This window comes from Humulus lupulus, chromosome 6, assembly GCF_963169125.1.
Source record: "Humulus lupulus chromosome 6, drHumLupu1.1, whole genome shotgun sequence".
In the NCBI taxonomy this organism is placed as follows: domain Eukaryota; kingdom Viridiplantae; phylum Streptophyta; class Magnoliopsida; order Rosales; family Cannabaceae; genus Humulus; species Humulus lupulus.
Window position 1 is genome coordinate 25,528,354 of NC_084798.1, and position 72,089 is coordinate 25,600,442.

Consider the following 72,089-nt stretch of genomic DNA (forward strand, 5'->3'; position numbering starts at 1 on the left):
TGGATTTAAAAGGAATGATTTCTTTTTCTTAATATTTTTAAAATAGATTTTGGGAGATGAAAAGAGTGGAAATGGATTAAGCAAAAAATGATATTCTCGGCAAAGCAGTTGAGAAGAGTCTTAGCAGCATTCTGGCAAGTGGGTTTTATTTAAAGATGCGTGTTAGATTTAAAATTGTTCATAAATCTTATTATTTGCACAGATTGATATGGTAAATAACTTAAATGTATCGAAAACTATATTTTATGCTATAAGAGAATTTGAAAACTAATATTGGTGGGGCTTTAGTATGATTTATGCTTACTTAGTTGTGGCAGAGGAGTTGGTTCATAGTAATTAGTTCGAGGATGCTAATATATATCTAGATTTATTTCCAACAGAATATAATATAAAAATTTAGAGTTTGATATTTTTTTTCTTAACACATTTTCTTACATTATCTCAATTAATTTGTCTATTGATGTTGATAGTTTATTAATTGGTATGTAATTTTGCTTTCATTTTAGTGGCTTCATTGGATTTTAAATTGGAATGAAACTTTATTTCCAACAGTTTGCAAGAGGTATCTTCTCTTACTTTTGTTTTTGTTATAATATTATCAAAATGTTAGAAGAGTTTGAATATCTTAGATATTCATCCATAGTGAAGTAGGTCCTGAGATTCTTATTGTGTGTTGCGGTGATAATGGAAGGTTGAGAACTTGTGTGTCTTAGTGAAGTAGGATCTGAAAAATTTATGTACTGCGGCGAGATAAGGAAGAAAACTTGTGTGTTGTTGGAATATTTTGAATTGATAATGGTAGATGGTTGGTTGATAACATGGGAGGAATGTTTTATGATTATATGTATAATTATCTATTATTATCTTATAATTAACTTTTGTTTGGTTGATTGGTTTGGTTATTGGTAGACTAATTAGACTGTTAAAAGCATACACTTGTATGTTTATTTATTTTGATTTTTCTTTTAATTTTTCATAGACACATAAGAAAAATTATGAATGTAATTCTACTTTCATTTTAGTGACTCAATTAAATTTCAAATTGGAAGGAAACTTTATTAGAAATTGTTTGGAGTTTGAGTAATTAATTTTCAATTATATTGATGGACTAATTTGATGATTCTTGCTGTATATTAGCCATTTTAACTTTACATGAAAACTACCATGTAACTAAGATTTTGAAATTCCTAGTTTTATTTTTTCATTTCTCAAATTGATTGCCTTGTTATAAATTCCTTAATCATGTAAATCAACTTTCATATTAATCATCTTCTTCTTAGATCTCTTTCAAAATTGGAAGGGTATTCTGTAACTCTTGTTTTTGGATTTTTGTTTGAACTTTTTTTTCCATGTATAGGCTTGGCTGTTCTTTTTATAGTTTAGTTAGCATGATAGTTAAGAAATGAGAATATTTATATATGTAATTTTCTACTGTTGTTATTTCTGGTTTTTCCACATCCTTGTATATTTTATATATTAATACAAGGCATTTTAAAAAAAAAAAAAATATTTATCACTTTTCTTAAAAAGTTAAACTTTGATGACTTGTATATACAAAAAAAAAAATATTCTTGAAATGGTTTAAAATATATCTAGACAACTTAATTATGCATCAAAAAGTTCCTGTCCATGTTCATTGGTTGTCTTTAAAAATATAAATTCCAATTATGACATAACAAATTATATAAAGGCAGGTGTCTGGAACTTTTCAAGAGTAATTACTATGAATTAAGTGTAGTGAGATTATTATTTGGTTGTCATGATAATGACTTGTCCATCCTTAGTGACTCTCAATGTTGTATTTTGCGATTTCTACTGTCTTCTCTTTGGAGTCTGTTTTTAAAATTTTGAATGTCTCATTATTTTTAAGTTATAAAATTAAAGAATATTATATTTTGTCACCTCATTCTTCGTAACTATTCTAATATCAGCAAACCCATAACTTATTTCTTGATGGCCTCACCTTCTTCTTCATCTTTTTCTTCATTTTATCCTATTTGAAGCTTATCTCTTAGTGTAAACTCATTGATCTAATTTTTTATAGCATCTTTATCTCTAAATATTATTTTTAATATTTGTGACTGCTTACCTGTTTAATGGTTATTTATATATATATATATATATTGTTTTTCATAGAAATTGAGGAATAGAAAGAAATAATCATTTGTTGGTACTCCAAAATAAGAGATAGTGACTGAAAGTATTGTGGCTGAGTTAGTGTAGGTTGAATTGTAATTTCTTCTTTTAATTTTCATGTGGCTGAATTAGTGGTAAGGTTATGTTCATTCTTTAATTTTTTGGGATATTTTTGTTATACCAGTGATTGAAAGTATTTTTTATTCTTTTCATATAATAATAACTAAGATTCATGTTTAATTTTTAGGTTTTTCTTTACTTTTGTATTTTCTTCTTTTAATTTTCATGTTGAATTCTTGTTTTGCTATCTTACTTGTAAATAGAATACATCTGCTCAGAGTGAGGAGCAATCAAACATTGTTCAATCAAATTCTCATGTTCATTCCACTGCGGTAATTATGATACTAATTACATGAAAATGATAAAATTTAGAACTTATAGTATTCAATATAAAATCACTTACTTCTTACTGATGGTGAATTTTTTTTATTGATATATTGTTAGAATGTCAAGAATCACACAATTGGCTCCAAATGCAGAATATTAGATTTGATTGGATCTGGTGAAATTATTGCAGAAGGCTATTTTGTTTCAAGTGACCCAAAGGATGAGGTTCACCATGTTTCTCTTGGGCCTAGTGCTATGAAAGTGGGGATAGATCTTGTGAGAAAGAATGATGCATTTCTGTGGAGGCCTTCAGGAGTTATGTCTACTATAGAAGATGTTATAGGTAGTATAATTGCATGGCCAGTTGATAAAGTCATAAATAGGTAATTAATTTTTTTTATGTACTCTTTTGGTTTACTATTAACATTAAGTTTAAGCATTAATTATTTAAATTCTTATGTAGCTAAGCAAATCAACCCACAACAAAGACAACTGCACAATGGATGATGAATTGAAGGATGGAGCAAATTTCATAGTTTACTTTTTGTGTATCTTGCTATGTTTTTGTTTTTCATTTTTGAAGTAATAGATGTTCAATATTATAGAACTTTATTGTGTATGCTTTCAAACTTAAGTTAGAACTAAGATCTCATGAAGTAGCCACAGTCATGGTTTGAATTAGTTCTTGTTTAATGTAATACTTATGGTTTATCAATCTGTTAATATTACATTTTGTGATTAATTTTGATATTTTTTTTATCCAAATACGATAATAAAAACCTTTCATTTTAAAAAAAACTTATGATTATTCTTACACAACACAATTAAAAATCTATTATCTAGACTAAAATAACAAGATTTTATTATTGGACCTTTAATATGGCATTTATGGCTGTTTTGGATACATATTATAAGTAACAAAACATTATGATTTATATAATATAACAAACTAAAAACGCAATAAAAGTAAGCAATTATAACAGTTGAAAAGTGTTATACAAAATGTTTAAGATTAAACTTCAAATTTATAACCAATTACTCTAACTATACATTATTATTTTAATATGATAGCAATAAAAAATGTGTTATTGAATACTTTAAGATAACATCGAACATAACATTAAAAGACGGTTATAGAAAAGAGGGGACTTTTAATAACAGAGGCTATGTCAGTGTTTTGAGAAGTGTTATAAATACTTCCGGTTAGCATTTTTTAAGTGTTATGAATACTGATTTTTCTTGTTGTGAAGTCATCTTGGAGTTTCGACGCTTCTTTGTAGTTCATCTCCGAAGCCTCCTTGTATTTGTCCTTGACAGCAGTGATCTTGACCACCGACTCTTGGCATTTCCTCGCCTCCTCGCTCAGAGTGGCAATTTTGGCCTCAGCCGCCTTGATCTCTTCGGAGTGTCTAGCCTCGACTGCCTTCATCTCCTCGGCAAATCTGGGATCGGCCTCCTCGGCTCGGCGCCAGCTGTGTCCTATGGTGAGGATACCCTGCGAATAGAAAGAGAAAAGTAAACCAGTTAGGGGCTATTAAAGAAAGAGTTGTTCGATTAAAGAAAAAAGAAGAGACACTTACGCTGAGGTCTTCAAATAGTTTGTGGCTGATGACCTAGCTGGTTGGGAGCAAAGGAAGATGCGAGAAGGCTATCTGGTTGCGGCGGTGCTTTGAAAGTCGTTGCAGCTTCTAGTAAGTAGTGTTGAAGGCATTTCTCAGATGGTCGTCAGCCGAGGGTCTCCTTACTTGTTCGGAGGGAAGGCTACTGCTACAAGGAGGAGGAGGAGGTGTCATAGCCCTGAAAGGAGTGGGCGCTGAAGGATCTTCTACTCAAGGCTCCTCTGTTCGAGCCTTTTTCTTGGAGGGATCATTGTTTCTTTCCCCATGGTGCCTCCTGCTCGCTTTCTTATTTCTCGTAGGAGCTTCGACGTTTGTGTATATGTTGAAGGCTTCCTCAGAAGGCATGATTGCAAGAAAAAAACAAACGATCAGATAGTATAATCTAAAAGACCAAGGGAATAATGAAAAGAGAAATTCTAAGTAATACACGTGCTATTATTACTGATCGATATATGATTTCTAGAACTACTACTACACCCACTCTCTGCCTCGAAGAAGTCTGAATTTAAATTACTGGTCATAAATTTAAAGTTGCCATCTCTGTCAAATAAATGGCAGGGAATAGGCAAGCTATCTAAGAGTGAGAAATCTATACCATTGTCCTCCGAAGACTCAAGTACAGAGCCGGTGTACTCTGAAAGTTTTTGCTTTCCTCTACCATGTTAGGCAGGGGTAGGAGCAGCCCGAGGGTTGCTAGAGGGTTCCCGAATGGTCACTCCTGTTGCCCGTCATCTCAGGGGCTGTGACACATCCTGTTGCTGCTCGGGGATTTCCTCTCCAGTAGCACTCCCTGCGATGGACTCCTTCACTTCCTTGTGAGGTGCCAAAAGACTGACCAGACTCATATTGCTCTCGGTGACCAGCTCCTTGACGCTTTTTTCAACATTCGTCATGCTTGCCAAGGCTGCAACCCTTATCTCCATCTCTGGAGTGGGGTCTGGTCGGTACCATGGACCTAAACACAACACCAATATTCTAAGGACGGCGAAGGAAAAACCGATAAAAGAAGCAACCAGAGATTAAGAAATTTACCTCCTTGTGCAAAGGCCAGGTTGTCGGCGACCAGGCCCGTCGTAAGGAGTACTCTTGGAAGTATTTTCCTACGTTGGATTTGTAAGTTACGTCACTCAGGAATATGCGAGTAGATTCCTGGTGACAGAAATGGAAAAACCACGTGTTGTTCTTGAGATCGAACAGATAGTTGATCTCATGCGGTGTGGGCACAGGCCACTTCTTATGGTTGTAAAGGATATAGAGTGCTGATAGTACCCTATATCCATTGGGAGTAGTTTGGAAGGGGGCGACCTCGAAGTAATTGGCCACCCATTGGAAAAATTCGTGCAGGGGCAAATGTGAAACCTCAACCAGGCACTGAAGGCACCTCTAGGCACGTTTGCACGTTGGTCGGAGGTAGGTTTGATTAAGGTAACCCCAGGAAGACCATACTTCTTGAGGTACCTTGTCACCATCCTAGCTGAAATGACACTAGGAGGTGCGACATACTAGTAAACTTCTGGTCGAAGGCCGTCGCGAAGCTGGGCTTTGGGTTGAATTTCTGGTGGTGCAATATTTATGGGTTGAGGATCATTTGAAGGACCCTCATTGTCAACTGCTGGTTAGTTAGAAGGAGAATTTTGTGGGTTTCTTTTTCCTACGAGCTATATGTTTAACACGACCCATGTGTGGCTGGCTGACTGGGGTTCTGGTCGTGGGGTTTTGTTGAGAAGATTGAAAGTCAGAAAAAGGAAGTGGCGGTTGTTCTTGATCTTCGAACAACAACACGAGAAGATCGTCGTCAATTGGCCTCTCACCTCCCCACAGATCGTGCATGAATATCTGAGAAGAGTAAAGGGGATGAGAATCTACGACCAATAGATAGAAGAAGAAGACATGTAAGGATAATGTTGCTCGTGTATAAAAGTTAAGCTTTTATATGACCCGCAACATCCTAGCATAAACACTAAAAACATGCGAGCACTTTGGAAAAACGGATCAAAAAGTGGAAGTGAAAAGTTTTTTTGAGAAAACTTTTTGACTTTGAAAAAAGGCAGGAAAACACCAGTTTTTCCGAAAACAATAAAATTGAATTTTTACTTCGAATTTGGGCACTAAAACAATATTCATGTTTCCCACACTGATTTCAAAGCCACGCCTAATGTTTTTTACTACCCAAAGTACATATTCTACCATGTTTCTGTGTACGAACCCTATTACCCAAATTCTATTTTCTCAAGAACATTAAAAACCAACACCAGAAAACTCGTAAAATTCATTTTAGATTGTATAACAAAGACAAGGGGTTCAAAAACTTACTTGGGCTGCAGATTGCAAAGGAGTCACGGGTGTTGTTGCTCGAGGCTGATCGAAAACGTCTCGAATCACCGAAGTTTTCTGGGTTTCTCTTGAGAGTTTTTTGAGTTCTTGAGAGAGAGAAGGATTTAGTAAAAGGTAAAAAGTGGGAAAAGTGACTTATTTATACTAATCGTGGTGCAAGTAAAGAGGTAATGATGAAAGTAAGTTTTTGATGCATGGGAAATCGTGTTAGCCGTCGAAATATTTTTGGGAGACTGTAACGGTCATGATTGCTTACTTTTTCAAAAAGGTGCTGACAGATGTGACAGGTTAGACAAAAATTTGGTCGAGTACGTTTGTTATATGCTGGTGGCAGTAAAATAAACTCGGGGGGCAAATGTTTACCCTAAAAATATTCACCTGATGACGTGGCAAAATTAATATACACGTGACTGCTTAAGTGAGTACATTCTGTTCGACCGTCGACCAGAGGAGAATTCACTCGGCAGAAGACATATTTTATGGGCGACCAGTTTGGTCGCAGTATTTCAGATATCTTCTATAGATATGTAATCTTGCATTTATGTAATAATTTTGATTTCCATTATTATTTAGATATGCTTGTATCAAATGTCATTAAGGTCCATCGACCCATGAGGAACAACTTGAGCCTATAAATAAGACTCAAAGGGCTCAGAGGAGGGGACTTTTTTCTGGGAGACTTTTGATCTTGAGAGATTGAGAGAGAATTATAGTGTTTTTATCCACTAAACTTGTATTCATCTCCAAGCTTGTGAAACTCGTAAACCCTAGTTAATTGATCGCAAGTTTTGGAGTTCTACACTAATAAGAACATTAAGTGGACGTAGGTCCTTACCATTATTGGGGGTTGAACCACTCTAAATCTTTTTGTCATTTTATCTTTTTGGCTGAATTCATCTTATTATTGTCGTTTTATTTGACTCCGACACCGCACCACCCCACCCTGAGCCCACCCCACCATGACGGGACCCTGAGCCCCACCCCACTTGAGCCCACCCCTGCGCCTCTTCCTCCAGGCCCCTCCTCCTCGATGCCGCACCCCCACCACCCCAAGCCCCTCCTTCTCCTCCAAGCCACCGGCCAAAGGTAAGTTATTTATTTTAGTTTTGTATTTTATTTTTTTTAGTTTTTCTTATGTATTGAATTTAATTTTTGTTTTTGTTTCTATGGAGTTCACGAGTCACTATCGGAGCAGAGCCACTACCAGAGCGAAGCCACTGCTGGAGCGGATCAACTTCGCCCACTTTAATATTTTTATTTTTTATTTACTATTTTTAAGTTATTTTTATAATATATGTTTTTAGTATTTATTAATTTTTTTATTTTTGTAAAATTAAAAGAATAAATTTGAATATGTTTTTTTTTATTTTTTATTTTAATGCTTTATATGTATTTGTTTATTTTTGCTTGTTATATTTATTATATTGTATTCTGTGATATATGTATTTTAGTTAAAGTATGAACTTAAAAAAAATCAGATTAATAATGCATGTTTATATTTTTAAATTGTTTTGTATTAAATATGACATGTTTGTAAATATGTATTTAATAATTTTTTTGTATTAATAAAAAAATCAGTTTTGGTATATGTTTTTTTGTGGTTAAATATTTGTATATATGTAAATTGATGTATTTGTTAATGTATATATGTTGTGTATGATCTGAGAATATTCTGGTTATATATGTCTTTAATTTGTAGGTTTTAAAGTTTTTGGGATAGTTTGAAATATAGTCGTTATGATGCACAAATTCTGTTAGACTTAGTAAAATTAATAAAAGTTTAAGTATAATTAAAAAATACATCTAAAAATTAATTTTTAACCATAATTAGAATAAAATAAAATCACCAATCATAATAATTAATAATTAATTTTCACATTAATATTAGATGTTATGTAAAAGAAAAAAGTTAAAAATATAAATGATTTAATAAAATATAATTAAGTAAAATATAAATATAATAAAATCATTATTAATTAAGTAAATAATCAAATACAAAATTGAAGAATTTAATAAAAAATTACCAAATGAAATTAATTTATAATTAAATTAATTTAAAAATAAAAGTACTAAATAAGTAAATGATTTAAAAAAGTGTGATAATTAATAATTAACTACATTTTCTTTGGTAAATATAAATAATTATTTTTTCCAGAGAAAGGATATTATTATCACTTAGTGATAATTAGGGAGACAAATAGTCATGAAATATTTTGACTATCATTTCCCTCATTTTAAGACAATTATTAATATTTTCTTAATTATTTCGTTTGAAGATGGTGAGTGACAGAAGCTGGATGAGTGCGAGGAATCGTTGGTCTCTGAAGTATAGAAATGGTGTTAAGGAGTTCTTCGAGGTTGCTCAAAATATGACGACAATGTTCTAGTCGATAGTGATAGTGGTGTTCGTAATGATGTTGTAGTTAGTGATGATGAAGATAGTGATATGTAATTTGAACAAATATTTATAACTTTTTATTTAATTCCATTAAAAATTTATTTATTATCATTAATTAATGATAGTATCAGATATACGTACACATGCACCTAGTGGATGCCTTGGGGATAGTCAATGTATTCATGTTATGGTACTCATTTTTTGAAGATAATTGATGAAATATCTTGAAGAAATGAGTATTAAAATATGTCTGCTTACTATCTCCAAGGGATCCACTAAGTGAGAATAGGGTAGGTTGGAAAAGACAATAAGTAATAAAATGTTAATTTTATAACAAAAAAAATAGACATGACCTAGTGGATGCCTTGGGGATAGCCAATGTATTCATGTACTGCTCCTCATTTTTTCAAGATGTTTGACAAACATCCTGAAAAAATGTGGAGAAATACATAACTGCTCTTACTGTTTATATCAACAATATCTTCATTATTGTGATTTAGATATGGATTTTCATTACCAAATTAACTTTATCCCATTTGCTCCCTAATACAAGAACAAAATTAATTACATTCTTTTCCAATAAATGGTATGCAGTCATTAATGATAGGATGTTGGCAGATAGATAATAAACTTATACTTTTATGTAGTTATTTTAAACATTTCTAAGTTAGGTTTTCAAATAATGTTATATTGGAATGTGATATATGTGTTTTTTCTTGTGCAGACTGAGATGACTGAGCATCGAGCATCGCATAGTACGACCCCTGTATCATCTGTTGCTTCTTGTGTCAGCGATATTGTCGATGGTCAGTTCCCGCCTGATATGGATATTGTAACGGATGTCCTTGGGCCCCGCTCGCATTATAAGAAAGGGTTTGGGGGGTTGCCTAGGTTGAGGGAAATTGGCGCAAAGAGGGCATCATCTTCATCAACTTCTCAAATGTCCAGGAAATTGCCACCTGAAGTGGACACCATTTTGCAGGAAACTAAGGACATTATGCAGGAAAATCAGAACCTAAAGAATTATACGACTAAACTTGAGAGTCGTCAACGACGTCAAGATGTACTACTCAGTGCTTTATTGAAGAAGGTTGGTGTATTGGCTCTTGGTTTTACTGTCGACTTACTAATAGAGGATCCGGACGAGGACGATGGTCAAGGTGACAATGATGCTCATAGGGGCGGGGATGATGAGGAGGACAGTACACATTTGTAGAACTTTTTAATTTATTTAAAATTTAATTGATTAGAGATTTAATTTACTAAACTACTTTTATATTTTCATGTTTGGTAGAGTCAATAAACATTAATTGTTATAAAATATTTTTTATTTATTTATAAAATCTTAATTTTTATTTTATTTCTAATTAAATAATATTACTAAAAAATTAAATAATTATTAATATATTAAAATCAAAATTTATTAATTATTATTAATATTAATATATTGAATATAAAATTAGTAATATTATCAAAAAATTATTTAAAAAATACTTTTACCAATGCAAAATGACGTCGATAAAAGTCTCAACTTTTACCAGCGCAAAAAAGCGTCGCTAAAAAATACTATTATTACCGGCACAAAAACGCGTCGCTATAGATATCCACCTTTGCCGCGTGCAATATTGCGCCACTAAAAGCAACAACTTTTCCGGCGCAATTTTGCGCAGCTAAAAGTATTTTTCACAATCCTGTGGCAAAAAATTTTGTCGGCGCAGTACGTTTCACGTCGGCAAAAATCACATTGTCGACAAATGTACGCCGTTACTTTTTGTCGACGCAAAAGCGCATCGGAAAAGCTTATAGGGCTTTTGTCGACGCAAAACATGACTTTATTCCTGTTTTTTGTAGTGATGCATGCTTAGTACCTATGTGAGGGGATGTAGTCATTTTTGGAAATTTGTATTTCTTTTATTAGAAATTGTTAGAACTAATCAAATACATAATCAATCTAACAAATTGTAGGTTTAGTTAATTTAACTTTTTGATGTGCATACTGTGCCAAATATCTATTTTATGACAAACTAGTTTTTTTTTTTTAACTTTGCTAGATATCTATTTTCTGACAAACATTTTTGGAACTATGTATTTCTTTTATTTAGAAAGTGTTGGAACTAATCAAATATAAAGTTAATGTTACCAATGTTAATTTAATTTAATTTTTATGTGTATTCTTTTACTGCAATTGTTGCGTTGATTTTGAAACCAGGGGGCATTGACAACATATTTGCAGTGGCCTCTAGTGTGAAAACTTTGCGACAGTTAAAAACAGTCACCATAGACAGCCAATCATGACACCTAATAACTGTCGGCATTGTCAGCAACGATAACACCTATTAACTATCAGCGTTGCCAGCAACGACGAAACCTAATAACAGTCGGCGTTGCCAGCAATGACGACACTTATTAACTGTCGGCATTGCAAGCAATAGCAACACCTATTAACTGTTGGTGTTGCCAGGAACGGCGACACCTAATAACTGTCGACATTGCTACTCCTAGGCCAACATAGACAAATACGACAGTTAGTCGACTGTCATCGTTGCTCAATAGCGACAGTTAAAACTGTCGAGAAATCTCAATTTTGTAGTAGTGTCACCTCTGCCAAACCATATACTATTCAAGAAATTGACGACATTCGAGAAGAATGAGCGATGTCATTATTACAATTGGTTAGAGCAAATGAGAGATTTTATACGCTTACACACGTTAATGAGAAATTTAAATATCTTTTGATATTTTTTCTTTTTTGTAGTATTTTCTTTTGAAATTTTGGATATCTAACATATGTCATACATTTTGGACACTCAATGGGAAGCCTGTTTTAGAGAAAAATGAAAAATGTAGTTGTATTTTTAAGAAAAAAAAATTAACTTTTAAGGGCACTCAATGTGTATCCTAATAACATTGAACACCTACGTGTTTATTATTTTTAAGAACTCACAAAACTTTAAGGATACGCATTGGGCGCCCTAAAACTTTCTTTTACGGCACGCGAATAGAGCTTTAAAAACTTTATTTAAAGGCACTCAACGAGAACTTTAAGAATACAAACCGCATGCCCTAAAAATATTATTTTAGGGCTCGCAACTCGCTCCCTAAAAACATTCTTTTATGGTACACAACGCGCGCCCTAAAAAACTTCACTTTTAAGGCTCAGCCATTGAGGGCGCGCCTTGAAAAACTTTTTTTTTTTGTTTTTGTAGTGGTAGTAGTGATTGTATTTGTGAAGAACAAGTGGCAAATAGTTTGACAAAAGCACTTCCATCAACAATGTTTCAGCAACTAAGGTCAGCCCTAGTTTGGAGTTCAAGAACAACACATTATCCGGGAGAATATTAGTTAATGTGTTGCAATTTTTTTTATTAGTACTTTTATTTATATGTTGTGTTTTGTAAAAGATATGAAGGGCTAATATTTATTAGAACAATTTTTGTTGATATTTTTGTATAAAATATTAGTCAGGTGTAGGGCTAAGATTACAAGTTGAAATGTTGCCCTTTTTTTCCTCTCCTAATAGAAAGTGACATATTTGATAGCATAAAAACTAGATTTCTTCTCCTATTTCTTTGCTGAAACTACAGCCTGTTAGAATTTTGAATGGAAAAACTTATTGGGATTTTAGTCCCACATTGGCTGTAAGAGTTTTTTCTCTTTTCTCTTGGCCTATATAAGGATTCATAGGCCTTGTAGTTTAAACACATCAAATTCCTTTTTAAGGTATATAATCATAATTAAATTATATTTATATTATGGTTTTAGTTATATGTTGTATATTCTTAATGTGGTAGAGTTCAGGCATATTTGGTTCAGCGAAATAATTGAGTTACTTGTTGTTCTCCGTTGTATCTTGGGAGATAGACGTCAAAACCTCTTGGAGGCGGCGAATCTGTTTTAAGGAAACTGTGTGCACAGGCCTCGGGTTTTATTTTGTTCATTATAATTATTGTCTAAATTAAATATAATTGTTATTTCTATTCTAATTATTTATATTGTGTTATTTATAATTATAATATTGCTTTTTATATTATAATTATTTATTATGTGTTTTTTATAATTATAATATTTATGTATCTTTAATTTAGTAGATATAAATATTGTATTTATCATATTGCGTTTATTCAAGTATTATATACGTTATATTTTTCCTACAATCTTAAAACATATTCTTGTTTAAATATAATATTTGAATGTTAGATATATTTTATATTATTATAATGTTTAATATATCTATTAGTGATATTTCTATATCTATATATTGAAAGATATTGTTATTGCGAAAAGTTCGTTTTGAACTTTCTCACTAGAGAAGTTCTGGGAAATTAATATTTTTCGAAGAAACTAGACTGCCGAGGCAGGGGCTAGACCCTCCTAGTATTCTTTGGAAATTATCTAGTAGAGATATTTGGGGCTCGATAAATACTCAATAGAAATATTCTACGAGAGACTAGACCACGAATGATTGGGTTTTTGACCCTTCCAAGCTAACCTAAGAATTTTCTTTAAGTTTGATCTAACCAAACCCGTATAATTTTCCGTTGTCAGGAAAATAACATTATTGGTTTTGTGATTTCAGACAAAATGACAACTGAAGCAAACCAAAATAGCAGGAATAATGAGGTGACAACTGAGTCACCAGCCTTGACAGTTCAAGCTCATACCCAATGGGGTTCTACTGTGGTTCGTACAAACCATCCTCATAGAGCTGGGGAAATACTTGAAAAATTCAATGGACAAAATTTTAAAAAGGTGGCAGCAAAAAATGTTATTCTATCTGACTACGATGAATCTTGTGAGATTCCTTAATGATGATGAAAAAAATCTCAAAGAAGATGAAAAATATATCTACATTTTGAATGGTTTGGAAAACTCTTTGTATGGAGTATTTGATACAAAGAAAATAGCTAGAGAACTGTGGGAGTCCTTAAACCTAAAATATACATTTGAGGATGCTGGTGCAAAGAAATTTGTTGTTGGACGGTTCCTAGATTATAAAATGGTTGATTCCAAATATGTGAGTAGTCAAGCTCAGGAATTCTAAATTATCTGGCATGAGATTCACTCTGAGGGTATGATCCTAAGTGAGACATTCCAAGTAGCTGCATTGATTGAAAAGCTACCCCCTGCTTGGAGAGAGTTCAATAGCTACCTGAAGCACAAACAAAAATAGGTGAGCATTGAAGAATTAATTGTTAGACTTCCTATCGAAGAAGACAACAAGAATTCGGAAAAAAAGAGTTCAATACAAGATGTGGCTAAGGCCAACCTAATGGAGCAAGATCAAAACTCCAGGGGAAAGAAAAACTTCAAACCTAGCGATAAAGGGTTCAAGTTTGGGCCAAATGGAGGAATCTCGAAAAAGCCATTCAAATTTCTTGGCAAGAGCTTTAACTACAATAAGCCGGGTCACAAGTCCGCGGATTGTAGACTGCCAAAGAAGAAACAAAGTAATGAGGCTCATCTGGTGGATAGCATCTCCAAAGATGTTGATCTAATAAATCTATCAGCCATGGTTTCTGAGATAAACCTAGTCAATTCCAAACCAATGGAGTGGTGGATTGATACTGGTGCCACTCAGCATGTATGCTCAGATAAGATTCTATTCAAATCTTTTAAACAGGTAGATAATGGCGAGAAGTTCTTCATGAGAAATTCTGACACATCTAAAATTGCGGGTTAAGGAAGTGTGATCCTAAAAATGACTTCTGGTATAGAGCTGACTCTGAACAATGTATTGTACGTACTAGAGATCCAGAAAAACCTAGTGTCTGGTTCATTGCTGAACAAACATGGATTCCGAATTGTATATGAGTCAGACAAAGTTGTTCCATCCAAAAATGGAATGTATGTGGGAAGGGGTTATGTAACTGGTGGGTTGTTTAAACTCAATGTTATGGTTGTTATACTAAATATCAATAAAGCTAATAACTCTTCTACTTATTTGCTTGAGTCTTCTAATGTTTGGCATGGTAGACTAGGACATGTTAATTGTGACACTCTACGAAGATTAATTAACTTGAATCAAATACCAAGATTTCATATTGATTCAAATCATAAATGTGAAACTTGTGTTGAGGCAAAACTAACAAGGTCATCCTTCAAAACGATTGAAAGGAATAATGAACCCCTAAATTTAATACATAGCGATGTATGTGATTTAAAATTTGTTCAAACAAGGGGAGGCAATAAATATTTTAATACTTTTGTCGATGATAGCACAAAATATTGCTGTGTATTTTCTAAAAATCAAAGACAAGGCGATAGAGAAATTTGTTCTCTATAAGACCAAAGTTGAGAATCAACTTACTAAAATGATTAAGGTGTTGAGAAGTGATCGAGGTGGTGTTGGTTTTTATTGATCAAATTAGAGATTATGCGCAGCGGAACAACAATCAAATTGTCAGATTAATCCCATAAGATTTCTAGATCTACTTCTTCACACTCATATATATATTGAATCAAGGACAAGAATAGAAACATTACCTCAGGTCCTTCCTTGATGCTATCTTTTCGTATGGCTGAATCCTTGAGATCTCACACCAAGATCTTCCAAAATGTTCTCAGTCACCCAAAGAACAAGTGTGGGATCGCTATACAAACAATAGGCAATAACTATTTATCAAATATTCTTAACACATGAGATCTGATAAAGTTTGGACCTAGGTTTTGTGAAGAACAATGACCTTTGTTTTTGTCACTGATCTTTTTCTCTGAGAGAATCCTAGATATTTTTCTATCCCTGAAAACTTACGTTCTGTGAAAACTGATATCTAATATTTAATAATATCCAATATATTAAAATATTTGTTATTTTAAACAAATTCAAAATAACTGATCAGTTATCAGATTTTTGTTTAAATAATAATATTTAAATCAAATCAAAATATCTCATTATTTATTTAATATTTAAATAACTAAAATTGTGGAATCAAGAGACCAAGTCTATCTCTTATGCGTGTAGCACAGTGCCTGTGCACTGTGCCACACGTGTACCACATGCATGTGCGGGCATGTGATTTTTCCCAATTTTATTATTATTTAAATACCAAAAATCCCAAAAATAAATTAATTCAAAATTAATTATATTTTTGTTTAATCAAATAATTAATTAATTCTTAATTAATTAATTACACATAATTAAACAATAATTATGTTTGATACATAGAAAAATATTTTACTTATCACATAAGTCATTTTTGCCCATTTTTGTATTTGCCTTTGACAGTGATTGTTTTAGCCATTCTGGGGACCATGGACCTATAACATTAAGCTCCAATAAATTGAAACTAAATAATTAAACTCTTTAATTGTAATAGTTAATTTATTAATTCTGATATTACTCCACTATAAATTCAGAACTGCACTCTTTATGTTATAGATATACTTTTACAGAAATCTTTTTCTTAAGTCGTCCATTGATATAACCATCTTACAATAGTTCAACCCTCTAATTAATTAGTTCATAAATTAGAATGGAAGAATTACCATTTAACCTTTCTAATTTACTTCGTATTCCTTAAGTACCATTAATTCACTAGTGAATAATTAATCTATAATCTAATTATAGATTTGAGCTCAAAATCATTCAGTTCCAGAATTAACCCTTAAGGGAACTAATATACGATCCGTTAGGAAAGATTAGATTCTGTATTGTTGATGCATGTTCCCAGCCATCCATGATATTAAATCTCCAAAACAAAAGTCATTAGCCTCATTCTTTGAAGAGACCTTAACGAGTGAATCAAAAGATTTAATAAATATGAACAGGAGTTCATGAACACTCAGGATTTAGGTTGATCTATAAATGATCATCAGTTATGATATGAATTACAAGTCTTTATTGTTAAATGGTTTTTGGATAAAGACTTTAATTCACATTGGTCCATGTCATATATAATCATATTATATAAAGCACATTTACCGAGTTGTCTTACCACATCAATAATCCGAATCTAGATTATTTGTATCATTATGATACTCAGTAAATCGTACTTACAACTCCAATTAAAGAATTCCATAACTTTAATTTGTTGTTGTTGACTATTTTTATTCATTCATGTGATCTTAATTCTCTCGTACTAATACAAGATCACACCCTCAATAATGAATATGGAATTTTTATGATATTTACAAAATTATTCAAACAATAATTTAACAATCTAAATATGACAATAATAATAAACCATTGTATTTATTTATTCACAGAAAAAAAAAATGTCTTTACATGCTTTTAGGACACACTCCTAACAATCTTCCACTTGTACTTAAAGCAAGTGAGGCATTTCTCTCAATCTCATATTACGTACATGACCCTCGAATTGCTTTGTTAGAAGCGTCTTCGTGAACGGGTCTGCAAGGTTGTGTTCTAATATGACTTCAGAATGGACACATCTCCTTTATGTACGATTTCTTTGACTAACTAATATTTGCGCTCTATATGCTTTCCCCTCTTGTGGCTTCTTGGTTCTTTAGAATTGGCCACTGCTCTACTGTTGTCACAGTAAAGAACAAGTGGTTTCTCCACTTCTGGAACAACTTTCAGATCGGAGTAGAACCTTTTGAGTCACAGAGCATCCTTCGCTGCTTCATAAGCTGCTATATACTTGGCTTCCATGGTGGAGTCTGCAATGCTGGTTTGCTTAATGCTTTTCCAGACTAATGCTCCTCCTCCAAGAATAAACACTGATCCAGAAGTCAATTTCTGACTATCTCTGTCTGATTTAGAATCAGAATCAGTGTAACCAATGGGGTTCAGGTCTCCACCTGAATATACTAGCATATAGTTTCTCTAGTATTTCTAAGATACTTGAGAATATTCTTCACCTGAATATACTAGCACATCTGATAAGATCATTCTAAGTCAGTCACATTATGTGGACAAAATTCTTGAGAAATTCAACAAAGAGGATTCAGGTGTATCTAGAACCCTTATAGATTCGAGTCTACATTTGTTCAAGATCAAAGGGGAGAGTGTCTCTTAGGTAGAGTACTCTAGAATTATTGGTAGTCTAATGTCCTTAGTGAGTTGTACAAGACCTGATATAGCCTACGCAGTTAGTAAATTTAGTAAATACACGAGTAATCCAAGGTCTGACCACTGGAAAGGAATAACAAGAGTACTTAGGTACTTGCGATTTATTCGTAGCTATGGGATGCACTATACTAAATATCCAACAGTACTTGAAGGGTATTGTGATGCAAATTGGATATCTGATATGAAAGACTCAAAATCTACGAGTGGATATGTGTTCACACTCGGTGGTGCAGCTGTATCATGGAAATCTTCTAAACAAACGATAATAGCTATATCCACGATGGAATCTGAGTTTATTGCCTTAGACAAGTGTGGCAAAGAAGTTGAATGGCTTCGTCAATTTTTATAAGATATTCCAAAATGGCCTAAACCAGTGCCAGCTATTGGCATACATTGCGATAGTCAATCTACAATTGGTAGGGCACATAATAATTTGTATAATGGTAAGTCGAGACATATATGTCGTAGACACAATACCATTAGACAACTACTCTCAACTGGAGTTATCTCTATTGACTATGTGAAGTCAAAGGATAATATTGCGGATCCCCTAACCAAAGGGTTAAATAGAGACTTGGTTGAAAAATCATCAAGGGGAATGGGACTAAAGCCCATGAATGAAAGATCAATACAGTAGACACCCAACCTAGTTGATTGGAGATCCCAAGATTTAGGTTTAAAGGGACAACTAAAACTATAAAGACTATGATGGATCACTATGGAGGTTATCCTCATCGTCCATTCCTATGATGAAATAGTGATAACCGTAAGAAAAGGTTAAGCTATGATTTTAATGATTTCTTATGCGTCGAAATGTCGAGCAGAGTAATACGGGTTACTCTTAATTAAGAAAATCACCTATGTGAGAGAGAAGATGGGCCACTTCTATAAGAATTGAATAGGGCTCAATTCCTGGAATATCTCTTGCAGATGCAGGGAAATGTTCATGGCCAAAAACGAACATAATATTGAGAACCAATATATGTCAGGAAAGATTCATGTGTGTGGTATATCATTGCTTACACGAATGACAAAACAGTTCAAAGAAATCGCATCTACTGATCAGCCAGTAAAGTAAATATACTTACATAAGGGAAGGTTCAAAGGGTAACACCTACCTATCCTATGCGGGTTTCTAACGTTGAACTCTATCACCTAAGTCTATTTCTTTTTGTTGTTTTTCCTTGAGTCAGTTTTTCATTCATGTGGAGGATTGTTAGAATTTTGAATGGAAAAACTAATTGAGATTTTAGTCCCACATTGGTTGTAAGAGTTTTTTCTCTTTTCTCTTGGCCTATATAAGGATTCATAGGCCTTGTAGTTTAAACACATCAAATTCCTTTTTATGTTATATAATCATAATTAAATTATATTTATATTATGATTTTAGTTATATGTTGTATATTCTTAATGTGGTAGAGTTTGGGCATATTTGGTTCGGCGAAGTAATTGAGTTACTTGTCATTCTCCGTTGTATCCTAGGAGATAGACGTCGAAACCTGCGAATCTATTTTAAGGAAGCTGTGTGTTACACATGCTTCGGCTTTTATTTTGTTCATTATAGTTATTGTCTAAATTAATTATAATTGCTATTTATATTATAATTATTTATGTTGTGTTATTTATAATTATAATATTGCTATTTATATTGTGTTATTTATAATTATAATATTTATGTTTCTTTAATTTAGTAGATATAAATATTGTATTTATCATATTGCTTTTATTATCATATACGTCATATTTTTCCTACACAGCGAACATGCTTTTACTGAACTAGAGCCCATGAAATAGGCAGTAAGCAATTTCTTCTTTTAGCCATGCAAAATTGTATTTTTATTTTGTCTGACTTCTGTTCTTGAGATTTCAATCTTTGAAAATGAAACGAAGTACTGGTAATCATTGAAAGTAGCAAACAAACTTTTAGGGGTGATTTGTTTTGGGAGTTTCTGTTTAGTTGTTTCTGCTTAATATCGTATCAATGATTTTTTTCTTTTTCTTTTGTTTCTCATCTTGCTTGGATGTATTTTGAATCTTTTCTGACTGTTTTAGTTTTATTTGTGCAAGATTGAGATATTATGGGTCTGTTGGTAGTTTCTTTTTAGTGTTGCTCTGTTGGCTGTTTATCAGTGATCATACTTTGCCAAGGGGTAGATTGTAACACCCTTTTTTATATGAATGTCAAAATATGTCTGTGTTGTTTCATCTACAGGGTTTGTTGTTCAGTCTTTGAATAGTATATTGCATATGTTGTCTGTGTTAGAACTAGTTAGTCTCTAGTTACATCTACTGTGTGCTGCAGATTAATAAGTACACATCAGCTATTGTCGGTTTAATTGGAAACGTGTTAAATCTTATTAGCTGTTTGTTTAGTTGATTAGTTAGTGGTTAGGGTTGCTATAAATAGATTAATCTGTTCCTAACAACCTAACCCCTTTTCTGTTAGTTCGTCATTGTGAGAAAACAGAATCTTGGTTTTCTCTCTCTTTGTTTCTTCTTTCTTTCTTCTATTTTTGCAGGTTCACCATTGTTGGAGGTGAAGCTTGTTGCAGAGCTGTGGGAGGTTCTGATCTGATTCGAAGGGAGTTCGAATCTGGCTAGTAGAGGGATTCAACTAGCTTGCTTGAGGGGATCTTGAGTGTTTGAATCGAGGGATTCGGTTCACAAGTTCCAAGGGATTTGGAAACTGTTCTTGAGTGGTTATTCATGCTTTTAGGGTAATATGTAACTTTTGTATTGTAAAGATGTTGATTTCATTTCTGAACTAGTTATTGTAATTAACATTGGATTTATTAGTGAAAGTTACATCTTACCCGATTGTAATGACCCAACTACTCTAGACTTTTGGACCATTAACGAAAACTAAACATACTAATCCTTAATAAAACTTACATTGTGAAAATACCATAACTTTATTAGGAAACTTGTAAAAATAAGAGTTACTTACATAAAATATCAAGTAGGATATGGGATCCCATTGTTTTAAAAACAAAACATAATTTAAAATAAAAAGGAGTTACATAGCAAGTGCGGAAAAATACATGTAAAACCATAAAAAATAAAAGACTACATCCTCGAAAATCGAACTCTCGACTCCTTGAATCCATTCATCACCGATACACATTCCCCAAGCATCCACGAATCTTACCGCCACTATAGCTATTTTCCTGCACATATAAACAAAAAGGAATGAGCCTAATGCCCAGCAAGGAAAATCTACCACATAGTTCATATACATAGATTTCATAAGAAACATAAAGACATAACATAACATACATTACACTTATTTCATACACATACTATAATGGCCATTATTACTTGGGGTCCCATAGACTAAACAAGTCATATGCCCATGAGATTAGTGGGGTCCTACTAGCTAAGTAGGTCGTATGCCCATAATCTATTTGAGGTCTTTTTAGTCATATGGGTCATATGCCCAAGCCTACAAACATACATATCATAACACTTATCATAACATAAGAAACATAAGATAACATATAAAACATATAACACATGAATTTCTATCCTATTTTCCTTACCAAAATTACCGGGATAAGAGGACAGAGGTGGGACTTTGGAACACTCCTAAGAACCATTAAAAAGAGTGAGCATAGAGAAGAAGATAATTGAAAGGAATGGAAGGACTAAACCATTGAGAAAAATACTTACCAAAACCTTTTTGCTCAAGAACTTAGATTTCCTAACCAAAATAAAGATTAAGGTTAGAGGCTGAGTAGAAGACTATGAGAACTTAAAATAAAATAATACCAATGAACTAAGGTGTAGAAATACCTTGAAGACTTATAGACCAATCTAAACCTCGAACCGAAATACTATAAATCCTTACTTTCCCAAGTGTTTGATAAGCTTATGATGATCAAGCTTATGATTTCCCCACCCAAGTGTTTACACTCTCACACTCACCTAGCAACTTGCAGCCTTTGAACTTAGAGTAAAAGGTGAATAATGCCTGGGTACTAGGTCCTATTTATAGAGTTTGGGAATGAAAGGATCTTAATTTAACTTGAATAAAAATAATGGCTTTTTAGGTGAAAATAATTTGAATAATCGTTCAGCAGAGGCTGAAGACTCGTTCAAAAAGTTGCTGGACTTATCAAAAGGTTGAATGGCTGAATGGAAAACAAATTCAAAAACTTTCAAAATAAGCTGAAGGAGGCGATATATCGCCCCCTGTAGGCGATATATCGCCTGGGCCATTATGCCCGAGGCAGTCGTGCATCGTTTCGTGTTTTCCGTATCTACGTGCTGCGATATATCGCCCCCTATAGCTGCGATATATCGGCATTCGCTGATTATTTAAGCACGAAATTACACATTTTTAGCTTAATTCAAATTGAGTAAACAGCCTTGACTAAGCCCTTAAACGTATTCAAAGCTGCTGACTGACCTTAGAGCATTCAAGCTTTACCCTTATTAAATTTAATCCTCAAAATACTTAATCCTTTAATCACCCATACATAACATGTGCTTAAAATCCTATTGGTTCTTAACTAAACCTTATAGTATAATAAATATTATCCTTAATATCAGTCATATTAATCAAACCTTAGGTTAACATTAATATTCTTAAACTATAGGTTAAACTTAGAAAATCTACAAGTACTACTATGAGTGTCCAAATAAGTCCCGGTCTGAACCAAAAATCCACAGTTATAAAGATAATACTATAATTACTATAATACTACTATCTAACTAGCTAAGTAAAGTTCTTGGACTCTACACCGATCCAAGCACTAGTCGACTAGAATTCGTTCCCAGTGCAGATGAAGCTTGTAAAATTCTATGTGTGATGTTACTTTGCTTTAAATTGTTTGTTTTGTTCTAGTAGATCAATTCTTGATTGAATTTTTTTTATTTTTTTTATTTTTGTTTGAAAAAAAAACAGCTCTTTTTATTTGCTCACTCTGAGTTTTTCAAGATCAACCAGCTACGACTTTCACTCCTATCTAGAGATGTAGTAATCTCCTTAGGTTCAAGCATGTACCAAGTGGAAGGAGAAAACTACCCGAGGTACATATTTAGTGAAAGGCAGCTCTTTCCATTGCATCTAGATAGGGTAGCCTTTTTAGCTGGGAAGAACTCGGCTGAAGATCTTTGTCTAGATGAGCAAGTGAAGGATGTACTCCGACCAAATCAATAAACCAGAAACCATAACTGCAGGGGACAAAAACTGTGAGCCATAGACAAAAAAAATGTGATCAGACAAAACAAGAGAACTCTCAGATGGTACAGAGACCTATACTTTGTCCCAAATGAATGTAGGTTTTTGCATCAAGAGCCTTGGTGAATAAATCAGCCAGTTGTGCATTTGTAGGCACATGAGAAATGGATAACAGCTTAGACTCAACCATATTTCTTATAAAATGATACCTGTTATCAATATGTTTGGTTCTTGAGTGTTGGACCGGATTTTTTGACATGTTTATTGCATTTGTACTGTCACAGAAAAGGACTAATGAATCTTGGGAAAAAACATAGCCTGTGAGCATCTTGTTCAGCCAAATTAGCTGAGTACAACAGCTACCTGCAGCAATATACTCAGCTTCGGCTGCGAAAAGAGAGATATAGTTCTGTTTTTTGCTTAGCCATGACACTAGATTATTTCCTACAAAGAAACATCCCCCTGACGTACTCTTTCTATCATCTACACTGCCAGCCCAGTCAGAATCACTATAACCAACCAAGGACATGGTGGTATCACATGAGTACCACAATCCTAAATCTATTGTTTCACCTAAATATTTAAAAATTCTCTTGACGACAGTAAGATGGGATTGTTTAGGATTGGCTTGGTATCGGGCACACAGTCCGACACTGAAACTAATGTCAGGATGACTGGTAGTTAAGTAGAGGATACTTCCTATCATACTTCTGTACAGAGTTGGATCTACAGACTCTTCAGTTTCATCTTTGGTCAACTTAGTAGTTGTGCCTATGGGTGTATGGGCGTGCTTTGAGTTTCCTATACCAAACTTCTCTAACATGTTTCTGGTATACTTGGATTGAGAAATGAAAATACCAGTCTCTAGTTGTTTGATTTGAAGTCCTAGGAAATATGTAAGATCCCCAATTAAGCTCATTTCGAATTCACTAGTCATGAGGTCAACAAACTTAGGAATTTCACTTGCACAAGTTGAACCAAAAATAATTGCGTCCACATATATTTGGGCCACAAATATACCTTCAGTGAAGTACCTGATGAACACGGTGTTGTCTACATTTCCTCTAGAGAAACCATGTGACATCAAAAATGTAGTAAGACGGTCATACCATGCCCGTGGAGCTTACTTCAACCCGTATAAATCCTTTTTGAGTTTGTACACATGATTGGGGAACTGTGGGTCTTCAAAACCTTGAGGCTGTTTGACATAAACTTCTTCCTGTAGAATTCCATTCAAAAAGGCGCTCTTGACATCCATTTGGTGAAGTTTAATTTTGAGATGACATGCAACAGCCAGCAAAAGAAGAATTGATTCCAGACGAGCCACTGGAGCAAATGTCTCGTCAAAATCGATACCTTCGACCTACTTATACCCCTGAGCAACAAGTCGTGCTTTGTTTCGTGTAACCGTTCCAAACTCATCTGACTTGTTCTTATAGACCCATTTTGTACCTACCACATTTGCACCATCTGGTAAAGGAACCAGAACCCAAACACCAAGTCTCTTGAAATTTTCCATTTCATCTTGCATGGCAGCTAGCCAGTATTCATTTAAGAGAGCTTCAGCCACGTTTTTTGGTTCATGTAAAGCGACATAGCAAGCATAGGCTATGAAATTTGCGATTTTCCTTCGTGTGACCATAGTCTCATTTGGATCCCCAATAACTACTTCTGGCGGATGAGCTATTTGAATCCATGCAGGTGGCCCGTTCTTGTATAGCTTGGCATGAGCAGTTGAGGACTGTTGCTTACTGGTGACTTCAGAATCTGGATCAGTTGGATCTTGGAGGTTCTCAGTTGAAACAGTCTGGTCTATGTTTGTGGTGGATGTAGGATTTTGATTATGAGTCGAGTGACCAGGAATACCTCAAGAAGGAATGGTTAGCACAGGTTGATCTTCTTCTTTTGGGGATTCTTCTTGCACTTCCAGATCATCAAACTTGACATTGATAGATTCTATCACCGAATGAGTTCGCTTGACAAACACTCGATAGGCGCGACTGTTTATCGAATACCCAACAAATATACCTTCCTCACTTCTGGAATAAAATTTTCCAAGGTGCTCACGATCTTTCAACACATAACACGCACATCCAAATATATGAAAATGACTTAGGTTTGGGGTTTTACCTTTCCAATTTGAAGGTGCTATACCTAACTTCTTGAATCAAGAATTGATCTACTAGAACAAAACAAACAATTTAAAGCAAAGTAAAATCACACATAGAATTTTACAAGCTTCATCTGCACTGGGAAAGAATTCCAGCCGACTAGTGCTTGGATCGGGTAAGATGTAACTTTCACTAATAAATCCAATCTAATTACAATAACCAGTTCAGAAATGAAATCAACATCTTTACAATACAAAAGTTACATATTACCCTAAAAGCTTGAATAACCACTCAAGAACAGTTTCCAAATCCCTTGGAACTTGTGAACCGAATCCCTCGATTCAAACACTCAAGATCCCCTCGAGCAAGCTAGTTGAATCCCTCTATAAGCCAGATTCGAACTCCCTTCGAATCAGATCAGAACCTCCCACAGCTCTGCAACAAGCTTCACCTCCAACAATGGTGAACCTGCAAAAACAGAAGAAAGAAAGAAGAAACAAAGAGAGAGAAAACCAAGATTCTGTTTTCTCACAGTGACGAACTAACAGAAAAGGGGTTAGGTTGTTAGGAACAGATTAATCTATTTATAGCAACCGTAACCACTAACTAATCAACTAAACAAACAGCTAATAAGATTTAACACGTTTCCAATTAAACCGACAATAGCTGACTTGTACTTATTAATCTGCAGCACACAGTAAATGTAACTGGAGACTAACTAGTTCTAACAGAGACAATATATGCAATATACAATTCAAAGACTGAACAACAAATCCTGTAGATGAAACAACACAGACATATTTTGACATTCATATAAAAAAGGCAGTTACATTTGTGATTATGGATCATTGGAAGTGTTTATATGGAAATTGAGGTTGATTTTTTTATACTTAATAAACCCATACGATCTGATATTAAATTTAGAAATAATAGAGTTATTGAGAGTTGCTCCTTATTCTGACCGAAACTGTCATTGGTCTCTTTGCAACAATTGTAGCTATCATGTTCGGAGGATTTCAATTATTGGTACTGCCTCGTATGCAGCCAAAAAATTTCCTTATTGTGGCTCCTATTGCAGTGCAATTTATTCCTTATCGCGCAGGGCCTGCGCTCGACCTAATTATCGTTGCAGCACTTAGTAGGACATCAAGGCCATTAATGTCGAGCTACACTTGATGTCTAGGGCCTTTTGACGATTTGCTTGTCATCAAATGACCCTTTCTGAGAGAACTTTTAATAAAGCTTTTTAGAGATTTGTTCATAGATCGAGAGAGAAATTCTAATTGTGAGAGTGATTGATCTTAGGGATCTTACATGAGAATTATCTCTTTGGAAATTGGACCTTTTTTATATTTCACTGATGAGAGTTTTATCGAATTTCAACAAATTTTGGAAGTGCTTGTTGGTGTACCATTTCCCAACATCTTTAATAAAGTACTTGTCTTTAACCTTTGTCAGATTCGGTATATATAGGCAAACGCCTTTTAATAATACCTTAATATATACAAATTGAGAAGTGCTCAACACTCTTTTTCTTGTTCTCTTTTGCTGTCAAGTGAGTGCTTGACAATGACATTCTCCAAATATTTATATAATAATTTTTTATATATATAATTAGTAAAATCTATTTGTCAAACACTGATTTGCAAGACTATAAAAGAGAGTAAGAAATAGAGTTTCTTTTACACTCTTCATGAAAATTATTATCTTCACTCTTAATTGAGCATAAAATAAAATCATGTGTCATTGAATTATCTCACTAATCAAAATCTTTTAAAAACTGATTAAAAATTCTAATCAGTAAAGACTTTTGAAAAAGACATTGTTGAAAACTAATTTTAACGAGGGTCCATGATATTGGAAGGTTAACTCAGCAAAGTATTTTGTTTCTTTTGCTTTTGCCAGCTTATAGACCAAGTCTCTTTTAACGAAAAGATATTCCCACATTCAAGTCAGTATAGACACATTTAAGGTCAATACCGTCAATTAAGTTGCATGACCCATGTGAACACTTTTACTTTAGTACACATTCTCTTTCACGTGGAAAAGAAAGAAAAAAGTATTATATCCATTTGCCTTTTCTTTATGAAAATAACTATATGTCGGTAGAAGAATATGTATAATCTCTTCACTAGCTTCAAACAAATATCAAACTGCTACCTCCATTCCGGCATTGTTGTATTCTCAACTTTTTTGGGATATACCGCTTTTCAGTTATTTCAGTACAGATCGGTTGTGGTGGTTGATGCTTGACTTTGGTAAGTTAGTTCCTATTCAAGTAACATAATTTGATGTTCTTGGTCGTTATTAATACAAACGCATGTATGTTTTATTGTACTTTCACTGACTATATTGTCTTTACATTAATCGTATTCGATCTAGGACAATGGGTACCGCACACTCTCATCATTTGGTCTTACAACAGTCAAGCCATACCAATGTCAACTGCTATGTTTGTGATAAGAAAATTTCCGAACCTTCTTTCTATAATTGCAATTCCTGCGAGCATTGCTGTGTCCACATAACATGTTGTCAAATCAATCATCCTTTCCACCCTTCACACCCACTTACATTGCGTACAGAAATAGTTGACTCCTTTATATGCAACTCCTGTCACAAGCACTACTCAAATGAACTTTGTTTCACATGTGAGCAGTGTGATTTCTACATGGATGTCAAATGTGTTAAGATGCCCCCTATAATTTATGGTGATGGTTCTGGTCGAAGGCATATACAACACTTTACACATCAACATCCAATGACACTTATTTCCAATAGATATTTAAAGTGTCATTCAATCAATTGCTCTGCATGTGGCTTGACTTGCTCAAGGGAAGCTTATGGCTGCAAAAAGTGTGAATATGTCTTGCATAAATCATGTGCGAATTTACCAGAAGAAATCCCAGGTCATTCTTTATATGTAGACCACCCTTTGCACTTTCATATTGCTAGTCATAAACTTCTCAAATGCATGTTATGCAGAAAGAACGACCTTGTCTTCTCTTTCAAGTGTCTTCAATGCAGCATTCATTTCTGTGTAAATTGTGCTACTACCACATTATTGTCCAAGACCCCCATAAAGTTTAAGTATCACGAGCACCCTGTTTATTTTGTTGAGAAAATACAGACTTATTTCGACTATTGTGATGGCTATGATTCTTATTGTAAGAATCCAATGATCCAGAATAAAAAAGAATTCAATCGAAATACCAAATCATCTGCGTTCTCTTGTGCGGAGTGCAGTTTCAAAGTCCACTTACAATGTGGTATGCTGCCTAGCACTGTTTCATATGAATTTCACATACACCCTCTGGTTCTTGTTGATTGGGTTATCGACGATGGATGTGGAGAATATTATTGTGATATATGCGAAACTGAAAGAGATCCGCGACTTTGTGTATACTATTGTGAAGATTGTAAGTACGTTGCCCACGTACAATGTCTGGCTTCTGAGGTACGCTCAATCTCTCATTTTATTTATGAGTACCAATTAAGTTAAGAATTTTACTATGCTATGATTGAGTATGTTGTAGAGATATTTGAATTAATTATAATGACAGAATATATTGATAAATAATAACAAAGAAAATTCCATATTTAATCACATTTTCAAGCGATTATATTATTAAAAAGAATCAGCATAAGCCTTAAAATTCAAATGTTCAAATAAAGAAAAGGCTCATTTAACGTGACGAGAAAATATTAGAATTATATAGGCCAAGAGAAAGTTGAAAATGGATTCTTAGAGTATCTAATAATAGCACATAAAAATGCAAACTATATACTAACTAAGCAAATGCTAGCTAAATCAACCAAAAAAAAAATGGAAGCTAAAGATTTGACCAAATTTGTTGTCCTCACTTACAACAACCCGACTTAAAACCCATCAATTCACTAAATAAGTTATGTTTAAGTAAATTAACATTTACATGAATTTCTTAAAGAAAACAAACATTTATCGAAACTCATTTAATTGATAACAAATGTGAATTAAACATCGTTGACAAAATATGCAAATTGAGATATCATTACTTAAAATAAACCATCATTTAGATGCATATCGTAAGTAAACATACAAGTTTTAAGAATGAACATATAATTATGGTTTAAAGAATTTAAAACTATGCATATATAACTAGCAACCCCTTGACCTCGATGCCAACTAATCACGACATGTACCATCTAACCAAGCGTGCTCCAACTCATTGCCTCATCAACTACAATTTTTGCTTTTACAACCAACACAGAGTACCCGTGTGCTAATACCCAACAAGAAGAGCTATATAGGACACAATCCCCAATCCCCAAAGCCCAACAACATAAGACATAAAACATAAAGCATAAAACATAAAACATAAACTAATTCATATCCTCACAATCTAAAACATAAACTACTCATAGTCGATATCATAACATACAAAGATCCATAACCAACAATATCGTACATAACATAATCATAGCATAAAATAACTTATCCTAACATAACCTAACCATAGCATAAACTAGACATAGCGTAATATAACATATTCAATCTATAGGATGTATTACTAGCGTTGTTCTTGCCCTTTATCTGTGTTGTTCCAGCAAGTTGTGAAACCAATAAACAAATTAATGTAAGCATGAATTTTCATAATGTCCGCATGTCGCATAGGCATATAGTACACTCACACATATCTTAGTCACACACAACATGCATCACTCATAACATAGCTCATGACATAACTCATAACATAACTCATTATGTAACTCATAACATAATTCAAAGTATAACTTATAATATAATTCATAATATAATCCATAGAATAGCTTATAACATAATGCATAACTTAATTCCTAACATAATTCATAGCATCACTCATAACATGTATCATAGCATAATTCATAACATAACATACAAAGTTTACCAAACTTAAGTATGTTGAGCGTACACCCTACCTGCAGGTGTCTACTCTTCCTACCTTAGATTTAGCAACACTCCAAAACATGTTCCTTGTTCCGTTCAAATATCCTTTAGAAAGTCCTAAGCCAAACAATGCACAAGCTTGAACTTAGAAAACAAACATCATATTATAATTTATGCAATCTACCTTAGAATTTCTAGGACTACTAACAGCCTTAAGGATGTCCTAAAACCCCAATTACAAAGGCCCTCAACCATTCGGTTGCAATCTCATCAAATCACAATTCCTTCCTATCATTTCCCCTTACTCAAAAAGTCATCCCTTTGTCTCAAACTTTTAACATTAAATGATTCAAAACTAGAGTTAGGATATACCATAAAATTGTATGTCTTTAAATAAGCTTTCCAACCATATAAAGAGTGTTAAAATCTGATACCTGAGTAAAACGTTATGCATAAATTACTAAAACCTGCTTTTGGAAGTTTTTTATCACAAGCCGATCGACTAGCTATCGTGATTTTTTACCCCAAATTGATCCTAAATTCATCCTCAACCCACCTAACTCAATTCCACACCAATTATTGACTAAATACAGCCTATTGTGCATGTCTAATCCATTTGAACAACCTAAAATACTTTTGATAGAAAAACACAAATTAACCTTCAAAGAAACTTAACCTATTACTCATAAGAATTAGATATCTTACCAGATCTTGTTGTTCATGCCTCCACAACCCCTTCTACATCACCAATTGTGCTTTAATCCAAGATCCTCAAGCTTCAATAAGTGTTTATAAATTTTTAATCAACAAAGGGATAGGTCTCTTGGTATCCAGGCAGGTCGAACATGTACGCGTCGCCTCACGCTCTCTGAACTCATGGTTGGTCGACCTTTCCCTTGCCTTTACCTACACCATAGAGCACACGTGAGCTGAAGCCCAGCAAGAAAACTCGACACAACAATCAACATATGCATATCATATCTATTAATCAGCATAAACAAAGCACCTAACAAGCTAAACACATAGCGGCCATGCTGTCTCAGGCACTTTACCCGGCCTTGGAGTCGCGACGTACACCACGAGGATGGCTCAAGATCCGAGAAGGGTCTCACCCTAACGACTTTCACTCCGCGTGCTCAATGCCGCTCTCGGCCCCTTGCCGTACTCGACTTTGCACTTCACGTGCTTAACGCCATTCCCGACCCCTTGCCGTACTAGGCTTCCTGCCGTTCTCAGCCTTTACCATTCCCGGCCTTTGCCGTTCATTCACAAATATGCAATACATATCATATAATCAACAAACATTTAAACAAATACAAAACATAAACAATGGGGCTATGCCCTGTAACTCAATCACATAGGGTCGTGTCATGCAATACAAACTATAGGGCCACGGTCGCCTGTATGGGTACAACCATTTTCTTACCTGTGTCCTAAGCTTCCTGAGCACCGAAATCCCGAGCACAGTCCCATAATCTGAACCTCGCTGAAATCCTAGTCACAACGTATCAACAATAGCCATCCACCAAAATCTAATCCAATAAATAACTTTGGGATATAATTCTAGTCTCCAAGACCTTGGATTTTATCAATCCAGATGATAAAATCCATCCTGAGACTTAACTTTTGGGTTCCCGAGCCAAAATCCGTCAACCAACCATTATATTGAATTAGGGCCACGACCTAGCCCCTTAAGGGCCACGACACGCCCAAAATAGAGACAAAATGCCTCCCTGCTGGAAGACATGGGCCGCGGCATGCCCTTCCTTGGGCCGCGGCGCGCCTCAAGAACAGAGGCCTCCCTAGGCCTTGACGCACACACGGGTCGCAGCACTAAAGAACTAGGGCGCAGCTCGAGCCTCCAAACCCAAAATCACCTCCATTTTCCTGCATTTTCCTTTGAGCCTATTCTTCTAAAATCAACCCAACTCAATATCTAAACCCAGAATTAAGCTTGGACTTCCCTACCACACAATCTAGGTTCCATAGCTAGTCCATAAATAATCACATAAACTCAGCCCATAACCAAATTAAACTTAAGAATTCAATTCACATGCAATCCTATAGTTCTAACCATAACTCAGCAGAAACTTGGATAATTCAATGCTAGTCTCCTTACCTCAAGGATGAATTGGAGCTTACACTAGTTCTTCACTTCCCAAGCTTACTCCTCCCAAGTTCCAAGCCTTAGATTTCTGAATTCCTAGCTTAAATTCCTTAGAATTTCCCTAGCCTTCAAGCATCCAAAGTGAAAGGAAGAAACCTTGTGATAGAGAGAGAGTCTTTTGTTTTGTTCCAGTGGTTTCCCAAGGCTTCTCTAAGCTAAGTAATACCCTTACCAAATGACCAAACTACCCCTTACACTTATCCTCAACCCTTAAGTAAACCAAGGGCAATTTAGTCATTTACCAAACCCCATTAAGTCCCCGAGTAATCCTATAAATTCCCATTTAATCCTAATATCTCCAAATGATTTCCAAACTACTATCTGTTACTCCATACATTTTAAGGAAATATTATATTCCCAAAATAGTCTTAGGCTCCTACCGAGCTGGGTATTTGACCCCGTTCTGACTTTCTAGCTGAACCTCTCCCTGGGACTGTCTCTAATCGTGCATCACAAATATATCACCACTCACACGTGGTAAAGATCAGAATATACACAAATATTGCATTTATGGCCCTCAACAAGATAAAATTACAAATATACCCCAAACAAGAAAATGGGGCCCACATGCATATTTAATTCACCTAAACATGCATTTCTAATCACATACTCATCAAATTCACACATTAACATAATAAATCAATTATTGCACTCCAGGCATGCTAATTAATCCTTTAAGCTTTATTAGCAAATTTGGGACGCTACAACTATCCCCTCCTTAAATATGATACATACTTCCAGAGCATGGAAACATGAAATAGATCATGAACCCCTGATAGAGCTGGAGGCATCTCCAATCTGTAAGCTACCTCTCCAACTCATTCCAGAATCTCCAAAGGACCAACAAACCTAGGGCTCAGCTTTCACTGAACACCAAACTGTTTCACTCCTCTCAAGGGAGAAACTCTGAGAAACACATGGTCTACGACTTGAAACTCTACGCTCCTACATTTCAAGTCCGAGTAACTCTGGGAGGCGAGCATTCGAGCTCTAATCTTTTCAATCACCTCATTAATCCTCTGAACCATCTCGGGACCTAAGTATCTCCTCTCACCCATCTCATCCTAATGGATAGGTGATCTACACTTCCTCCCATATAACATCTCATACGATGCCACTCCGATAGTCGCCTGATAACTGTTGTTGTACGAAAACTCAATCAAAGGGAGATAATTACTCCAAGATCCCCCAAAATCCAGCACACATCCTCATAGCATATCTTCAAATATTTGAGTCATCCTCTCAGACTGTCCATCCGTTTGAGGATGATAAGCGGTACTATACCACAACTGCGTGCCCATAGCCTTCTGCAGGCTTTCCCAAAACTTGGAGGTGAAGGTGGGGTCCCTGTCGAATATTATCGACCTCGGAACCCCATGAAGTCAAATAATTTCCTTCACATACAACTCACCATACTACTCGATAGTATAAGTTGTCCTAACAGGCAGAAATTAGGCGGACTTGGTATACCTATCCACAATCATCCACACAAAATCATATTGTTCCTCGGTATTCGGTAACCCAACCACGAAGTCTATGGCGATATCCTCCCATTTCCACTCTGGAATCCCTAGAGGTTGCAACAACTCTGCTAGCTTCTGATGTTCGGTCTTTACCTGCTGACAAGTTAAACACTTGGTCACATACTCCACTACATCCCTTTTCATTCCCGACCACCAATACAAGGTTCTCAAATCTTGGTACATCTTCGTCGTACTTGGATGTAAAGAATAGGCAGTGGTATGAGACTCATCTAAGATCTCTCGCCGGATATCAAAATCCATCAAAATGCAAATCTGACTCTTGTATTTTAGTAATCCCATCTCCGAAATAGAAAAGTTCTTAGCCGCTCCGGCTAAGATGCTGTAACGCCCTACTACCTTAGAGCCGTTACTAAGTGAGTTTAAAACAGAAATTGTGCGTTTACTTGACTCAAAGTGGTTTCTAAAACCAAAAGTGTGATTAAACCAGAGTTTAAGGCTGTATTCTTTTAAAATGGTCAACTTCATTGAAAACGTTAAATATAAAACATCTGGGATCCCAAAATAAGGTTTACAAAATATTTACAACACCAAAATAGATTTACACTTGATCATCTATCAAAAGAATGGTTAAATACAGCCATATACAAAATGCCCCCAACCAAAGCAGTCGGGCAGGCCGAACATGTACGCGCCGCCCCCACGCTCTCCATACTCATGGCCGGTTGACTGACTCCTTGGTTTTACCTGCCACACGGAGCACCCGTGAGCCGAAGCCCAGCAAGAAAACCCAAATAACACATAACATATGCAAAGCAAATAACTGGCAATAATTCACTGATACATAGGAAAACCACCATAATAAACAAGTACGGCCATGCCGCTCCCAAGGCCTTACCAAAGCCTGGAGTTTCGGTTCTCACCGCGAGGATAAGTCATGTATCCCTTGGGTCCCACCCTGAATATAAGCATCCCATGTGCTGTGTTACTTTCGGCCCACGGCCGCCCCGGCCTATGCCGTACCCGGCCTCTGCCGCTCGTTTCATCATAATAACACATATAGTATATTCAAAATAAACATTCACACACATCATGGTTCATTTAAGGTTAAGCATTTGCACGTAATACAATCCGGGGCCACGCCCTACAATCACACAGTGGGGCCATGCCCTAAACTCGGGTGTTACGGTTTTCTTACCTTTAGATTAAGTAGCCTTGATCAACCTGACTCCTTGAGCACGATCTTACCCGAGCCCTAGCGCTTACCTAAGCAAAATCCACAAGTCAAAGTCATCACCAATCCTCAAGTCCAAAACCTAGCCTCGGGACTAATCCCGAGCCCCCGGGAAGTCCTAAATCCCCAAAACAAAGTGGCGGAATCGAGCCCCGAACCCTAGGTCAAAATCCCGTCACAAAAGCCCAAAAATCCCCTCTGTGAACAGTGCAGCGCTACAGCGCTCAAAAGGTAGCGCTGTAGCGCTACAAGCAGAACCACCCTCACCAGACAGGGGCTAGCGCTACAGCGCCCCCTGCCTAGCGCTAGATGCAGCACAGCAAAACCAAAAATCGCATCTTGCGATTTTCTTCCCCCATTTCGAACCCAAACTTGTCCCACTCTTTCCCAAGCCCAAAAACAAACATATATACACCACACACTCATCCCAAGCACCCCAAGAACTCAATCCCAAGCTCAAGCAACCCACAACTCAAAATCTAACCCAATGAACCCCAAAACCAGAAAAATCAATCAAACAACAAGGATAGGGTCTTAGAAATCATACCGTGGGTGGAATTTCGACCTTGAACTGCACCCTAGACCTCCTTGGCTTGCACCTATACAACCTTGACCTGATTTCCCCAAAAACCCCATCCATTTAGTTCAAAAACACAGTTCAAAACCAGCAAAACCCTAAAACCGAAAACCTCAAGAACTTACCTCAAATCTCTGATTTGATCTTGCTAATCTCTTGCAAATCCACAAACCTAGCTTACCACTGAGCTTCACCTCAAGGAAATCAAAGAAAAAGGGTGGGAGAACCACAAACCAAACCTTCAAAGCCAACCCTTCAGCTTTCCCTCTCTTCTTTTCTCTTCTTTCTTTCCTTCTCTCTTTTCAGCCTAAAATTTTCTCTACTAAATCCACTAAGTATAAAGGCCTCCTTTATTTTATCTCTTGCAAGCCTAATGACCGAAATACCCTCTCTTATCAATTCTAAGCCTTTATGTCCATAAAGGGCATTTTAGTCCTAATACCCAAATTCCCACTAATTCCTCAAGTGTTCCTAAAAATTCCCGTTCGCTACCCAATGCCTAATAAATCACCAAATACATTCCCAAATTCTCGATTAACTCCCCAAGCTTAACCCAAGCCTGGTACAGGTTCCCGCTTTGACTTCCCGCTAACCCGCTCGTTCTAGGATCGTCTCGAGTCATAGATCACAGGTATCAACATAGTCATGCCCAACATGGCCAAATTACAAATATGCTCAATCAGGTCTACATGCATATTAATTCACATAATCATGCACCACAATTAATCACATAATCATAAAACGTGCACTAAATCATAATCATGCATAAAACCCATTAAAGACCCACACAGAATTCCATTATGCCCTCCAGGCACGCTATCTCAGGCCCTAAGCCTTAACACCGAATTTGGGGTCGTTACAGATGCTCTCTTTGTGCCCTCTCAACTGGGGATTCTCCCCCTGTGCCTTCTTGATCCTCTCAAGGAGCGTAGATTGAATAGTGATGTTAGCTAACCGACCAACCACAAAATCTATACCCACTCTAGGCATCTCCTCAACTAACTTATCAGATATATGCCTTGAACTGAATAACTATCCTGGGCCATTCCGACTCAAAGCGTCGACCACTACATTGGCCTTCCTAGGATGGTATAGGATATCATAATCGTAATCATTTACCAATTATAGCCATCATCTCTGGCGCATATTCAGATCCTTCTGAATAAAGAAGTACTTCAAACTCTTATGGTTGGTATATATTTCGCACTTCTCACCATATAAATAATGTTTCCAATCCTTAAGTGAAAATACCACTGCTACCAACTCTAGATCATGTGTGGTATATCCTTGCTCATACTCCTTCAGCTGTCTCGATGCGTAGGCTATCACCTTTTTGACTTGCATCAGTACACATCCCAATCCCTATTTAGAAGCATCATAATAAACCACAAACTTATCATTGTCTGACAGTAGACTCAATACTGGAGCGGTGATTAGTTGCCGCTTCAATTCCTTGAAACTGTTCTCACACCTATCTGTCCACACATACTTAGTCTTCTTTCGCTTCAATTCTGTCAATGGTGTGGCTATTCTGGAGAACCCATCAATGAACCGTCGATAATACCCTACAAATCCCATAAAGCTCCTAACTTCTAGTACACTGCTTGGTCTAGGCCAATCTCTCACTGCCTCAATCTTGCTTAGGTCAACCAGAATCCCCTCCTTACTGACGATATGACCCAAAAATGTGACTTGTGGTAGCCAAAACTCGCACTTGCTGAACTTAGCATATAACCTATGCTCTCCCAACCGCTGTAATACCAAGCGCAAATGTTGCTCATGCTTTGTCTCTGACTGGGAGTACACCAGTATGTAATCAATAAACACGATCACAAACTTGTTCAAATAGTCCTTGAAGACCTTATTCATCAAATCCATAAAGGTTGCTAGAGCATTGGTTAATCCAAAGGACATAACCGAGAATTCATAATGCCAATATTTCGTGAGGAAAGTGGTGTTTGGTATGTCCTCCTCTTTAATCCTTAACTGGTGGTAACCCGACCTGAGGTCAATCTTAAAAAACAATGTCTTCCCCTATAGTTGGTCAAACAAATTGTCGATCCTAGGTAATGGGAACTTGTTCTTAATGGTTAACTTGTTCGACTCCCTGTAGTCAATACACATCCTAAAAGATCCATCCTTCTTCTTGACGAACAACACTGGAGCACCCCATGGCAAGAAACTCAGTCTGATGAACCCCAAATCCAATAACTCCTACAACTGAATCTTCAGTTCCTTCAACTCTGTCGGAGCCATTCTATAAGGTGTCCTAGATACTGCCTCTGCCTCTGTCACCAACTCTATAACAAACTCGATCTCCCACTGTGGTGACAACCCCGGCAAGTCTGCAGGAAACAAATCTGGAAACTCACATACCAATTTGGTCTCACTCGGTCCAACCGACACAACTCTAGAGGTATCCATAATGTTCGCTAGGAATCCTATGCAACCTTCCTGCATCAGGTCTCTAGCCTTCAGTGTCGAAATCATAGGTACTCGCAGTCCACTAATTGCCCCCACAAATACAAAGGATACATTCCCTTCTTGTTCAAAAGTCACCATCCTACACTTGCAGTCAATCGTCGCCCCGTACTTCGATAACCAATCCATCCCCAAGATCATATCGAAGTCATCCATCACTTACTCAATCAGATCAATAGACAACTCTCTACTATCTATATCTACTGGAAATGCTCTAACCAATCTCCTAGAGACTACCAGTTCCCCAGTCGACAATAACGTTTGAAATCATCTAGCATACAAATCACTGGGTCTACACAACTTATCTATCACTCTAGTAGAAACAAATGAGTGAGTAGCCCCCAAATCAATCAATGTAGTAAAAGAAGAACCAGCACTAGAAATCTGACATGTCACGACTGAGGGGCTAGCCTCAGCCTCAGTCTGGGTCAAGGTTAATACTTTGGCAGAAGCGGGACTGTCGCTTTGCTTCAACTCATCTTTCCTAGCTTGTGGGAAGTCCTTCTTCAAATGGTTAACACTCCCACAAATAAAGCAGGCCCTGATCCTGCACTCTCCCTGATGTCGTCGTCTGCACCAAGGGCACACTGGGAAACTCCTCCAATTGTCACCCCCGCCCTGACGGCCACTAAAAGCACCTCGTGCCCTTCTATCCGATCTAGGAGGAATGAAAGAGTCTTGGGCCTTTCTCTTCTGCTCACTGGGGACACTACCCCGACCGATAAATGGAGGCACTGTCCTCCTAGCATTGTGCCTAGTAGCGCTCTCTCTCCATATATGATCCTCGACCCCTTCAGCTCTAAGTGCCCTATCCACTACCTGAGCATACGTTGTAGTCTCCAGATCCAAGGTTATCTTAACATCACAGGCAATCATAACATTCAATCCCCGCACAAACCTATCCATTCATGCCACATCAGTCGGCACCAAATTCGGCGCAAACTTCACCAACTGATCAAACCTCAAGGCATACTCATTAACCATCATTCGGTTCTGAGTCAGGTTGATAAACTCGTCAACCATTGCAACTCAGACTGCGACACTGTAATACTTCTCATTGAACATGTTTATGAACTCTTCCCAGGTCATAGTTGCAATGTTTCTTCTATGAGTTATCGTACCCCACCAGATGCGAGCATCCTCTCTAAACATGTAGCTAGCGCAAGCTACCCTCTCAATTTCTTCCACCCCATGAAATCTAGGATGGAAGAAATCATGTTCATCCACTGCTCTGCCCGCACTGGGTCTAGTCCACCCTCGAAGATGGGAGGATGATGCTTCTTGAACCTCTCATACAAAGGTTCCCACCTATTCTCCATAACAGGATGAACTAGCATAGGCGCCACAGCCTGTGGAATCTGCAACTCAATGCCCTGAGGAGGGGCTTGTTACCTTAACTATCGAAGCTCTACTTTTGTTCGGTGAAGTCTAGCTTCCATTTCGGCAAACAACTATTGACAATTCTATGGGGCAGGTGGAGGAACCTGACCCTGGTTGTCATCCTAAGCCCTATTGCCGCAGAGTCTGATTGATCGCTGAGGCGTTTCAATAATATGCCTGCAATTAACGACGCCGCTCATAAGGCAAGATAACAACATCCAAAACCATCTTCCAATTCACATCAACCAACCATAAACAACTGTCCACAAAACACAGATAGCATACAACAATCAAGGGGCCATGCCCTAGCATCATGCATACGTTAATACATTCATCATGATCTATATAAAATAATCAAGCAAACATGGCACTTAAGCACGCAATCAAGCATATAATTCAACAATTATCAACCAACCCTGAGTCAAGCTTTCACTGGCAACAAGAGTACATGTTCGGTCAATCTCTAGGAACCATAAACCTTGGCTCGATTTATTTATACCATGTTGTAACTCCCTACTTCCTTAGAGTCGTTACTAAGTGAGTTTAAAACATGCTAATCACTCGCTAATCAAGGGTTAAAAGTGTAGTTAAGCTGAGATTAAACCCATTCTAGTCATTAAATACAAAATACTTGGATGCTCATTGAAAATGTCTGAAAGTTTTACAGTTGGGATCCTAAAACACTGTTTAGAAAATATTTACAACTCAAAATACAATTAAGGTCGACTAAGCGAAAAAATTCAGGTTAATACATCACATATACCAAAAATACCCCTGGACGTGGCAGCTAGGCAGATCAAACATGTACGCGTCACCTCACGCTCTCTATACTCATGGTTGGTCGACATTTCCCTTGCCCTTACCTGCACCATAGAGCACCCGTGAGCCGAAGCCCAGCAAGAAAACTCGACTAAACAATCAACATATGCATATCATATCTATCGATGAACATATAACAAAGCAGCCAACAGGCTAAACACATATCGGTCATGTCATCACAGACGCTTTACCAGGCCCTGAAGTCGCAGTATACACCGTGAGGATGAATCAAGCATCTGAGAAGGGTCTCACCCTAACGGCTAGCACTCCATGTGCTCAACGCCGCTTCTGGCCCCTTTCCGTACTCGGCTTTGCACTCCACGTACTTAACATCATTCCTGGCCAGTTGTCGTACTCGGCTTCCTGCCATTCTCGGCCTTTGTCATTCCCATCCTTCGCCGTTCATTCACAAATATGCAATACATAGCATATAATCAACAAACACTTAAACAAATACAAAACATAAACAATAGGGCTATGCCCTGTAACTCAATCACATAGGGTCATGCCCTGCAATACAAACTATAGGGCCACGCCTTGCTCTACGAGTACAACAGTTTTCTTACCTGTGTCCTAAGCTTCCTGAGCACCGAAATCCTGAGCACAGTCCTCTAATCTGAGCTTTTCTAAAAACCTAGTCACAACGTATCAACAATAGCCATCCATCAAACTCTAATCCAATAAATAACTTTGGGATATAATTCTAGTCTCCAAGACCTTGGATTTTATCAATCTAGATGATAAAATCCATCTCGAGCCTTAACTTTTGGGTTCCCAAGCCAAAATCCCTCAACCAACCATTATATTGAATTAGGGTCGCGCCCCAGCCCCTTAACGGTCACAACGCACCCCAAAACAGAGGCAAAATGCCTCCCTGCTAGGAGACACGGGCCGCGTCATGCCCTTCCTTTGGCCGCAGTGCGTCTCAATAACAAAGGCTTCCCCAGGCCTTCATGCACACACACGGGTCGCAGCACTAAAGAACATGGTCGCGCCTCGAGCCTCCAAACCTAGAAAACCTCCATTTTCCTGCATTTTACTTTGAGCCAATTCTTCTAAAATCAACCCAACTCAATATATAAACCCAGAATTAATCCTAGACTTCCCTACCACACAATCTAGGCTCCATAACAAGTCCATAAATAATCACATAAACTCAGCCCATAACCAAATTAAACTTAAGAATCTAATTCACATGCAAACCTATAGTTCTAACCATAACGCATCAGAAACTTAGATAATTCAATGCTAGACTCCTTACTTCAAGGTTGAATTCGAGCTTACATCAGTTCTTCATTTCCCAAGCTCACTCCTCCCAAGTTCCAAGCCTTAGATTTCTGAATTCCTAGCTTAAATCCCTTAGAATTTCCTTAGCCTTCAAGCATTCAAAGAGAAAGGAAAAAACCTAGTGATAGAGAGAGTCTTCTATTTTGTTCCAGTGGTTTCCCAAGGCTTCTCTAAGCTAAGTAATACCCCTACCAAAAGACCAAACTACCCCTTACACTTATCCTCAACCCTTAAGTAACCCAAGGGAAATTTAGTCATTTACCAAACCTCGTTATGTCCCTGAGTATTCCTATAAATTCTCATTTAATCCCAACATGTCCAAATGATTTCTAATTTACTACCCGTTACTCCATAAATTCTGACCACATAGTTTATACCCAAAATACCCCTAGGCTCCTACCGAGCTGGGTATTTGACCCCGTTGTGACTTTCTAGCTAAATCGCTCCCTAGGACTGTCTCAGATCGTGCATCACAAATATATCACCACTCACACATTGTAAAGATCAGAATATACATAAATCTTGCATTTATGGCCCTCAGCAAGCTAAAATTACAAATATGCCCCTAACAACCAAATGGGGCCCACGTGCATATTTAATTCACCCATTCATGCTTTTCTAATCACATACTCATCAAATTTACATATTAACATAATAAATCAATTATTGTCCTCCAGGCACGCTAATCAAGGCCCTAAGCCTTATTAGCAAATTTGGAACGCTAAAACTTGTGAATCCACGCACGAATTAACGTAAGCATGCCACACATACATATAGTATATTAACACATATCTCAGTCACATGCAACATGCATCACTCATAATATAACTCATAACATAACTTATAACATAATTTATAATGTAACTCATAACATAATTCATAATATAACTCATAACATAATTCAAAATATAATCCATAGCTTAACTTATAAGATCATGTATAAGTTAATTCCTAACACAATTCATAGCATAACTTATAACATAATTCATAAAATTATTCATAGCATGTATCATAGCATAATGATCATAACATAACTTACCAAGTTTACCAAACTTAAGTACGTCAAGTGTACACCCTGTGTGCAAGTGTCCTGTTTTCTTACCTCAGGTCCAGCAGCGTTTCAAGAAAAGTTTCTTGTTGCATTCAAGTGACCTTTAGAAATTCCTAAGCCAAACAATGCACAAGCTTGAACTTAGAGACTAGACATCATACTAGAATTCTTGCAATCTCTCTTAGAATTTTTAGGACTCCTAATAGCCTTGAGAAATTCCTAAAAAGCCCATTACAAAGGCCCTAAACAATTCAATTGAAATCCCATCAAATTATAACTACCTCCTTGTTATCATTTTCCCTTACTCAACAAGACATAACTTTGTCTCAAAATTTTAGCATTAAAGGATTCCAAACTAGAGTTAGACTATACCATAAACTTTTAGGTCTTTAAATAAGCTTTCCAACCATATAAATAATGTCACCCCTTTGAGTAAATACAGCCTATTATGCATTTCTAATCCATTTAAACATCATACAATGCTTTCTATTGTAAAACACAAGCTAAACTTCAAAGAAACCTAACATATTACTCATAAGAATTAGAGATCTTACCAAATCTTATTGTTCAAGCCTCCACAATCCCTTCTACACCACCAAGTGTGCTTTAATACAAGATCCTCAAACTTCAATAAGTGTTTATAAATTTTTAATCCAGAGAGAGATAGGTCTCTTGATCTGTAAGTGAGTAAGTATGAAAGAGAGGGAGACAATCAGAATGATTAAAAACCTAATCCCTATGTATTTCTGTTTGTAAGAACTCATTAATGTCATATTACCATCTTACCCTTGATCTAAGCTTTTCTATCAATTCATTAAGCCATTTTTCGTAATTTCACATTAAACTAATACTTATAACTTATGGAAATTACAATCTCTGTCGCAAGATTCAAAATTATACTTTAACCCTTAATTTCCAATATCTTTGGCACTTAAACCCCTGATACTTGAAGGAACTGTGTTTTTCCACTGTCATACATATACATGTCATAATCACATGTTATCATGAAATTTTAAAAAAAAAAAACTATTAACATATGAATCAACTTAAATTACCAAATTGCCCTCATAGGGAAAATTACAAAAATACCCATAAAATGCAAAGGCAGATATTACAGAGAAATTTGAAAACGAGTATTATGATATCTCGTATCCTTAAAGCGGTGAAAATTCTTAATGGGGTTACACTTAGTTGGCACCCACACTTGTACGACAACTTTGCAGGTTTAATTCGTCAATTTATAAACACTCATAGCTGGCATCCGCACAAGCATAATGACCTTGCAAGAAATATTTATTGTTAGAAAACACTCTCAACTAACATCTGCTAGGTACACAATGGTGTTTTTTAGACTTTCTCTAACATAACGTATTCATGCAATTGTGTAGAGAATTAATTGTATATGTGTTATACACAAACATCTACAGTTTCCTCATAAATAGAGAGCTTCTCGTTGAAGGTTAGCCTCAACCTCTTAGTCGTTCAAAGAAACTTTTTGATCGTTTTTCAGTAAATGGATCCAATAGTATTTGGGTTAAAGAGCTTTTTCTCAATTACCTCATTGAAGGGTTAATGAAGGCAATGGTGCGATAGTATTTGGGAGATTCGGAGAATTGTCAAGCTAATTTCCAAATATGTCTCCCATGAAAAAATCATATATGTTACTAGTCGAAGGCTAAAAGCTCAGAAGGCTCTTTGAAGGGGGGACACCTAGTGTCAGCTCTCCACCACCGCCTGGCGCAGGTGTGTCAAGTTAGCTACTACTAGTTAGGAGGGCTAGTAGAGCGGGGATATGAGAACCATGAGGGGACTCATATGTCTCCATGAGTAGAAGTACTCATGAACATTACCGGGTTTCCTCGGTAGTGCGTTGAAGTGTACTGCCAGAGGTTTATGGGTATGGTTCTCTTGGCTTGCCGGTATGCCACTTGCATATAACATGGCTCAAACCTCCTAGATGGCATGCGAAGCTATTCATGGGACTTGATAGCATACACGCATTAAAGGGTGCACAATGCTTGAGAAGGACAGAGGTCTAGTGTGTGCTGCTAATCGAGTAACTAGTCTCGGGGGCCAGCCAACATGCGTGAAGGCATGGTGCCTTGAGGATTGGGCCATGGACATATGGGAGTCCTTGGTCTGTGAAGGATCTATTCGAATAATATCGAATGGGACATGACGAGAGGTATTGGCACATCATCTTGGTGTTAGCTCTTAGCCACACATACTACCTTGGCTTGCGAATGTCGGGTGAGCATCGGTGTTGGGATTTTCCTTTCCATTGTGAGAACCTATGGTTAGTGTGAGCATTTTTCCTAGATAGCCTTGATGCATGGTTGCACTCATAGATGCTTGAGAGCATGACTGACAGGAATTGTTCGAGAGACAGAAGTGTGCAGAGGCACACGCTCGCGCAAAAAATGTGCCCATTGTTATCTAAATGGTTGGAAGGGTGACCTTGGCTTAGAGGAGTCAAGGTGTTGCACGAGCATTTCCACTATCAAAATTTCAGCCCGTGATAGTTGGTATTAGAGCCAGGTTCATCACATGTTGGGGTGAACCTGGTTAGCCCATCCTAGAAAGGATGTAGGCGTCCAGAAGGACCTGAAAGGTCTGGATCCTTGAAAAAATGTCATTGAGCCTTTTATTCACCTAGAAAGGATCAGTAAGTTGAGATGGGATGAGACTTGGTTGCTCATCTTTGTGGGAATAGTGGACTTCCTAGAGAGGGGACAAGTTAAGGATGCTTCAAACCAGAACGTTCAGTGATGCTAGAAAGACAACAACATCGTGCAATTATGGAGAGGCACTAAAAAAGATTGGGAACTCGTTGACATGAGACAAGGTTTGATCAAGAGGTCAAGGTTGTATGCTTGGTTCACTAGTTCATGTTCGCCTAAGTTACAATGTAAGTTGCACAGAGCGTTATTGTTAAAAAGGGAACTTGTACGCAAGAGTGTGGGCATCAAACGCTTGGTAGTCACGACAGTGGTCGAGAGTAGAAAACTTTGAAGAATCAGATAAAGATAAGCATGGAATGCTTTAGTTTCTACTTGTGTGCCAAAGGGAATCACATGGAGGCCAAGGTGGCAGTGGTCGCGATATTCAAAGGATACTCGTACTTGGAAGTGTTTGCATGTTATCTTCTTCTGACCCGAAGGGGAGGCACCGAGACAATGGAGTGGGACATGTTGGCTCACAGAGATGTTAGCTTCTGTGAACAACACTAAGGGATTGTAAGAGATGATAAGTTGTGGAATATGCATCAAAGGCCAACAGGGCCGAGTAGACCACGCACAGAGTTTAGAATAGTACTAGATTTTCTTTAAGTCTTGGAGGGTTGCATCAAGGAAACTTAGTACTGCAATAGGGCTCAAGGAGGAGGAGATGGTGCTAGAGTTTAAATGCGGGCTAAATGGCCTTGCTATTTGAACTTTGTGACCATAGGAGCCTAGAAAATCTGAGAAGTTGCGTTAGAGTTTGTATGTGAGCAGAGGGTTACATCGAGAGAAACTTAATGCCTCTTGGAAGCTCAGAGGGGCGAGATGCTAGTATGATGGATCTGTTGGGTGGCTATGTGGACAGTGCGGGCATAAGGGAATCAAGAGTGGTACTACATAAAGTAGTTGACTCGAGAGTCACATTCTATTGGGGCACTTCTATATTTGTTGTGTGCATTAAGAGTTTGGGCGGTCAGTCGTTCTTCTGTGTGAGAAAAATTTTGAGGACGCCAACAGTTGAAGTGGGGGAGAGACCTTCATAGTTCAAACATCCAAATAGCAGACTGATGTTCCATTACAAAAGCATCAAGATGAGTTATCATGGAGATCGTTAGTTGTTCAGAATGTAAGGTCAAGGAGACTCAGAGACAAAGACAGAGCCACTTACCTAGGGTGAAATTCATCAGGACTCAGGTACTAAGGTAACGTAGAGATGTCGAATGGCGAAGAGTCCGAATGATCGAGGCATTAGTTCAGCCTCAGCTTCAAAAGTGATAAATGGAACAAGGGATTGCACGAGATAAAGCAATTAGCTTGCAAGCTATACCTTGAGAGGTACACCTCGAGAAGAGAAGTTATTCCCAAGTGGAAGTAGGAGAGCCCACTAATTTATATGTTCAAAGGGTCAGGGTACTTGTCCAGTTTTGATGTGTGAATCCAGAAGGAAACACAACAACAGACTGGTTGTACAGTGCGAAGGCATGCATGACTAATGCGAGTGGGTCAGGTGACCAAGTGAAGCTGCATATAGACAATATGCATGGGCGTAGGCTGAGACCAAGATTTGGCAGGTTTTGCAAGATGTTATGGGACATGTTTTGTGTTAATGGGAACACGAGCCGAATGATTCAGAGAAAGTACATCAAAGGAAGATAGCGGATTGGGACAACTTCAAACCTCAAGAGTGAAGTAGTGTGCAGTCAAGTTGGTCCAGATTCAACAATCTGTGTAGAGTTAGGTAGGGTTGATTTGGGGGCAGAACTTGAGGCACAATGCTGGGGAGACAACATGAACACGAGCCAAAAGGCAGTGTAGTGGTTTCGAATGATGTCAGATCATTGGCCGCATTGTAGAAGCTCAGAGGATCATTTATGCTTATGGTCAAGAGTGGCCATTTCGCATCAAGTCATGGGTACGCAGTAAGGATGGAGGGCCAAAATTCTGAGAGACTACTTCGCGAAGTCTGTGTGAAAGGGAGCACTAGATACCGCATAAAGGCTACAGTTGGCACTAGTGCCTCGTCCGAGAGAGACGAATCATAATCTTGACCCGCAACAAGAGTGTTAGGGTCAAATTTTCCATGAGTTGGCTTACAACATGCCCAGAGGGACTTTTCTAAGAGAGACATGTCTTCAACTGAAGGATGTTTCGTAGGTGTCATTGAGAACGGTTGGTTTGCGAACCTCACCCTGAGGGGTGCACCTTAAATTTGTCCTTGTCAATAGGAGCTTGCATTAGACAATTGGTGGGGAAGCTTCAATTAGAGGATGTGTTGGCTTCAAGGTCAGTGTTGCAATGGCTACTTGGTTGACTAGAGGGATGTTAGGATGGACTCAGAGGAGTTCATGTGTGCAAGGAATATTCGAGTGCAAAGGCACTACTTCATGGGAGAATTCTGAATAACGACGGTGCTATTGGGTCTTTGATCTAGTCAAAGGGTGGACGTGGGAGATCATCACCAAGTTGGTGGTTCTACAGTGGTAGAGGGACTAGTGTAGACTTAAGATTCAGAAGAAGCATGAAGTGAGCTTAGGAGCTAAGGCAGGAAGAAAATTGGACAACGGTCTGTCGATGAGGGCATTGACAATTGAAGTGGGGGAGAGTGTAACATGACCGCCTTTAGATCATGTTACAAGCTAGGTTGGTACTTGGTCAGATGCCCATGTGAGGGTGCATGTTAGTAAGCATGCTAATGCCTAGTTTTTATGGTAGTGGCATTTTCGTAAATATCTTCAATATTGCCCGGAAATGGACGGGACTTGGTAGGTTCCATAATGAAGGGTCAATGAACGCAATGGTGTGATCGAATTTGGGAGATTCATAGAATTAGCGGGCTGAGAGCCAAATATGTTTCCCAAGAAAGAATCATATATGTTCCTGGTAAAAGGCTAAAAGCTCAGAAGGCTCTTTATAGGGGGAGCATCTGGTGTCAGCTCTCCACCACCCCCTGGCGTAGGTGCGTCAAGTGAGCTACTACTAGTTTGGAGGGCTAGTAGGGCGGGTATATGAGGACTAAGAAGGGACTCATATGTCTTCATGAGTAGGAGTACTCATGGACATTACATGGCATAGTGCGTTGAAGTGTTCTGACAAAGGTTTATGGGTATGGTTCTCTTGGCTTGCCGTTATGCCGCTTGCATGGAACATGGCCCAAACCTCCAAGAGACATCGTGGCACACCATGGCCATAAGTCTTGAAATGAGATGGCATGGGAAGTCATTTGTGGGACTTGCTAGCATACAGGCATTGAAGGCTGCACAATGCTTGAGAAGGGCAGAGGTCTAGTGTGTGCTACTAGTCGGGCAGCTAGTCTCGAGAGCCAACCAACAAGCGTGAAGGCATGGTGCCTTAAGGATTGAACCATGGACGTATGGGAGCCCTTGGTCTATGACAGGAGCTATTTGGATAGTATCGAATGGGACATGACGAGAGGTGTTGGTACATCTGCTTGGTGTTGGCTCTTAGCCACACATGCTACCTTGGCTTGCAAATTTATGGGTGAGCATCAGTGTTGGGATTTTCCTTTCCATAGTGAGAATCTATGGACAGTGTGAGTGGCTTGGCTAGATAGCCTTGATGCATGGTTGCTCTCATAGATGCTTGAAAGCATGACTCGCCAGGAGTTGTTCGAGAGATAGAAGTGTGCAGAAGCACACAGTCGCGCGAAAAATGTGCCCATTGTAATCTGAATGGTTGGAAGGCTGACCTTGGTTCAGAAGAGTCATGGTGTCACACGGGCATTTCCGCTGCCAAAATGTTAGCCCGTGACACAGGGTGGGGATGGTTTTCCATTTACCGCTGCTATTCCTGCTATAATTTTTCGTACTATTTCCTCACCACCAACACACACAAAAAAAAAAGTCGTTTAGGTTTCTTTTTGAGTGACATGAAAGACTTTTCACATCCCCAAGGCGTGGGTCATAATATTTGGGGTCATGAAAAGTGTCATCTTTTCATGTCCCAAATGGGGGACGTTAATAATTTTTCATGTCTCTCATTGTTTCTAAACAATGTGTGACTTTTTTTGTATAATTTGATAGATATTTCATGTCTTGCATTATAAGACATCCCTTAATGACCTTATTATTATTATTATATTCAAGGGACTTTCATGTTCCACACCTTTTCCATGTTCTACAAAGTTGGACATAAATATAAAACTTTTCAGGTTCCTCAATGTGGGACATAAAACTTTTCATGTCCTACATTATTTGTGTAGGACATAAAAAAGTGACAAGAAAAATATATATTTACGTATAGTAGTACACTATTCACCACTTAATTTATAACAAGGCAGTTTTCGGGACTTCTCATTGGGTATCAAGTTTCCTAATTGTGTATCGGGTTCCCCATTTATAACTATTATTTTACATCTCAAAGTAATATATATATATATATATAATAAATAAATACTTGAATAAGCTATGACATTAGATCAAAATATAAGACATTTAATAGAAAATATTTTAATATCAAATCTCAAATGATGAGCCATAATGCGTTTTTATAAATAATTGAGAAAAACCATAGACATCATATAAGTTTTAGGTTTCCCATTTATAAAAATATTGATAATTAACTTTCGGATAAGATTATTTTCCTTAATAATTATTAAACTAAAGATATTAATATATATACAGTAAATTGATTATATATTTTAACAAAAAAAATTATTATATATATACGGGGAATTCTCCTATAGGGGCTTCACTTTAAGCCATAACGGTAGGGCTCTCAGTATTTACAACTCATGCACGATTTTTTTTTATGACCGTGTATATTGTAGCTATTTAGAGCATCCTGTAAATTTTCAGAAAATTTCGAATAGTTTACAGTACCGAAAACTAGGTTCAAACATGTTGCACGCATGACTAATATTTTTTATGCGTGTGGAAAACAACATGTTTGAACCTAGTTTTCAGTACTGTAAACTATTCGAAATTTTCTGAAAATTTGTAGGATGTTCTAAATAGCTACAATATATACGGTCATAAAAAAAATTGCACCGAAAACTGTTCACGGGTCGAGAAACACTGAGAACCCTACCAGTAGGTCTTAAAGTGAAGTCCCTATAGAAGAATTGTCCATATATATACACATATATATATATATGGGTGCACTTTTAATGGTTACTACTCATAGATGGTTACTTTTACATATATATATATGGGTGCACTTTTAATGGTTACTACTCATAGATGGTTACTTTAATATTAATCATTGGATTAAGATCAATGGTTCATATTTATAGTTGTTAATAAATATTTCTAAAAATAAATTTTGATTTTTTCAAATTTTTGGAAGGGTTACTTGATAAAAAATGTGTATTTATTATGAAAATATAATATTGTAAACTTTTTCATTTTTTAAATGTATGTCAATTTCTAAATATAACTAGTGTTACTCATTGGTTGAATACATAATTAATTATGGCAAAAAATAATAACTAAATTAAAAATTAATATAGAAAAAAAAAATTACCTGTTAGTGACTTGCTATACCAAGTCACTATGTTGCCACATCATCATAATTATTAGTACCAGTTTATAAGTACTAACCATTAAAAAATCTTCCATATATATATATATATATATATAATGTTAATCCAACCCTTCCCCCACCACTTAATGTAGTGGAAAAGCCGCCCTACTTAGGAGAGATCACTATGTGCACTTCCCCATGCATTGAAATTGACATCCCTACTTGCCTTGGGAGCGAACTCCTCCTTATACTTCTTCAAACGTTGCCCCTAAAGACCTTCCTCATGGTGACATATATGAACTATCGATTGTTATATAATGATTTGAGATTCAAATTCATCTAGTTCATATATAATCGACTACACCTTGTATAAGTGCATGGCTGTAGTTTTTTTAATCTGTAAAAATTAATAGTGCTCATAGTATTATTCCATGTCAATGATTCATTTCATTTTTAAATCCTTAAAAATTAATATTGACATAGTATGAACAATTGAATTTGATTTATTGGTATACATAAATAAATATTTTGTTACAGATTATTTAGCTTAATTATTTTTTTTCTCTTCTTCACCCTTTTCTAATTACCCCTCATAAAAAATATATATATATTTTCACACCCCTTAACTAGTTTTCATTTTGGTACAAAATTACCTTTTTATAAAGAAATTTCTAAAAAGATATTTCTACACCCAAGCTTTATTAAAATAATAAAAAATATCTTCTCTATATTTTAAAAGAAATATCAATGGAAAATTTTAATTTTTATTCTCTTAAACATAAAATATGAACAAAAAATATTAAAATTTTAAAAAAAAAAAACTTACATCACAAAAAATAACATGTTTGATTTTATGTTCGTAAAAAAGAATTAAAATATATATTAAAAAATAAATAAATTTTGAACATGTGTAAATATATTCAAAATTAGATTAATCAATGACATCACAAAAATTATTTTCTTTCTCCTCCTCTAAAGTCAGAGAATGATATAGAGTAGATATATCATCGCCGTTCATGGTAAATGGGAATATCGTCGGAAAACACAAAGTGGTAATCGGAATACAATCAACTCTACACTACGAGAAAAATCGTAGGCAGACAATTTATTTTATACTTGTTGTTTAATAAGGACATTTCAGCAACGTAGCTCTCTCATTAAAGCTTATATAAAATGTTTTAAGGACACATAAATTAATCATCGAATATATGATATTTATATTGCATTTAATTATAACACAAACAAATAAGATAGATTAATTTTATTTTATTAGTCATTAATCAATATGTAATTCTTCAACATATTATACATTAAATTTTTGGGATAGTATATCATCCGCAGACATATATCTCTTAAAGTATATAACAGTGAAGCTCAGGGAAGTATACAAATTATTATTTTTTATTGAGAAACTTAAACAATGTCGTTTTTGCTAAATTTGTTTGATTAGTGCTTCTATATATAATCTTGTTTTTTTATATATATAATTGTATTATTCAGTTCTTATTTTTGACTATCAATATCATCATAATATATAGTAACTTGTGATTTTATTTTGTTTGAATGTGATTAGATTATAAATGTACTAAAGGGAGATCTTAAAGATGTGAAGTTCAAGATGGTGGGCGACGATGTTTGGAAATTCCCGGAAGAAATAAAAAATGAAGGCGTAGAAATAACAGAGAAAGGAAACTCTATTTGGATTTTTCAAGATTTAATAGATAACTTGACTGAATGTGAGCTAAAATGTGTTAGAGATCATTTTGATTGGGAAAAGGTCGATAAGAATTCGGAAAAGGAAAAACATCAAAGTATAGAGACCACTAATAAACTAATCCTGAATGATGAGAACATTGATGAGCTTCTACATATTGCACAGCTTACAAAGAATGAGTTCTTATCATTTATTTACGATGAGTTTGAATCCAGTTATGAAAAAGAAAAATTGAAAATAGAGTCAAGTGTTCTATTGCAGAAGATGGTTGATGTTGAAGGTTATTCAATCCCTTTGAATTTGGTGTCTGTTATGAAACATATACTTCACCAATATGGAGACATTGGACAGAATTCCACTTCTTCTTCGTCATTAAAGAGCATATGTTTTTTCCTTATATGCCGTGTCATGAAAAAGATGTACTCTATTTTGGTCATAGACATCTCTAAAGATCTTCTTCAAGAATGGTATTCATACATAAGATTTGCAAAAGACTATGCTGAGTTCGATGTGGATTTTATGGAGGCATCTTTAGAGGCAATCACAGAAGATTTCTTCTATGTCCAAGTGAGTAACCTACTTGACGATGAAATACCAACTGTAATCAACAATAATATGGCAAACCAACGAAAGGAGTTGCATCAGCTGGTTGAAGAGTTACAAACTAAGATGGGAAAGTATGAATCCAAACTTGAGATGCGCAAAAGATTTTGTGAATCTACTTCGGAGAAGAAGTTCATGAAGAAGAATATAGACAATGTGATGAAACTGAAGTGGAAGACAGTTAGCCAGGTTGTGCTTTGATAACACTGGTTTGGATATTAATTGTTATAGTTTTGGTAACAAAAGAATTGAATATCTGTGCAACTATTGTATTCCACCAACAATTGAGATAAGATTTTTTTTTTTTTTTGGGGTGGTAATCAGACTTGTTTGTGTATATATATACTTAATTGTGTGGTTTTGTTTAGGTTTGTTAAAATTGTCAGATTTAGTGTGCTCGACTCTTTTGTTGATTTCATCTATTTTTCATCAACAGATTTGGGATACTCCACACTGATGATGTCGCTGACAATGTCGATGTTGCACATGACAACAGATTATCTCATGCTAATGATGGAAGTTTTATTAACGATATTGATGAATATGATGTGTTGGGGACGAATAATAAAGACATGATGAGTAAGAACTTCTTGTAGACCTTAGTAGTGTGATGATGATAATGATCATGTCTCTCCCTGTTCATATAAATTTAACTAGTGATAGCTATTTCTCTATGTAGTTTGTATTTCTTAAAAAAAAATGTTATATTAAGAAAAAAATGGACAATGTGATGAAATTGAAGTGGAAAATGGCTAGTGATGTTGGCTTTTGATATCAGTTTGGATATTAATTGTTTATGGTTTTATAACAAAGCATTTAATTGCATTTTGCTATTGATTTCCACCAACCATCGAGATAGGCACATGGGATTTCAAAATCTCCGGTGGCACGCTTTCACCACATACCAAAAAAAAATATATATATATATAATTATATTTAAAAATTTTGTTCTTGGTGGGGTTATGAGACTTTTTGTTTTCTTAGTTGTGTTGGCTTTCTTTAGGTTTGTTAAAATTGTCGGCTTTGGGTTTGTTTATATCCCCACTATGTTAGAATTGAAGATGTTATTGAATTTTGTGTATAACTTTTGTAGTAAGGATTAATCACCATGTTGTGTTTTTGTGTGCTCGACTCTTTTTTTCTTTTCATATTTCTTACAACTTTATTAATATTTTGAGCATAACTCATTTAGCTTGCTTAAAGACTATTTATGTGAATTTAATAATATATATTTTCAGGATAATGATATTGTGTAGTTGTTAACTATTTGGTGTAGTCAATAATTTCAACCATTGAAATGAGAACCAACAGATAGGATTCAAATTTCTAAAAAAATATTATGTCTATTTGACACATCTTTTTGTACATTTGACACGTCATTTTGTACATTTGATACAATGACTACACTTATCCTCGGGCCTATATATCTATATAAAAAATCTTATAATTGACTTCTAAAACTTTTCTGATTCACTACAAGAAACATGTCTTTCAATGGCCACGTTTCCCCTGATTATTCCCAACAATCACATTTGGAGGGACTCTTCCCAATATATTATCAGAGGCGATGTATCACTACTAATACTCTTTGTTCTCTCCACTAATTATTTGCCCAATTGTGACTTGTATTATCAGTGGCGATAATGTTAAGGGACGAAAATTTGTCTTGATGATAGTGTCGCCCCTAAAGAGCTTTTTTTTTGTAGTGATTGTCTGTTGACGCAAAATTTTAGACCTATTACATAAATGAAATAAATTAGGATTATTATAATATAATATACAATTCTTAACGACTTTTAAGATTGAAATATTGTTTCTTTTTTAATATTGATTACAGTTTATATGCCCATTTTTTAATTATTTAAATTTGATAGTTTAGTTGAGCAATGTTTCCCTTTGAGTCTATATATAGATATATATATATATTTCTCTTTTTTTAACATACATATATAATCTTAGCCACATAAAAAATTTGATTTCTTTTATTGCCCTATAAACTAGGAGTGCACACAGATGAAATTTTTTAATATTGAACTCTTCTGGTACATGCATATTCAGATTTTGAAGCGTTCGGATGTTGAATTTTTGGGCGGGCTCATATCGGTTTTCAACGAATTTGGGCCTAAATTGGGTTGTTTTCAAACTATTAAATTAACTTAGTTAATAGACGCAACTCTTGCATGAGAGTGATGCATCGCCTATCATGTGAGTCGTCTAAACAAACTCATACAATTACGTGTTTTGACTCCTAAACTTAGTTTAAAATTCTCTAATCTTATTGGTTTAACACTAATGACAATGATTACAATAATATTTAAGGGGTTCATTTGAGATTTTCATGAATTGATCACTGTCTACTCTCTCTTTCTCTAAAACTCTATCTCTCTCTTACTCACAAAGTTACTAGTTTTCTCCAAGATCTTCATTAAGAAAGTCTGACTTGTTTGAAAACTAATGCTTGTTAATCCTAAGACTCATTTCACTATTGTAGTAGGTTCAAAATCTCTTATGGGAGGCTAGGGATAAAGCTTTTTGGACAACAATTACATTGTGTCAAGCCTTCGTGTTCATTTCAATTGATTTATTACATTAAATCATAACTGTTTTCCACCCGTGACACATGGGATGACCTAATGGGTCTGTGGGCCCTCTTAAATGGTCCGAGCCCATCCTGAACCTGGTGAACAGGGAAGGATGAAACCCCAAATAGCCCAAGCACCATTGAACCCAACAACATTCGATGGGCGAGAGCATAACAAAGGAACCGGGACTAAGATGCAGGCCCGACTCATCTTCCCGGTCCCAACCTACCTATACCTTCGGGATGCCAACTGAAGTGGCAAACTAACTAGTCGATGGAGATAAACCTTATCAAGAACCCAGGAGAGATACTCAGTGTCACGATTTCCATCTTGGTAAATGAACCCGACTCCTGGTGAACGAACTAGGACTCCAATAAGTGAACCGAGACATTAGTAAAAAAAATCCGGACTAGACTTCCGGATAGGGCAAGCCTAGCTAGCCCCAATGGTGACTTGTCCTCATGAAATCCGGTAGTTGGTCTACTTAACTAACCTACATAAGAGGGTACGCACGAAACGTACATTGTTCCTAGGGAAAAGTACTACTACTACTCTGACAGATCCTATCCCCAGGATCCCTTTAGAAGCCCACGCGAACCAGTCCGCGCTAATGTACATTGGGTAGTTGAAAGGCTTGACCACACCTGAGCTGGCCCAATGGGCCCAGATTAACTATATTTTATTATACAACATTCTTTGTATTATGGCTCCATTAGCGAGAAAATCGTGATTACATCCCCATTAGGCTTGGATTAGTCCAGCCTGACCCACTGCGCTTGACTGCCTATAAATAGGGCCAGTTGTGAACTGTAGTAGGGGTCCCAGATTTTTCTTTTGTGAGCAAAGACTCTGCTAAAACTTGTAGAAAACTCCATTGTCAAAAGCTTGAAGGCCTAATACAACTGACTCATTGACTAAGGCTCATTAAACCCCCAACCACGTAAAAACTCTTATTGTTCATCTCTAATTCTTCTTTTTAGCTCTTGCTTCTTAATATATTTCTAGTTTTCAAAAATCTCGGTAAACATTTTGGTACTTTCATTGAGAGCTGAAAGAAGCTTGAATCAAACTTGATCATCTGCGAAAATGGTGAACACTAGGCATACCATGTTTGATCCTGCTCATCAGCAACAACAAGACGATGGAGAACCATTACCCAACCAATGGAATCCTTAAGACCAACCCGAGGAGACACCTTATCAGGGGCCTCTGCCCGACGATTCCAAGAATTTCGGAGATGGGGGTGACTACGACAAAGGCTATTACGAGGAAGATGTAGGGGAATATGAGGATCATGAGGCCAAAAACCCCGTTGATCCTGACGAGAAGGATATGGATCCTATACAGGAGGATCCAAAGGTGGTCCACCTGAGACAACAGATCCTGGATCAAGAAGTTAGGATAGCTAAACAAAAAGAAGCCACCTGCCAAATGCAAGAGTCCCTCCTAGCTCTTCAGGCCATTATTGTTGCCCAAGGATTGGCAGCCAATCCTTCAGCCGTCCCTCCTCCAGGAACGCATCCGTCTACCCCACCTATCAGGACTGGCATACCAAATGATGCTAGCCCTATTCCTCCTCCCAGACCATCCCCGCATCCCGGAGCTGGCCCATCGAATCCTGCTAATGAGAAAAGCCAAAATGGGAGATCCTGTAGGAAAAACAAACCCCCATAAGAATGCTCAACCCATTCCAAGAACCGGGGCTAACCCAGGACGATTCCCTAGGAAAGAACGGATGATTCCTATCCCAAGACGGGATCATCCAAACGATCTGTAGGGGAAATGCCCGCGGGGTATTAAGCCCTCGAACGTCCCTAAGCAGGATGAACGGGAACAACACTTTTATCCTAGCACCTCCATGAACAAGGATCACAGAGGGCAAAAAATACAAAGAAGAGCCGGAAGCAATCAGTACAGGAGATGATGAGGTGACTTGAGGAATAACCTCAACGACATGAGAAATGAGAGAGTCCCCCTGGACGATGGAATGGCCAGACAGTACATGGAACAGCTGGCCGCCCTTAAAAGAGTCAGGGACCACTTGGTCCAGAATCAAGAAGGCATAGGATCTGATTCCGAAGAAGAAGAAAATGAGTCATGCGCCAAGCATATACTGGATGTTGTGCCACCAAAGGGGTTCAAGATGCCAAACCTACCCGCTTGGGAACTCAGACCCCAGAGATCACTTGTCCCGCTACAATCGCTTGATGACTGTAGTTCGTGTCTACGACAATGGCAAATGCCTATGTTTCTCGATCACTCTGGCAAGACCCACAAAAGAGTGGTAGAAAAGACTGAAGGCAGGATCGATCCAGTCTTGGGTCTGGATTGCAGTCAACATTTTGTAAACAGTTCATGGCTGCTATAAAGTTGGACATGCAAGTTAGTGTGATGGCTAATGTCAAGCAACATCCCATAGAAACCCTTAGGGCTTACATCCAATGCTTTATGAAGGAAGCCTCAAAAACTAAGGTGGATGACGGACAGAGCCTGGTGGCTCTCTAGTCTGGGATTAGAGCTAGGTCTCATCTCTAGGACGACATGTAGCGCAGCAAGGCAACCACTCTTGAAGGATTCATCAAGATGGCCCAAGGTTTCATCAAATGGGAATGATCCCGAATTAGAGCCTTTGGGTGGAAGCCAGCAACCCAGTCGACCGCCCAAACCTTCCCTGGATACGAAGCGTAGTATCCGGCATCTTCAGCGGCGTTCGGATCCACTGGGACCCTTAGGATGCCATTCATGACCCCGGCGGTCTATGGGCCACTTCAATGGGGTATGCTCCGACTCCATCAGCCTCATTTTCTAGGTACGGAGTGGCACACTCCAGGTACAGTGCCGCTCCCGGCGGTGCCTAACTGCCTCAAGCTGGAGGAGCTGAGACAAGCATAAACCCCTCCCGGGGGAAGAAATCGGGCAAAAGTCAGAACCGATCCGAGCCATCAAATAAGGGAAAAAGGGGTACGAGCCCCAATACACAGAGTATAACAACTTGGTGGACGCTCAGAAAAATATCTACCAGGCAACGAGCAACGTAGTCCATTACGGGAAGCCACCCCCCATGTTTAAAGGGGGACAAAATTCGAGGGACACCAACAAAAGATGCGCCTACCACAAGGACGTGGGTCAAACGACTGAAGAATGTCGTTAGCTAAAGGACGAGATCAAGAACCTGATCAAACTGGGGCATCTCCACCAATGGGTCAAGATGCCAACATTGGTTCTGGGACTGTCAGCAGCTCCCAGACAACCTACGACCCCAAGTGCACCTAGATCGTACTGACCTCCTCACGGAGGGTACACTACAGGTTCAGGAGCACAAGCCCTTGGAGGCCCCAATAGTGCAACCACCTGGGCCCGGAATGCCATATCCTCATGGAACCGCGCCTCCACGGGTAAATGGCCACATAGCCACCATATTAAGAGGCCCGCATCTGGGAGGGCCATCCCAGAATGATCGGAAAAGGTACCTCAGCGAGCTCGATCATGACCATGAGGTATGCGCATTGGTCCAAACTCTGGCCCAACCTGAAGTTGATGAACAAGCGCATCACATTCACGGAAGAGGATACCCGGAATGTTTATTTCCCGCATCATGACCCCTTGGTCATTGATGCCCAAATCGCCAACAAAAGGGTATCCCGAGTTTTGGTGGATGATAGGAGCTCCGTCAACATACTTTTCAAGCTAGCATTCACAACAATTCAATTGACAGAGGCGGATCTGGCCTCATGCCCAACAAAGATCTACGACTTCAATGGAGATTCATTGCTCCCGATGGGTAAGATTCAACTACCCGTGATGTTGGGGAATGAGGTTCAGGGCTCATTCAAATATTGCACTTTCGTAGTGGTGGACTGCCCCATCGCATACAATGTAATTTTTGGTCAGCCCACTTTAGTCGATTTTGGCACCATCACCTCCATCTGCCATCTTTGCATGAAGTTCCCATTTGATAACAGAGGAGTGGGAACTGTGCAGGGAGATCAAAAAAGCACCCGAAAGTGATATCACATCTCCGCCTGACCAATCGTCATGGTCTGCAAAAAGCCTACTGAATAGGAAAATGTTAATCCAATCCCACCACCACAGCCAGCACGGAGGGTGGTCCAGGATGAGGACGAATTGGATCCGCGAATAGAAGTGGATAGGGCATTAGAACCCATGGAGGAGGTGGAAGAGGTGTGCATCAATGACAGCGACCCAACCAAAGTAATCCGAGTTAGGAGAAACCTGAACTCGGAGGTCAGGGCTGCCATAATTGCCCGAGTGAAAGAGAACCAGGATGTCCTGGCCTGGTCTCATTCAAATATGGCCGGGATCGACCGCAACGTCATATGTCATGCCCTGAACATTGACGAAAATGCAACCCCCATCCGGCAGAAGCGAAGACCCCTAGAGGCAGAGAGGGCAGAAGACCTTAAGTTAGAATTCAAGTTGTCATCGATCAACTTCATTGGGGAGGCCCTGTATCTTGTTTGGCTGGCCAATCCAGTGTTGGTCCTGAAGCCAAACAAGAAGTGGAGCTTTTTCATTGACTTCACCAATCTTAATAAGGCCTGCCCGAAAGATTGTTTCCATCTGCTCCAAATTGACCAGATGGTTGATGCTACATTCGGATATGAGTTGTTGAGTTTCATGGATGCCTACTCCGGCTACAACCAGATCTTGATGCATGTAGCAGACCAGGAACACACCAGCTTCCAGACGAACAAATGTGTATACTGCTACATCGTCATGCCCTTCGGGCTTAAGAATGTTGGGGCCACCTATCAGAGGCTGGTAAATAGGATGTTCCGGAACCAACTGGGGAAGAACATGTCGTCTATATAGACGACATGTTGGTCAAGTCCAAGACCTTGGCCAAACATGTAGATGACCTGGCTGAACCATTTGCCATCATCCGGAAATATGGGATGAAGCTAAACCCCAAAAAGTGCACCTTTGGCGTGGCATCTAGGAAGTTTCTGGGCTGCAAAGTAAGCTCGAGAGGAATAGAAGCCAACCCGAACAAGATCATAGCATTGATCAAGATGCCTTCACCACGAAAGCACAAAGACTCTCAAAGCTTGACTGGAAATATAGCAACTTTTAACCGCTTTGTCTCGAAGTCCATAGACAATTGCATCCCATTCTTCAATATACTTGACAAAAGCCAGAGTTTTGAATGGATGGTCGAGTATGAAGAGGCCTTCCAGAAATTAAAGGAGCATTTGGCCCAAGCACCAATCTTATCAAAACCAGTGGATGGGGAGCAATTGTACCTGTATTTGGCAGTATCGAAACACGCCATCAGCGACGCTTTAGTGCGAGATGATAGGAAGGTCCAGCTCCTGGTCTATTACAAAGCAAAAGGTTACTGGGCATGGAGTCCAGATACCCATTAATTGAGAAACTGGCATTTTTCTTACTGACCGCCTCCAAGAAGCTGAGACCTTACTTTCAGCCCCACGCCATTAAGGTACTGACGAACCATCCCCTACGACAAGTACTACAAAAACCTGAATCATCGGGGAGACTCTTGAAGTGGGCCATGGAGCTTAGCCAGTTTGACATAACATATGTCCCCAGGATTTTTATTAAGGGATAGGCCCTGGCCGACTTCATCTTAGAATGCACTGGGATAACCAAATATGAAGAACCCATAGACCCCATAATGCCTCTGTGGAAAATCTTCGTAGATGGAGCCTCAAATGAAAATGGGGTCGGGGCTGGGATCATTTTGATATCCCCGTAAGGTCTCCAGTTGCAAAGCTCCCTACGCTTCCAGTTCAATGCGTCAAACAACGAGGCTAAGCATGAGGCCATGCTGGCCGGACTACGCTGTGCCTGGGAGGTAGGAGCAGAAAATATAGAAGTCCAATGCGACTCCGAACTGGTGGTCAGGAAGATTTTGGGGGAATTCCAAACGAATGGAGAGAAGATGGCTGCCTACGTGACACGAACCCACGAATTAGTCTAATCTTTCAAGAAATACTTCATCTACCAGATCCCAAGGGAACAGAATGTGTTTGCAGACACATTGGCAAAATTGGCCAGGGATGTTGAAGCAAAACTCTCTTGGGTGGTCCCTATCGATCATCTACCCGCGCCTAGTATTCAAGCCCCCGTAATCATCAATGCCATCGATTATTTTACGTCCTGGATGGGCTCTCTCATCCAGCACTTGACCACTGGAAAATTGCCCGCGGATAAAGCTGATGCCAGGAAACTTCAGTACCAGGCTCCTTAATACTTCATGATGGATGGCAAACTCTATCGTAGGGGGTTCTCCATACCCTATCTTCAATGTGTATCCAGGACATAAACGAGTGCAATCATGCACGAAGTGCACGAAGGTTTATGCAGAGATCACAAAGCCAGACTCAGCTTGACCAAGAAAATCCTAAGGCAAGGATATTTCTGGCGAACGATGAAGAAGGATTGTGTTGATTACGTCCGCACATGTGAATAGTGCTAAAGGTATGTGAGGATCCTGCAAGCCCCTCTAACGGAAATAACCCTGATGACAAGTCCCTGGCCTTTCGTAGTGTGGGGAATCGATTTAGTAGGATCACTCTCGACGGGGAAGGGTGGAGTAAAATTCGCCATTGTAGCCCTCGAATATTACACCAAGTGGGTCGAAGCGGAACCAATGAGTACCATCACCTCCAAAAAGGCCCTGGATTTCGTCATCAACAACAGTGTGAGCCGATACGGCCTCCCTCACAAAATCGTGTCCGACAACGGGAAGCAATTTGATAGTGTCCACTTCACCAGCTTGTGTGAAAGACATGGCATCATCAAATGTTTCTCCACAGTCGCAAGGCCTCAAGAAAACGAACAAATAGAGGTCGTGAACAAGAATTTGAAGGGAACACTAAAGAAAAAACTCGAAGCCTACAAGAGCAAGTGGCCGGAAAAGTTTCCCCGTGTACTATGGGCCTACCAGACAACATAAAGAACGTCGACCGGACATACTCCCTATTCGATGGTATACGAATTTGAAGTGGTCATCCCAATAAAAACGGCGGTCGCCTCTCACAAACGAGACACCTACAATCCCGTCTGAAACCACGCATTACTCTAAGAATCCTTAGATCTCATCGAAGAGATCCGCGAAGAATCACAGGTGCAGCTCGAGATGTATCAAGGAAAGATTGTCAGGCACTTTAACTCTAAAGTTAAAACCCGGAGGTTCGAAACCGGCAATCTAATTCTTAGAAGAGTCTATCCTACAACTGAAGAACCAGGAGTGGGGGTTCTGGGACCAAACTAGGAAAGACCCTATGCAATCCAAAATAAAATATGTCCTGGAACGTATCACTAAAGGTGACTAAACAGAACGGAGGTCCCAAGGGCCTGGAACGTAGAACACCTCCGCCGGTACTATCAGTAGTCGGGAGGATCCAATTCTGCTCCTTTCTAAATTTTTTATGTACGCCCAAAGGCGATTTTTTTTTTATGGAAATGGTGTATACAAAACATCCTAAGAAATGTTGCAAGGAAAGAAAATTTCACGTCCGTCTTCATTTATTTTTTTACACAAACAAGTGACCTAAGACTACTGACTTCGGTCACTTGTGGGGTAAGACCATCTATACAATTCCAGGATTAAAAACAAAAGAGGATGCAAAGCTCGGGGATTAGTCTGAATCCGAATTCATATAGACTGGGGGTTCAAAACCTAATAGGATAAAAGGCTAAAAGCCCAGTCCTGCCCGAACCCACATCGTCCGAGGGGTTCAAAACCTAACTCTCAACAAAAAGGATGAAAGGCTAAAAGCTTAGTCCTACCCGGATCCACATCATCTTGAGGGTTCAAAGCCTAAAAGGATACAAAGTTCAAAGCCCAATCCTAACCCGGACGGGTATTGTCCTTTGGTTCGAATCCCAACTCCTAAATATTGGTCCAGACCTAAAGTGGTTCTGGAAAACAAAATCCATATTCATGTGTTTCCTTATAATGGCCTAGAACCATTGAAACATGAATCTGAGGTTCAAATTGGTTAAATTTAGTCTTATAAACGGCCCAAGTCACTGGAACCGGAACCTCAGGTTCAAAAAAATATAATCAACTAATCTATGACGGTCCAGACCATTGGAACCTGAACACTAGAATCAGGACGAATAAATCAGACGAAAGTTATTACCTCATTTACAGTCCAGATCATCGGAACCTGAACCTTCGGTTTGGAACAAGTTAACTAATTAAGTCATATCTAAAACAAATCTCTAACAGTCCAGGTCGTTGGAACCTGAACCATAGAGTCAGGATAAATCAGTTAAGTTATATTGATAAAGTTCAAAACGGTCCAGGCCATCAAGACCCAAACATGGGTCCCAGGACAGGTTAAATACCTTCTACAATATTTCCCTGGTGGTCTTGACCATTGGAAACAGAACCCAATATTCAACTTGGATTCATGCAGAATGATAAAACACTTAGTGAATTTAGGAAAAAATAAACAAATATAAAGTGGAAACCATTATGTAGAGAAAAATCAATATATAAATACCAATGATAAAAAATGCCTTGGACACATCCATGTCCATAAATATAATACAACTACAAAAACAGAAACAGAAAGGAAGTCCTGACTAAACTACAGAGGCCAAGGCCTAGGCTTCGTTCTGATCTGGGACATCCGGAGCATTCTCACCCTGTTCATCCCCAGCTAGGAGCGTCGCGTCAGCTTTCTCCTTTGCTTCGAATTCAGCCCTCTTTGTAGCCAAATTAGGAGAGAGGATGAGATTTGTGTTCTTGTCTTGGAGCCAGTCCATGTAAATGGCCTCGTCAAAAGTGACTGCCAACATCTCATTAGCTGCTCCTTCTCTTGGTGAGCCTCCTCGCTCAGCTTCATCTCCAGCTAAACCATGCCCTCCAAAGCCTAGTTCTAGGACTCAAGGTTTGCCACCTTCTCTCGCTCCTAGAGAATTTGGGCCTCAACTACCTCCAAAAGGGCTTTGATCGAAGTCTCCGAGCCACAAACACAACGTAGCTCCACCTCCAGGTTGTCCACTGACTTCTTATGTTCGGTGTCCTTCCTGGACAAAGTTTCCTCGTGCTGAGCCCAAACCCGAACAGCCTCCTCACGCCCAGGCTCAATCCAAGAAGCCTCATTGGCAATGGCCTCCCTAGCAGCTTCCCATTGATTAACGGCCCCCTCCAGCTCCATTTGGGCCATTTCCAGCTTCACAGCCATCTCAACCACCAAATTTGCGTTCCTATGGTCCAACAAGGCATCTTGCAACAAATCAAAGTTAGAAAATTTACAAGGAATAATGCAGGTTAATTAAAATATTAGACGGGCACATGGCTTATCGTGGTGGCCTGATGACGAATGGCTTGGGATATGAAAAAGGCATCCTGTCTTGCCAAGGTGGCATATCGCTTGAGTTGAAGATTGGGCATGGTAGCCCCCACCTGGGACAGCAAATCTGCAGTAAGCGGGGCCATGTCCTGCCCCAACTTTGGTCGAAACTCATTCTCAGCTATAAGTAGGTCCACGATCTGTTGGGGAGCATTGAAGGCCTCTGGACGTTCGACAAACTCCACCTTCTACCGGATGGTCAGGGCTCGGTACACCTCGTCCAGTTTATCCCGGCCGTCATCCCAAGCCCGGGACACCATTTTCATCCTTTCCTCCTAGAGGACCAGGTCCCCTTCCTCGGAAAAGTTTGGGTTGATGAAAAAGCCTTTGAGACTCCGCGACCTCTTGCATAACAATGAGGCTTTCCCTAGACCAATGCTCCTCGGTTAGGGATGGATCCTTGGTCTTGTTCCTCATGGCCTACTTCGAAGACCCCGCAGCAACCGAGTCCACTTTCCTCTTGGACGCCCCTCCTCATTTAGAAGGTTTCCTGCTCAATATTAATAACTTGGAGAGGAGCAGGCTGGGCAGGACCTTTTCAGTGTGCGCCACCGAGATGGAAATTGCACCTGGCCCCTCTCAGAAGCTTCTCGGACTGATTATGAATCCCCGAGAATCAGATCCATAATTTTCTTTTTGGCCAGGCCCTTGGCTGCCGTCTTCACTGGAGCCTTGGCTGTGACCGCCCTGGACTCGATCATCTCCTTCATCTTGGCCAGAGGCTTTGACATCTTTGGATCACCTAAGGTAGAAAGAAAAAGGAAACTAATCAGTAAAATACATGAATGGGGATAAAAGTAAAAAATAAGAGAAATATTCAAGTCGAAAATCCTCCAGGACGAATCCTTATCTAAAGAACGAGCACAACTCAACTCCCATAATGCGAAAGATTGAATTCGGTCCCCCATGTCATTGGAGTCCAAAAAGCTATCGTATTTTAGGAACCAGGACGAGTGCATGAGGGTCAGTGTGTCTATAACAATGGGGCAAGGAAGCCCCGCTTTTCTCACAGTCCCAGTCAAATAATCCTGGTAGTGTTGCCTATTCCCAACTAAGCCCTCAAAATGAGGAGCATAAGATAAAATCGGAGGTGATTTACCTTGCCTCAAAATGCTAGCTATGGGAGCTCCAGTGTTAGGCTGCCTCCCCTCGAGAAGGGCGTCCAATTCTTCAGACTCGACCCTCTCCGCCTGACAGCCTGCTCTTTCTTCATCTTCACCACATCCGCCTTGATCGCAGCCTCCACTACCTTGATGTGGATGAGGGCCAGCTCCTCCCTCAGGGTAGGATCCCTCTCACATTGCAGCCCCCAGAAGCTAGGGGCATCTATCGACTGGTTCACGGTAATCATTGCGACCAGCCGAAGGTTTTCCGTAGTTACAAAGCCCCCCACATCCAACTCCTCAGCAATCAGAGTGGCATAGAATCTTTTTCACTCCAAGATCGATTCGCTGAGCAAGGTTTGAGCATATGAACCTATTTCAAGGATTGTGAGTGTCTAATAAACAAAACTAAAGTGTGGATAGAAAGTGAAGAAGGATAACTTACCCACACACTGGAAGTCCAGCACCAAAGTGGGGTTCTTCTCAAGAAGGAACCCAGATGTCATGAACCAATAATGCCTAACATCCGGGGGGTGCTTCCATGTGTTGAATGGAGCTTGACTGACTCCACGGGCTTTCCTTCTATAAAATTTGTCCCGTGTCTTGTCTTTGGAGTTTAGTTGCAGCTTCATCTTGTAGAAATACAGTACTTCCATGGGAGTGGGCGCCGGGATCTCCTCCGATATGCAGAATATACGCCATCCTGCGAGCAATTTGTAAGCCTGGGGTAGATGTTGGAAAGGCAAGATCCCCACAAACTTGAGGAACCATGCGAAGTAGTTGTGGAGCGGAAGAGTAGCTCCCATGCTGATATGGCCTATGCTCCAAGCCCTGAACATGCCCACGCCAGTATGGGCCTTCTCCTCCTTCCGGGCCAATCAGTTGTAGAAAAGTCCTGGGAGTCGCCTCTACTCCAAGGGCTTTCTCCAGCTAGTGTAGCATCCGGTAATTCTGGAACTCATTCTTCCCCTTGTCCATTTTCTACATGTTTCCAGTGGGAAGTTTGGACCTCTCCAAGACTACAGGGCCTGCCTGGACAACGTCTTTCGCGTATAAAGTCACGCCGTGACTCATGATCAGGGACCTGGAAGTGACAAAGAAAACGAGAACCAAGCAGTTAGCACCAAAACTGAAGAAAATTGGTTGAGATACGAGGGTTCTCTTAAAACTGGTTGGAGAGGTTCCTTCCGGACCTAGATACGGGATCAATAGAGATCCCAAGATCTTTATTGGGAACTAAAGGTCAAAGGTTTTTCTAACTCACCCAAAACAATCTTGGGGCATTTGAATTGATCTAGGACAACCAGACTAATATAAGTTATGTCCTAGAAAATCTATGGTTCATTCCTACAACGACCTTACCTAGAACCACCCAACACGGTGGTCACGACCCTAATAGTTTTATGGTCGCATGAATAACGTGACTGATTAGTAGTGAAAAATACACATTTATTGATTTTAATAGTCAAAATAAATTAAGTTTTAATTAGTATTTTCATAGAATTAATATGATTTATTTTATAAACGAAAATATTTGATTATGATTTAATTTATTATTATTTTGTAGAAATTAAAGTGTATTTTGGCACTTTGAAATGAAGAAGAAAGAAACAATTAAATCTGAAAAAGGAAAGAGAAAAATGGAATTTCTCTTAAATCCAAAGACCCAAATCTGAAGGCCCTTCCCAGCCCGAGCTAAGCCACGCCGAGCCGAGCCGCTGAGCCGACAAGCCGAGCCGAGCCTGCCATCTGCCATGCCTCCTTCCTAGCCGACACCTGTCCAGCAGGACCCCTTCACACTCTCACGCCCACTGAAGCTTCCCCACATGTAAAGCCAAACCTCCTCAAGCCTTGCTCCTTTCAACGCCCAAGGATCAAATGATGCCCAAAGAGACCCAGCTGCCATTTTTGTCCACATGCACAGCCAGCCGCCAGGTGTCCGCCTCTGATTGGTTGCGACTGGTCAATGGACCAGCTGCCACCAGCCCATTTTGTGTGCTCTTTGGGCCTTGGACCTCCTATTTTGAGCTTAAAACTTATCTTTTTTTTTGGTGTTTTTGAAAAAGAGCATTTTGACTATACACAAAAATAGCTAGGGTAATATTAATAATAAGATTTGATTTTTCAAAATCATATTTTATTATTAATATTTCAGATTTATTTTGTAATCCCCAAATTGTTATTTAATTTCTTTTTAGTCCTTTTCTCCATCTATAAATAGGGACACTTTCTTCACATTTGGTATGTAATTTTGAGAGTAGTGAAACTATAGCAAAATTTCCACTCACTTTCTTCTCATATTTTCTTCTTAGAATTTTGTGAGAATCATGAGCATAATGGCCTAATCTTCCTAGGAAGGTTAGGGATGATTCCATATGCAAGTGATGTTATATTGCTACTTTGATTTACTATGTTTTTAATGTAATATATTTGAGTTATTTATGTTCTTTCATCTCTATCTTTATTTTGTTATCTTTATTTACTTATACTAATAGTATATAGGATTAGTCATGCTCTTTCTATGTGCTTCTAATTAGTAAAAGTAATATTGATACATAATTTTATGTCTAATCTTCTATTGCATTATTGCCCTTGGGTATTTTGTCATTTTTAGATTTTTCATAAGATTAACTTTGTATTTTTAAAGTAAAGAACTTTATAACTCAAATGGACTTTTGTTAGAAAAGAATATGGACTTTAATGTTAGATTTTCCAAGTAAATGTTGGGATGTGAACTATTTACTTGTGTATTTTTGTAAATCAAGTAACCAAGTAACTAAGCAAGCATATGGAGGATTCTTGAAACCTTTCCATTTCTCAAACTCATGATTACATCTTACATTTATCTCACCTATCTCACTTTACAATTTCATCAAAAAAATACAACACCAAAGTCTCAAACCTCTTTCCATTTACAATTTTATTTATTTCTTGTTACTAACTTTTTGTGTTATTTTCTACTAATCGTTTGATTTTAGGTTACCTCCTTGTGGATCGACCGCCCGATTATACTACAACCACCGCTTAGTGGTTGTCACATTTTGGGCGTTAAATAGTGACAATAAACACAATTAAAAAGGAACAAAAAGATGAGAAAATGACCAGAAACCTTACTATGAGGTACTGGGTTTGAGATTCGTAAAGTTTCAGGCGACAAAGTCGGCAGAATCTCAGCCTTAAATCTGAGAAGATGATGCAGCAGTTCATCTACTGGTTGAACCGGGATAGAGCTGCCTGATGGCTGAGTGGGAAGATGAACACAAAGGTGAAATAATCGCCGGAGGTCGGAAAAATGGAACAAATAAAGCTTTCTTTTCTGCTCTGAATATATGGAATGTGTAAAGTTTGAAAATGAGTCTATTGAGGCATTTATAGGGCAGAAATCCATTATTTGATCCAACAGTCCATAGTAGGGATCCCAAGATTATCCCCATCCGTCGGTCCCGGATGATGCAGAGGCTTTAATTGGCCTAATCGAATACTGAATCATGGATTCGTCAAACCATGATCATCGCCTACCTCATCCAATGGTCCATGTTGAAAATCTAAAGTCTATCCCCATCCAACGGTTCCAAATGGTGTAGAAGCATTAAACAGCCCACTCGAGTAGCCAATAAACCTTTTTCGTAAAGACAAGACGTCTCGAAAATTGCACTGACACCCATCGGTCACTTGGGCAATCAAAATATTCTTTCCAGATCTTTAGGGCATGAGTGATATAGACAAACCATCTACCTGAAGACATGTGTCTGAAACGTTGAGAATTTGAAAGGATGGGGATCGCTCAAATGGCCCCCAAGTAAATGAACTCGAATCTTGGTAAATGAACTGGATATTTGAGATTGATCCAAGAGAGCGAGGTAAGTCTCCACCATGTGAAAACGGATGAAGAATTGGGGGTAAATGTTATCCCTATTTTGCACCCGTGACACATGGCATGACCCAATGGGTTTGTGGGCCCTCTTACATTGTACGGGCCCATCCTGAACTTGGTAAACGGGGAAGGATGAAACCCTAGATAAGCACCATCGAGCCAACCAAGGTTCGATGGGTGCAAGCATAATGAAGGAACCAAGACTAAGATGCATGGCCGACTCTTCTTCCTGGTCCTGACCTACCTATATCCTTTAGGATGCCAACTGAGGTTGTAGACTAACTAGTCGATGGAGATAAATATTATCAAGAATCTAGGGGAGATACTCAGTGTCACGATGTCTATCTTGGAAAATGAACCTAAGTCCTGGTGAACGAACCAAGACTCTGATAAGTGAACTGGGACATTAGTAAACAAATCCTGACTAGACTTTTGGATAGGGCTTGCCTAGCTAGCCCCAATGCTAACCTGTCCCTATGAAATCCAACAGTTGGTCTCCTCAACTATCCTGCAAAAGAGGGTACGCACAGAACGTACATTGTTCCTAGGGAACAGTACTATCACTACTCTGACAGATCATGTCCCCAGGATCCTCTTACAAGCCCACGCAGACCAGTCCACGCTAACGTATAATGGGAAGCTGTAAGGTTTGGCCACGCCTGAGCTGGCCCAATGGGCCTAGATTAAGTACATTTTATTATGTAACATTCTTTGTATTATGGCTTCATTAGCAAGAAAACCGTGATTACATCCTTATTGGGCCCGGATTAGTCCGGCCTAAGCCCACTATGCTTGACTGCCTATAAATAGGGCCAGTTGTGCATTGTAGCAGGGTACCTATATTTTTCTTTTGTGAGAAATTACTCTGCTAAAAGTTGTAAAAAACTTCATTGTTAAAAGCTCTCTAAAGCCTAACATACAACTAACTTGTGGACTAAGGCTCAATAACGCCCCAACCACGTAAAAACTCTGGTTGTTCATCTCTATTTCTTTCTTTTCAACTCTTGCTTCTTAATATATTTCTAGTTTCCAAAAAACTCAGTAAACAATAACGTTATGATTTTATCTAACTAGGGTTTCTCTCAAGAAATGTCATTTCTTTCCCTTGTCCAAGTTGTGTTATTCTTCCATTATTTATGATATCATCAAGAGTTTAATTCTTTTGAATTATCATATTGACATCGTGATAGTAAGCTATACTCCCAACATCGAGTTATGGTATACAACCTACATATATTACTTTAGATATATAGTTGGGGGTAGAGCTGTAAATGTGGGTCGGCCCGGCCCGGCCCACATTTTCGATCCTCCGATAAATTCGATTCGTGCCGGGCCGGGCCCGACCCATATTCAATTCGTATCGGGCCAGGCCATCCCATTTTTGAAAGAGTAGGCCCAGTACGGCCCATGTCGTGCCGTGCTCGTGCCGTGTCGGGCCCCAGTCGGGCCGGCCCATTTTCCTTATTCGGGCCGGCCCACTTTCTATATTCGGGCCCAAATTTGGGCCCACTTTTAGGCCTACTTTTTTTTTGCTAAAAAATGTGAAGATGGAGAATTGAACCCTCCACCTCCTCTTTAAGCATCAATGGACTTACCACCAAACCAAATACATTTCTTTGTTTAAATTATAATTTTAGATATTTTTATATACTTTTTAACAATATTTTACACAAAATTATATCAAAGATAATTATTAGAATTTTAATACCTACTAGTAAATGCTAAAAATTTAACTAACAAATCTTAAAATAAATTAATATAATTATAAAACTGTAAACATTGAGAAAAATAAGACATATATTATCATTTTAATTTATTAATTATTGACAAATAAAAATTTATTATGATTATTAATGTCAAAATATCGGGTTTTTTATCGTGTCGTGCTTTCGGGCTAGTTTGTTCATGCTTTCATGTCGTGCCTTCGGGCTTGTCGTGTCGTGCCGTGCTAAGCCCATGTCGTGCCGTGCCTGGCCCAAGCCCATATTTTTTTTGTGCCGTGCCTGGCCTAAGCCCATATTTTTCGTGCCGTGCTCAAAAGCCCGGCCCGTATTTACAGCTCTAGTTGGGGGCAGTGG

The 72,089-nt window shown here is 38.0% G+C and overlaps 3 protein-coding genes across 3 annotated transcripts; 2 read left to right on the forward strand and 1 right to left on the reverse strand.

Moving 5' to 3' along the window:
- Positions 1-13,657: 13,657 nt before the first annotated feature.
- Positions 13,658-14,554, forward strand: LOC133784872 (uncharacterized). The gene is made up of 2 exons (XM_062224144.1): positions 13,658-13,888; positions 14,045-14,554. Exons 1-2 carry the CDS (start codon positions 13,658-13,660, stop codon positions 14,552-14,554), a joined length of 741 nt encoding a protein of 246 aa, XP_062080128.1.
- An 8,393-nt stretch (positions 14,555-22,947) lies between these two features.
- On the reverse strand, positions 22,948-24,348 carry LOC133784873 (uncharacterized mitochondrial protein AtMg00810-like). The gene is made up of 3 exons (XM_062224145.1): positions 24,218-24,348; positions 23,300-24,154; positions 22,948-23,083 (listed from the first exon to the last, which is right to left on the reverse strand). The coding sequence occupies exons 1-3, from the start codon at positions 24,346-24,348 to the stop codon at positions 22,948-22,950; spliced, it is 1,122 nt and encodes a 373-aa protein (XP_062080129.1).
- A 3,859-nt stretch (positions 24,349-28,207) lies between these two features.
- LOC133783912 (uncharacterized) lies at positions 28,208-53,908 on the forward strand. The gene is made up of 3 exons (XM_062223505.1): positions 28,208-28,655; positions 52,356-53,288; positions 53,536-53,908. Exons 1-3 carry the CDS (start codon positions 28,377-28,379, stop codon positions 53,554-53,556), a joined length of 1,233 nt encoding a protein of 410 aa, XP_062079489.1. The 5' UTR covers positions 28,208-28,376; the 3' UTR covers positions 53,557-53,908.
- Positions 53,909-72,089: the final 18,181 nt, after the last annotated feature.

Bases quoted from the DNA above. Each gene is read 5' to 3' on its own strand.
- LOC133784872 (XM_062224144.1), top strand. From the start codon at position 13,658: ATGAATCTTGTGAGATTCCTTAATGATGATGAAAAAAATCTCAAAGAA. The intron at 13,889-14,044 runs GTGAGTAGTCAA...AAACAAAAATAG, and splicing joins AAATGGTTGATTCCAAATAT to GTGAGCATTGAAGAATTAAT.
- LOC133784873 (XM_062224145.1), bottom strand. From the start codon at position 24,348: ATGGATGTCAAGAGCGCCTTTTTGAATGGAATTCTACAGGAAGAAGTT. The intron at 24,155-24,217 runs GTAAGCTCCACG...TGGTTTCTCTAG, and splicing joins AAGGATTTATACGGGTTGAA to AGGAAATGTAGACAACACCG. The intron at 23,084-23,299 runs GTATCATTTTAT...TGTCCCCTGCAG, and splicing joins ACCAAACATATTGATAACAG to TTATGGTTTCTGGTTTATTG.
- LOC133783912 (XM_062223505.1), top strand. From the start codon at position 28,377: ATGATCCAGAATAAAAAAGAATTCAATCGAAATACCAAATCATCTGCG. The intron at 28,656-52,355 runs GTACGCTCAATC...GAATGTGATTAG, and splicing joins TACAATGTCTGGCTTCTGAG to ATTATAAATGTACTAAAGGG. The intron at 53,289-53,535 runs GTTGTGCTTTGA...TTTCATCAACAG, and splicing joins AGTGGAAGACAGTTAGCCAG to ATTTGGGATACTCCACACTG.